This window comes from Saccostrea cucullata, unplaced genomic scaffold (genome assembly GCF_032062105.1).
Source record: "Saccostrea cucullata isolate Sc308-1 unplaced genomic scaffold, CSIRO_AGI_Scuc_v1 ctg206, whole genome shotgun sequence".
Taxonomy (NCBI): Eukaryota; Metazoa; Mollusca; class Bivalvia; order Ostreida; family Ostreidae; genus Saccostrea; species Saccostrea cuccullata.
This window is the reverse complement of record NW_026934771.1, coordinates 17803-89891: the sequence shown is the minus strand read 5'-3', so window position 1 is coordinate 89891 and position 72089 is coordinate 17803. Positions and strand designations below refer to the sequence as shown.

The following is a 72089-nucleotide window of genomic DNA, read 5'->3' as shown; positions in this document are numbered from 1 at the left end:
CCTTCAGGTCCAACAAATCATATGTTGCCCTCATACCGAGTCCATAACTGTATAATATTGACTGATCGATATACTGTCTTGTCTATATACATCGGTATATTGACTGATATACTGTCTTGTCTCTGATTTACTGTCTTGTCTATATACATCGGTATATTGACTGATATACTGTCTTGTCTACATAACCCCGGTATATTGACTGATATACTAGTACTTTCTGTCTATATATATCTCGGTATATTGACTTATATGCTGTCTTGCCTACACACCGGTATGTTGACTGATATACTTATCTGTCTACATACACCAATATATTGACTGATAAACTAGTACTGTTTTTCTATACACCTCGGTATATTGACTGATATACTGTCTTGTCTACACATACCGGTATATTGACTGATATAGTTTTTGTCGACATACGACGGTATCTTAACAGATGTGCTCCCTGTCATACTTTGTTGAAGTTGGGATAAGAATCTCTCCACAGAAGCTATAGCCACAATGATGATAAGACAGCGGACAAAATTAACCAAAACATCTGATACAGTTTCTATTCAGTTGGCGCATAAAACCCTCCAAGTTTTCAATTTTCATATTGTCTTTCTCACAATTTTTTTATTGAAATAGAAAAATATCAAGTTTTCTATATTAATAAAAAAAAAAACAAAAGTGTGGGAAGACAATAATTGATTATTTGATGCGATATCTAAAAGCAAAATTTCATAAAGTAAGATAGACTTATATTACGATTTGCATCTTGAAAACTTTGAAACGGGCATGACCCGATACTTTTTCACAGAGATTTAAAGCCAATTTTTGTTCCGTATTTTTGAATGAAATATTAATCAAGTTCTCAGAGAAAAATAAATGCATCCCATGGTCTTTGTCTTCTAATATTACTTTTCATGGAACTCTTATCTTTAGTATTAGATAAGACAATCCGTTTTATTTAATGTTAACCATTAGTGATTTATGAGAAGAAGTTAAAAGTTTTGAAGTTTAAAAGGGCTTGGTGTAAAATGCGGAGGATGGAGTTTCCACAATGACTCCAAAATGGAGGGTCAGAGGGTGTAAGGGGTGGAGCTTCTTGTGTCAATTTTAATACATTTTTTTATCTTTCAATCATTTTAGAAACTGAATTGGGTTGCTTGTAAGCTCTCCAAAAAAGTGCCTGTCAGAATTAATTATTGAGTCTAGATACCGATATGTCCTAAAAATTTTATTGCAGATAATTATGTCATGCATTACACATCGCAGATCACTTTGTCTGCAACTTATCAACAGTTAAAAAGTATATATTTCACATTGCTGTAAAAGCTGCAAAAGCTTCTGTATATGTGTAAACCACAAAAAGAAGATACACTTAAATGACAACTGAAAATGAAATTTAGCAACAAAAAAAAGATAACATGACTTTCATTTATATCAACAACAAATGAGGGGACAAATTTGCTTCTGTACACTAACATATATTCTTTTTTTGTCTTTCCCTAGAAGTTTTTAACATTTTGTCCTTCGGATATTTGATACCTATACTAATAAAATCTGTCAAGACCTCATGGGTTACTGCGAGATAGCAGTGTGAATCAGACAGTTTCCATTGCACTTATCATCTGTTATATCGCAAAACAAAATTTAAATCAAAAGCACAGGCTGCATGCCCCTCATTTGTTTCTCATATCTATAAGGTCATTGCGATTCTCCTGTTGTTGTTTCTTTATCATGTTGCTTGTTTCTCATTCTTTTTAGAGCAATAAAATAAAATAAAATAAAAAGAGTTAATGGCCAGAGTTCTCTAATAAAACAATCAGTTCATTTACTGAATCTATAAACTAATTATTTTTAATTTTTCTAAAATGTTTTTATGTGCAGTAGATAATATGGATAATACATGTTTTTCTGAGTAAATAATGACATCACGGCATATTTCCAACATCGGACAGCTAGTGTCTTTGACAGCAATCAGATATTTCAGATGATAATAGGTGTTTTGTAATGAGGCCGATATTCATTGACACCTTTATTTACATATCAGTCTTTTTACATATATCTGTATATAATTCACCAAAAGATAATAATTTTGATGCTATTCTGTTTCAGTCAGTCTCTGTTATCTTTAAAAATTAAAAAATCAGCAAAGCTGTTCCCCACATTGAAATGTGGTGTTCATTATTTTTTTTTACGTTTCCTGTTTCTTTGTTTCTCATTTAGTATTTTATGGACTTTATAAACAAATGTCATCAGATACTGTCAACATCACAAAATCAGGTTTATAACCATTCCCTCAACTTCAATGGAATTTTTTTAATTGCTTGGGTAATGTAACACTCTAACACGTTCTCACGGATTATCGGAAAATGAGATGACAGATCTAATAAACACGTGCTAAATTTACAACAAGCACAATGCCCCACCCCCAGCATTATCTAACACAAGAGGCTCCACCCCTTGCACTCTCTGACCCTCCATTTTGGAGTTTTGTGGAGACTCCAACCTCCGCATTTTACACCAAGCCGTTTAAAAGCCAAGAATGAAAACAGAAAATGTTATCTTAACATTTTCATTTCAGTTTTGAATTTCCAATCTCTTCAGCGATATGTCGTAAATATGCAATTTGTACAATGATTACCACCAGCAAAGGCAGGATTAAACAAACTAAAATGATACGTCGTGTGTGAATGGGAATACTCCTTGGCCATCATTTGGATTAATGTAAGAAAATAAAGTTAAAAAATACTAATACAATATACATGTACTATGTACTTTATATTTATCATGATTGCGCTATTTTTTTTTCTCTTGAAACATTTGTACTTTATACTCTAATAAACCTTTTCCAAAAAATTTTCTTGAGAAAAACTTGCACCCCTCTTGAACATTTCAACATCCCATTATTTTGTCATTAACTCGGATTACACCATAGATTTTAAAGTGTAATGATGCTCATATGTATCGAAATCTCCTTGATCTAACCCCAAAAAAATTCTGGAAAATGTTCAAAGCCGGTGTTCCCAGATAAGTTTTAATGTTACAAAAAGGAAAGAGAAAAATGATTTCAAATTCATCAAGATAATTCTCGATGACAATATTATTTATTTCTTTTAAGCCTCCTTTGCCTCAACGTACCCTTATTGTTGTCTTGGCTAAATAAAACACATGCCCTCGAACGCATATGACAAAGTTCTCATTTTTCAATGTTATCTCCTTGCGATACAAGACGTAGGTATGTATTTAATGAAATGTATGATTTTGTTATGAGAAAACATTGATATCCACTTTTCTCTTTTGATAAAATTCAAAGAATGTTTATATTTCTGAGCGGGAGACCCTGTAAAGTGTTCATATTTAATTACACCGTAGATCGGTATGAATTGATGGGACTATCGGTGCGGCTATCTCTCTTCTGCTCGGGGAAGCTTTCGCTGAATGATAACGGGTTATACTGAGACCAGTAAAAGATAGGGCAGGAGTAATAAGATCAACATTCAATCAATTCAGGGGCTCCCCTATATATCAGCAAAACCGATATAAAACATTCGTCATGCAACAAAATTAATTGCGGAAGGGATCCATTTGCACCGAGAATGCTACAAAGATAATTGACACGAGGTCAACGTAGGGAGGTGAGAATAGCCGAACAATTTCAATAGGGAGGAAATGCTGTGTTGATTTAGCCTCCCCCTAGAGACTTTTTCGCGGCAAAAAGGTGACTCTGATCAAAACATTGCTTAAAGAGAGGTTATCGTCATTTTATCGAAAATTTTCCATGTGATTTCGATAATTTACTTAATTAAAGATTACACAGTTTTTTTGACAGATGAGGTCACATCTGTAAGGTATAACATACGGTTAGACATGTGGCTTTACTAAGTTTACTGTTTTCTTTATAACCTTTAACGAGGTTTCAAAAGATTTTACGATCTTGAAAATTTAATGAGGAAGCACTTTAGAAGTACATAAAATATTGTACACATTTGCACATGTATATTTACAGTTTATATGACTGTACACAATATTGCAAAGGAAGTTCTCTCAACAGCTATAGAAGGATACTGATTTCAAACATATGCTTGTTGGAGAACCAAATCTTTTTGTCTCAAATTCCACAAATATATAAGAAAACAAGAAAAGATTAGTTTCTCATAAACACTATGGTGTAAGTTGAAACAAAAATTAGCCTCCATTGCTCTATTGAATAACGGCATCACTGTTCTCTTAAGCCCAAAACATACAATTTAGCGTCTATTGGCTTCTTCCCGTTTATCTTGAGATTCTGTGGATGTTGACAGAGCTTGGAGTTGTCAAGGTACTCGTGTTGCTTGGGGCCAGACTGGCTTCGCTCTCAGTTATGCTTTCAACAGAATAAACACCGTCCCAACATTTACAACTGTCCTCAATTAAGCACATAAAAACGGACAACAAAATCCCCCGCGAAAATAGAATGACAACCAAAGTATACGATGTTGTTTCTGTCAACGGGTCTTGTGCTGTGATGACGTAGATTATGTACCCGGATGTAACGTAGCAGAAGACAATCAACATTTTGTAAGCACTTTGTCTGATGTTCATCAGTTCCATGGTCAAGTTTTTATTGTCGGAAAATCTTCGATGAGTTTCATGATGTTTGTATTTCCACAAGAATAAAATTAACAGTAGCCAAGACAGAGAGATCAAGAATACATTAATTCCTTCGATAATCCAGAATCCAGATTCGGGTTTGGTAAATTCCAATTCGCCATTGATACATTTCAGGTTTCCGGACAACACCGTGACACTTAGCCAGATAATGGTTATGACTGTAGGTATGAACCAACCCAAAAGACACAGGACATAGTACATTTTGTTCTCAATGACAATGCCGCTTTTTGTCAGCAGAAAATACACAGAAATAATGGCCAGCCAAGTATAAATGGCGGACGACGACAGTGTCACAAGCACACCAATAGAAACACATGTTTCAACGTCGTTTATTACGTCATCTGATTGGACAATGCGACCCATTCTGATCACAAGTTCCAAAGCGTCGTGAACCAAAAATGCTGCAAAGCAGTTTCTGTATAGTTTTTTGCGAGTGGTCAATGCGCCTCTTGTACAAAACGTGATTACAATGGATGCCAAAACCATGATAAGGGACATGACCAGCAAAAGAGTGGACAAGATGTCTACACCGTCACTATGGTAAGGGAGTATCCCAACACTGATGGACGAAGGTTCTGAGGCATTAAAGTTTTTGTCTGGGGTGCTGTTAGTCGGAGCAGGTTCAGGAATATCATACTTAAGTCCCAAACACTCGGAATAATTTGTCCATCCTGGATAAAAATTCTTCGGGAAAATTTCATTCCCGGGATGTTTCCCGATCCATTTCCCGTCTCTTCCGCACGATTTTGTTGCATATCTATTAGCCGGAAGTCCCAGGTATTTAGGACATGGTAATTTGGTCTCTGATCCAATTAAAGTAGGTGGCCAACACAGAACGGAATCCCAGGTGACGTTGCAGAAGAGGTCCTTAGGAACGGTGTAGGGAGCATCACCTTGGCTTATAAGACACTCCTCAAAATTAGAGGGCTGCAAGGACAACTTGCTCATTTTCCAGCTGCAGGTATCATCGATGCTTTCCAACTGACAGTATTTTTCTCTCGACTTAGGTTTCAAGAAACAACAGTATTATAAGAACCATCAGAGCGTATTATAGTAAAAGTTTATCGCAATCGCCTCGGTGTCTTATTTTCAGGCCTCTGAAGTGGGCGGCAACAAAAGATTTACCTCGACCAATGTGATAAGACTTTCCAGCGTCAATTCTACGCTGGGGAATAGGCTTATAATGATGTTTAAATTGAGTGAATAACAAATGCCCGTCAACTGTAGGTTTCCATCAAATTACCGCCTCAGATAACGCAAATGAGGTTTATGTAATCCTGCTTGTCGAAGAATTGCGGAAAATCTCAAAGATCGGCACACTTTTTCTTCAGAATTTCGGCGGCCAGCGATATTTATCAGATGCAAACTTAAGAGGTGATATAAAAGTTTTTTTGTTCTATGATTTACACTTGAGTTGTTTATTGCTTTGAATAGGACATTTTTCTCGTTAAATTTTTAAAGTTGCAAAAATATACAAAAAAATGCCATTGAAACTTTTGCATATAAAAATAAAAAAAAATATTTTTTGTGTATTATTCAACCGCTTTAAAAATCGACCCAAGCACGTGCAGTATGAAACAAATAAAGCTCAAGTTTGCATGAAATTAGCATTCATAAAATCACATTTGCTATTTTAGAATAGTTACTAGGTTCTTTGTCTAATCATTTACTTTTTTCTGCTTTTGAACATTTTCAGCGTTTGTTTATAGGTCAGCTAATTGGTATATAAGTGTCATAAAGTTTCGAAAAAATACACAGATTAGTCAACCCGTGTGGTAAGGAATTCTTTTGAGACCAATGTTTTTGCTCCTAATTATTTAATTATCGTACATGAAAAAATCTTGTTTCTCTAAGAGATGTGAGAACGAAAAACACCCATAGCACTGACCGTCGGTTGTTGAAAAACCAGATACAATGTTCACCATACAAAGAAGATGAAAAGAAGCATTAAGTCGCCGGGACGGATCTGTTACTCTTTCATTTTGTTTACAAGCAGGCAATATGGCTACAATTTCACGTACTTTTGTATAAAATCCAGCCCCCAATAAGTATTATCCCAGGTGCACATTGCCGGGCATTATTTATTTTACTGAGATAATTACGAAACCAAAAGTTAGTTCAATTGTTATAAAATATAAAACCTGCCTTCTTTTTCTCTTCATTTCCTTGGCAACTGATATCAACAATACGATAATTTACAACAGACTGAACTCAAAAGAGAAGTACAGGCATCTGGAGATCTAATTAATTACCATTAATGTCAATCCCCCCATCACGTCAAGTGTAAATCGGTGGTTGGTGGGGGTCTTGGACCTGTAATCTATGAGCTGGCGAGGACAGATGCAGGAGGCACAAGACACAGGTGCGCTTACATCATTTGTGAAATGTACTCACTTTACTCAAGCTGTTTTTATCCTTGGTATTTACGTTCCCCAAGATTACATTCAATGTGTACAAAATTTAGCTGAAAAGTACATGCAATATCCTCTCTGAGCATCTAGAATAAAACATTTTAAATCTTTTTTTTTAGGAAATTAATTGGACAGGTGCGTTGATTGCAGAGATATTCCAAAGAATATAAAGAATACGTTGGTACTGTGAAGGACGAAGTTATGTAATTCCAGACGCCATTCTGTGGCTCTTTAAAATAATTTAAAACTCTGTGTTTTCTGCCATTTGTCACAAACATGCCTTTTTTATTAAAACTTTGTCATTGATAAGAAACAGAAAAAAATAAGAAAAAAAGAAAGAAAAAAATCATGGAGGTTTTCCTCCCCTTAATGTCAATGCCCCCTAAATGTCTTCCTTCCCTCCCCACACCCTCAAACCGTCGTCTGTAGATTTTAAACAGATATCCCACTCTTAGAAGTTTTTATGTCGAGGGTAGACTTTCTGTTTATACTTTAAACCCCTTTTTTATTCTGACAAGCATAAACACAAGAAAATGGTCCTGAGAGTTTGATTGCCGAAGAAGCCACATGGAATGTCAAGATCTATAATCGCATGCGGTATAATGCTCCCTTCAAATTGCAGCACTGCTTCGTGGTACAATGCCAAAATGTCGTTTACTTAATTCAGAAGATGTTGATTTTGTGTTTTGTTTTAGTCTCAAAATGACGACCGCTTGTCCAAACAAATGTGTCTTCATTATTGTTATAATTAACATGTTTGCAGACTTTCATCTGATGAACTGGCGAGAGCGGGATCTGGCATTCGATATTCAACGACCTGGAGACAAAAAATATATATATTGTATGTAGGGAGCCAAAGACTTCCAATTTAAAATTTCTGTACTACTAGTATATATAGAACATACCGATCTCTCCCTTTGTAACAACAGAAATATAAAATATATTTTAAGTCACATATACCCGTATAAGTGGAAATTTTAGCGAGACGCAAATTTAGCGATTTCTTCTTAAAAATTGTTAATTCATTTTTAGCTAGAGGTAATTTTAGCGATTTTAAAATGCTTACTCAAGAAGCTAATAATAAGCTAACAAATAAAATGCAATTAATTTTAAGCCACATTCAATGTTAGCGATCTCAGGACCCTCGCCAATAAAACCAAAATTAAATCCTCGCTAAAATTCTACTTATACGGTATTCGGTTAAAAATGTTTTTGATGCATTTCTTAAAGAGAAACTTGATCTTCGATATATTGCAGCTTTCAAGACATGCGATAAATTATAAATATTGTTCTCTTTGACATGCACATTTTTTTAATCAAACAAAATTATGCAATCATGACTTTATTTTAAAAAAATCAAAATTAAAATCTGTCAATTTGAAATATATTATTTCAAAACAAAACATTATTTATGTACACTAGTGGAACATGAATATTATGGGTTGTCACAGAAAAAATGTGACGGAAAAAGTTAAGTATCTTTCAAATCCTCAAAAGTAAATATTTTGATATTGTTACAAGTTTCATTTAATGTTTCTTGGCAAGACTACATATTTAAATGAATTTGAAGGATAAGCAACAGGGTTACATATAATAATGTTGAAGTATTTATTAAAGAATTAAGCTTTTTCTCAAAGATAGCGAAGAAAAGACAATAAACTTCTCCAACAAAGAATTCTTTATTCAACTTGAAATCTTATTACTGGAAGTTGGAGAAGTCTCGTACTAGATTACATCTGATGGCAGGGGATAAAAAAAAAATTAAAAAAAACAAAAAAAACTTGCGGCACGGTTTCAAGAGCTGCGTTACTTCCAAAAAAATTATTACCAGTGATTTCCTTGTAAATCTTGATAAAGATCAGCTTATTACGCAATTAAAGTTAATGAACTGATAAACAAATACTTGTGATAAGTATTATTTAATATAAAATTGTGTAAATCTAATCAACTATTTATAGATTCAATATAAATGTAATGTTTATTTATGTAAAAATTAGATAATCTGATCGAACGGCACCGTGATTTTGATGAAAAGATGAACTTCTCTTTTAATTAGAAAGGATCAACTCGATATTGAAATATACAATATTTATGCAGTGATAATAGATTTCGCTTTCTTTATTCCATTACAAATTAATCTTTTCGTAAACATAGCAAGTGTCTTGGATATTGATGGGTGAATTATTTGTAAACTTGTATTTAGCAATCGAGGAATGCCATTTTATCAATCATCATTAACTAAATCGGCCGAGTTGATTCCCTCCAAAATGAAAGGGAGCAGTTTGCCTTTCGACGCGTGCTTTGATAGCGGTGATAGGGCATGACCCGAAAGCTGTACATTTCTTATCAAAACGAGCGCTAAATATCACGGCATTTGTCTTTTCTCTTTTTCACGGGAAAAATGGATTTCATCGAAAGATGGAGGATCCAAGTGGTTTTGTCCTAGAAACTTCTGCTTCCGTTGGAACTCGTGTCCCTTTTTCGTGGATCGAATAAATTAAACAGAAAAATAATTGGTAAACAGTTTAAAAAATCGGATACATTTCTATTTGTATATTTGTTACTTCTCTGTATGACAATAGTTTTAACCAATTATAAACCGGAAATCCATCGAAAAAACACAGTATTTTACCATCTTTCACAGAGTTATGAAATCAATAGAAACATTTATTTTCTAATTTTACAATTTTTATTTGGAATTTGCATTTTAGAGAAACTTTCTTTGAATGGATGTCAGTGTGAATGGCTACTACTTGAAAAAGCAATTTGAAAGTATTTCAAGTGGGTAAAAATGGATATAACGATGCTCAAATCAGAGATACAATGTGTAGAGAAAAATTGTCTGGGCATCTATACTTTTTTTATTTTTAACACCGTTTACTGCTGACCTTTACCTGTTTACTAAATTATTTTAATCACAAAAAATATGTATGTAGGTTCGAAGGTTTAAAATATCTTTCTATATGTATATGTTATTTCTTTGTACAACAAAAGTTAACAGTTTTTTAAACCAATTATAAACCGGAAATCCACCAAAAAACACAACCTGTATGTCTCATTTCATTCTTTTACAAGATATCCTTTTATTGTTCCGGTCTGTTGGAAATGTTCTTTATGTGAAGCAACGTGGCGTTAAATAATGTGCTTAATGATTTCATTTTTTATATGAAATTATGTTTCTGGAGGAAGATTTCGAAATTATCCTTCATAAATGAGAAAATGATACACCACCTGTATGATTTTAAATTCTTCCATAGAACAATCTCTAAACTGAATCATCCTATAAGATAATTTACTGTACAAATAAAGCAACTAAAATTATTATCCTAAAATTATGTATTTTAATGCTGAGTGTATTAGTGCCACACAATATTTTTTTAATTGGTAATTCCAACTTTAAAGCTGGCTTTTCCAACTTTGTTCATGACTTTTTCGACTTTAATGGGATTCGAACCCGCGACGTCGACGTAAGAATCAAATCCTTAATGATGAAAAGAATTTCGAACTGTAAAGTTGGGAAAGCCAAGATTAAAGTTGGTTAAGCCAAGTTTTAAGTTGGAAAAGCCAACTTTGAAGTTGATTTAACCAACATTAAAGTTTGAAAAGCCAACTTTTGGAATTACCAACTTTAATTTAAAGTTGGAAAGCCATGATTGAAGTTGGAATTTTCAACTTTACAGTTGGTAAAGCCTTTTTCTGGGTAACAATATTTTAGATCATTTGAGCTTAACCATAAGGAGTCTGACTTGCATTTGAGAACCTTGGCCTCAAGCTTCCATATACATAATATATTATACGGGGCATCAGTGTTTCATAACGACATCTTGTTTCCTTTCATCTTACTTAATGATTTTCATTTGTATATATATATACTGGTATTTCAATTATCGTCAGAAAATAGCAAAGTAAAAATTTAGCATTTTTATTTCAAATTTAATACTTGGAAAAAATCCAACATTGTTTTGATTATAAACAATAAAATTAATGTTGATTGTTGTTAACATGGTTCTTAAAGGTCATCAACCTTTTGTTCACTCGTTTAAAAGAAGAAGGTATGGTTATAGCTTTATTGCGCCCTAAAAATGTGATGACATCAAAAAGTTTTGAAACTGGCTTAAATATTAGTTAAATAAATGACTGTGATAAATCATGAAAGAAGTTGGAATTTTCAACTTTAAATATGACAGTTGGTAAAGCATTTCTCTATTTTCAACAAAAAAGCCTCAAAATGGCACATTTCTTGGGTAATTTTCCTTTGAAAACTGTGTTGCCACAGCCGTCCACGTTAATTTTTTGATAGTTTGTGCACAATTCAATAACAAATCACATATCTCAAGATCTTTGTGGGCGATGCCTGTGGACAATGTTATCTGAAAGAAAATTCATTGATATATATATACTGGTATTTCAATTATCGTCAAAAAATACCGGTAGCAAAGTAAAAATTTAGCCTGTTTATTTCAAATTTAATACTTGGAATTAATCCAATATATACAATAAATAAATAGAATTAATGTTGATTGTTGGTTAACATGGGTCTAAAGGGTCATCAACCTTTTGTTCAAATCGTTTTTACGCTATTTTTTCCCGAAAAAATGTGATTTAGGATTGAATTGCATGATTTCAAAATGGTTACAGTGCATAATGGAATTTGACAGAAATGTCTTTTCAACTCGGTAATCATACACATGCGTAATAGCCATTTACTAGTATCAGAGCGGGGGAGAGGGTCTTGTTAAAGAGTTAATGAACCTCAGAAAGTTTCCATTTCCAATTTACATCACCGCCATTCCGATGTCTTATAACTTATGTGCAAGGAAGATTTTACTTATATATAATTGTATTGTAACTACAATATACATGTAACACAAATACGTCAAATTATCAGAGAATTTCGATCAATTGTACCGAACATGATTATCGAATAATAAATATAATACAAAGTACCACGTGAAATTGATTTGTTCTAAAGGGAGAATGTTCCAAGCCATACTCCGTGATTTTAGGAATTCAGAAGGATTACCCACAACATATTCTTGAACGATGAACGCTGTGCACGTATATTTGTAGATTATGAAGAATTTTTTAGGGTTGGGAATCCTGAAATATTGGTATCTCTCTTTGATTTGCTTGTCTGTAGGATATAAGTGCCCTGCCGTACAATATACCTTAATTATACAACGTCGGTGGTAGAAATCTGTGACTAAGGTTTAGGAAACGACTTTTTTAACGATTTGAACGTCAATAGTATTATCGTAATGCAACCTTGATGCATTGTGATAATGAGTTGCAGATGATTTGAAATGAGAAACCTCGTAAACAGGTCTAAGTATTTTGACCCCTCTCCCCGGTTACCGACTCGAATCACTCGATTGCAAGGGGGCAGGGTGTACCTATATAGGTATTATAGATTCATGTACATATGTAAGTATAGGGATTTAAAATTTTTATGCTAAAATTGGACATTTATTAAATTTCATAAAAATGAAAGTTTTTCTTCTATAAAGACGATGTTTGAAAAAAAAAACATATTGCAAATTACAGTCTAGGAAAAAATATTCTTGTATAAAAGAAAAACTAAACAAGAGGCCCATAGGCCACATCGCTCCCCTGAGCACTATATGGCTAGGAGAAAATCAATTCAACACATACCTATAGCTAAGTGGTCCCGATCCTAAAAAGGGGGTGGGTGAGTGCGTATGATTTGAACAAACATCTATCTATGCAAACTTGCATCTACACTAACATGCTAACATATTTTGACTAACTGTGGCTTTCTTCCCTATAAGTTTGATCTTTTATTTTGGTCCCATTTATTTTAAATTTTCTATAAAAATAAACAAGACCAATCATGACTTTGCTTTATACTATAACTTTGATTTTGTGGCCCCGCCATACCCCTGGGGATCATGATTTGAACAACCTTGGATCTACACTACCAGAGGATGCTTCCATATAAAAAATGACCAATCATGACTTTGCTATTCTAAAGAAGAAGATTTTAAAAGATTTTTCCTACATATTTCTATGTAAAACTTTGATCGTCCATTGTGGGCCCGCCTTATCCCCAGGGGTCATGATTTGAATAAACTTGCATCAACACTACCTGAGGATGCTTCCATATAAATAAAATCATGGCTTTGCTGTTCTCATTTTTTAAAGATTTTTCCCTATATATACCTATGTAAAAATTTGATCGTCCATTGTGGCCCCGCCCTACCCCCGGAGGTCATGATTTGAACAAATTTGAATCTACACTACCTGAGGATGTTTCCACATAAGTTTCAAGTGGTTCTTGAGAAGAAGATTTTTGAAAATTGCCATTAATTTTTCAGTAATTATTAATTATCTAAATAAAAATTAACTAAATCAACATGTAACGGTTACTTGCATCACACTTTTCCTTGTATGTGGATTTTATATTGCATACAGCCTTTTTATTGTTTTGTTTTTGTTATTTTTTGTCCTTCAGGACCTCTTTTCTGTTTGGCAGTTATGGATACTTAATTAGTAGCCACTGACATCAAACTAATAACCCCTCCCTTAAGTGACACTTATACTGTTATATACCTTATTTCTCCTGAGCGCCACTGTTTACATTTTATGTACACTGTTTTCAAAAGTAACAAACAAACATACCTGGAATCATCATCAAAAAGCTCGGGAGCGGATATATTTCAAATGAATTAACAATATGGGAAATAATTCTGACGGAAATTTTTACATAAAAAGCCAGAAATGACTCAAACGTATGTACCACAATTATATATGACACCCCCCCCCCCCCAATTTTATTAACTCTCAATACAGTAATTAAAAATGTATCATTAAAACACCTTATTTCTGGTAGATGTGATAAGATTTTAGACAGGGGCCCCGAGAAGTTCCACTAATGAACAGTTGGCGTCCATTATCGCCCTATAACACAACGACATAGCCAGCTATGTAGCCTCGGTATGGTACGTGTCAGATATTGGAGATTGTTAGAGATAGCGAGGGTCACTACTTCATCAGGCCGTGTTGCAGTCCATCAATCTTGTTTCTTTTAATTCTTTTCATGCAAAACGATTGTAAAACGTTCCAATTTCACTGTGGTCTAGATATATTTTACTCAAATTGCTAATCGGTGTTTACAATTTTAGACATACAACCGTAACAATCATCACATCTTCGGCCAAACACATATGATGTTACATGACTCCTATGAGAGAGAGAGAGAGAGAGAGAGAGAGAGAGAGAGAGAGAGAGAGAGAGAGAGAGAGAGAGAGAGAGAGAGAGAGAGAGAGAGAGAGAGAGAGAGAGAGAGAGAGAGAGATTTTGTGTGGAACCACTATTTTGGGGTTTTCTTGAGTTTTCTTACGGTATTCATGGTAAAGAAGAGGTACTGTGAGCAATGAGCTAACTAAATGATATCCCCGCCTCCCATTTGATTATATTGGCTAAGTCCATGTTTTGCTTTGGGGGACCCAAAATAAGTGTCAGATCAAAAAGTAAAACAGGAGGTGCATCATGGCATTGTGTAATAAAAAATAATCTATGAACGTATCATTAAATTTTATTTAGTGGTGTAGGGGGAGTTGTGGAGAAGAGATGAATACTCTTCAGTATTATAAAAAGAATTGTCGTGCTCATGTTTTGCTCTGGAGAGCCCAAAATAAGTGTTGATGATGATAAGATGAAAATGATAGGTGCATAAGGGAACTATATATGTAACAAAGATTCTGTGTTCCAAGTCTCATTTTGAATTTCAATTAGTAGTATAAAAGAGGAGTTGCGGTCAAAAGATGGTAGACGGACGAACATCCCGATCACTATAATCACTATACACCCTCCCACTTTTCAAGCGGGGGTATGATAAGTGTAATTTATCATATTTATAAAAGTAGACGTACTGTGAGCAGTGAACTCACCAAATTAATATCATTAAATTTTAATTAATATCATTTATAAAACTAGAGGCACTGTGAGTACTGAGCCCACTAAATGATGCACCTCCCGACTCCCATATGATTAAATGGCAAACTTCATGTTTTGCTCTGAGAGACCCGAAATAAGTATCAGATCAAAAAGTAAAGTATGGGGGAGGGTGCAAAAGGCATTATGTTATAAAAAACCTTTGAAAGTATCGTCAAATTTTATGCATTGATATAGAAGGAGTTGCAGATAAGAGATATGTACCCTTCAATATGACAGTGTCGATGTTTTTCCATGGGAAACGGTACCTGAAATATGTGTGCGATCAAAAACTAAAATAAGAGATGTACAATGTGACTATGTAACAAATATTCTGTGAAAGTCTCATTAAATTTCATTCAGCGGTATAAGAGGAGTTAAGAGATGAGTACCCCAAATAGTCGTGCGGACATCACGTGATTACTACATGTATTAGATACCCTGTTCTACTTAAAATGATATTGTCAAGGGGTGAGGGCTTGTACCGAGACACAGTTATATCATTCTAACTATACATGTATATACCCTCATACTTTCAAGGGGGAGGGGGGTTAACAAGATCATTATTATTTTCTCTCTTGGCAAACAATCCCATAGCGAAGATAGATTCAGTATAAAATATTTTAAAGAAATATAATAATAGGTCTACAAAGACTCTAAAAGAAAATACTCAGCAAAGTAAAGAAGCACACCACTGTTCTTCACTTGTCGAAAATTTTAAAATTTTTCTTTTCAATGAATAAAGAAAATAGCTTTAATTGTAAAATTATGATAAAATTGTGAAAGTGAAATAAACATTTTTTTAAATTAAAAAATATAAGTAATTTCATTGTCAGTGATAAACCTCTCGAAAAAAAATTCGAAATAAGATATGTGCGACTTAATATTGGAATTCAACTCTTTTGAAAAGGAGTTAAAAATAGTATGGTGAAGTGAAAGTAGAAGATAGTCGAGGAAATTCAAATTGCGTGTAACTTGTAAGTATACATAGATATGGCAACTATATTTGGTTATTTTACCTTTTTCTGTATGTACTTAAATTCTTTTTAGTTAAAAGAATAAGTGTTAAAGGTACAGATAACATCATTTTTCTCTAATTTTTAAAATTGATAAAAATTATGTTCCAGGATCCAAAATGTCTGGAGGATCCCCTGACATTCTGAAATTAGATTTGTATAAAATTCTCAACGTGAATGAGGATGCCACTGAAAAAGAGGTATGTATATCAAAAATTGAAAATTTAAGATTTCATAGGTAGGTTTCAATCACGAAATTTAGCTGCAAAGAAAGCAGCACATGGCTACATACGCAAACGTATACACATCGTTACATGTATATTTCTGTATGAGCTATGGTCTTAGATTAACTAGGCAAACACATGCAAATATTTTGAATAATTATGAGAAAATCTTTGAATATTTTTTCATAATTTTCTCTCTGTCTTTCAGATTTTGAAATCCTACAGAAAACAGGCTTTGAAATGCCACCCTGATAAAAATCCCGATGACCCCAAAGCTGGTATGAAGGATTTAATAATTATGTTTTGGAAATATTTACATCAATTTGATAAAATTCAGTTTGGTGAATTGAAAATGTGCATTAAATAAATAAACATTTTTGCATAATTGTATGTGATCTTGAATGAAGTTATTGGAGGGGTGTCATTTAATGGGAAATTGTCTATCTTTTTCAGCTGAGCTGTTTCATCAGTTAGCAAAGGCACTTGAAATTTTGACAGATGCTGCTGCTAGGGTAAGAATTTGAGACTTACTGAAACAATAAAAAGTTTAAATAACTCCAAAAAATAATACTTGTATTTTTAATTTTTTTTTTTAATAAAAGAAAGAGAATTCAAATGTACTTTTTAAATTGTTGACCAGTATGTTTGCTTAGTAACCACTACATTGAATAGTTTGTGCATACATCATATATCACATGAGAATAACACAACACATTGTTGTATATGTAGGCTGCATATGATAAAGCTCAAAAGGCCAAGAAAGCTGCAGAAGCCCGTCACAAGGAACTTGATAGTAAACGCAAAAAGTTCAAAGAAGGTAAGATACATTGTAAAGAATTGATATTAAAGCAGATAAAACAAGAATCATGTGCTTTTTATTCTATAAGCTAAGTGAAAATGGGAATTGTTGATAGGAACATAAAAACCTTAAAGAAATTCATGCTTTTGTGTTTATTTTCCACAGATCTAGAGGGCAGAGAAAAGGCTGCAAATATTCAAACAGAATTAGATTTAACATTGAAAAGAAATCTACAAGCAGAGGTAAGTGTACAGAAGTGATGAATAAAGAATCTGGTCCAGATAAAAGTCTTATTTAAATAAATATTTCAGCTGTTGAATTTTTATTTGAGATCTCATTTTTCTTTCATCATGTCCAAGGAAATATAGTGCAGAATTCAAAAATATCTTAAAAATAAAAATTTTAAGTTGCTTAGTTTAAATATTGATTAAGATGGATACATACATGTACCATTTCATCTTTCAGATTGAAAGATTACGTAAAGAAGGTTCAAAGCTATTAGAGGAGGAGCAAGAGAGACTGAGGGAGGAGATCAGGGAGGGACAGAAAAGATTGGAGCCAGATGAGGGGGCAAATAATGACAGCAGTGTTCCTGACACCCCTAAACTAAAGGTAGAACTGACAGTCCTAAAAGAAGGCAATCTAGACTTACACTCCTAATACTTACCGATTCCTGTCTACTATAAAAGTTAAATTTGCTATCACTCCTAAACTAAGGTTATTTCTTTTGACACCTGTATTTTACCATAACTCTTGAAACATTCTAAACAATGTTATTCTTAACGACTCTCTGAATCTATTGGAGATTATTCCTACTTTATAAAGGTAAAACATTTCTAGCTCTTGCCAATTTTATATGTTTTTATTGTATTCTTATTTAAGAAAAAAAAATTCTGTATGTTGTAGGTGAAGTGGAAGTGTAAAAAGAATGATGATACAAATGGAGGTTATAGCTCAGAAATTCTGACAGATCTCTTCAGCAAGGTAACATTCTTTAAAAATTTATTTCAAGCAAGCTCTGTTCATGAAACATGGAAGATAACTCTTCCTGATAATCCCCATCTTTTTTGTTGTGATTTTGTTTATTATTAGAGCGCAAAAGACAAATATATCTACCTAACATAAATGTCGATTGAAAATGCATGTACAAGGAACAATTTAATTGCTATTACATGTATAACTGAAAATATGAAAGTCCTAAAACTTAACCTTTCTGATCAGGATACACATTTGCCTTGACTAGTCCTTTTATTGTTATTAATACAGTGTGACCACGCACCTTTCTGTTTTTTTAATAAATTTTTTTTTTGAAAATTTGGTTATTTGGCAAAATATATCTTGATATTATTTGTTGTATTTTTTTAGTATGGAGATGTCCTTAATCTCATTATGTCAAAAAAGAAAGGAGGAACTGCTATTGTGGAGTTTGGTTCATGGGCTGAAGCTGTAAGTAGTTACCAGTACACAAAAATAGGAATGTACAATATAACTTATTTATAAGGAAGCCACTGGGATATCAAATTCTACTTCCATATATATGAATTTCTTTATATCCATATAAGAAATATAAATAAAAAATTGCCAGGTATACATTGTATTTGTAAAAAGATCCATTAAAATTGAAATTTTCTTATATATTGTTTCTTTATAAGCAAGTTTTACTGTATGGCTGAAAAAAAGGCCTAAAATATTTAGTTACTGAAATTATTGGTTAAGTATGAAAGCATTATCTGTATATGAATTTAATTTTGAATATTTAGCTGTAGTTTATGAAATACCTTAATTTTTTCCTACAGATATGAATTTATTTTCGAATACATGTATTAAGCTCCAGTTTTTGAAATACCTGATTTTTTTCCAACAGGAAGATGCAAAGGAACATGAGAAAGGTTTATCGGGTAATCCCCTGACGTTGTCATGGATACAGCCTCCTCCTGAGAGACCCCCACACACAGGGAATCCCCGGACTGCGTCAGGTCCCCAGCACACAGCTGATAGCTTTACAAGCGTGAGTTTCCTCATATATATATTTTCATTTGCAACTGATTATATATAACACAGTTTGAAGAAGGTGTATTTAAGTTTGATGTATGTGTATAAATGGGTTTATCCAGGTTCAATCACGGGTGTACTTAGATTCACCTCATGTATTATTCCATACACCCTGAGGCGAAAGGCTGAAAGGTGTATGGAATGCAATGAGGGGTAAATCCTGGTACACCTTTGATTGGACCTTGATAATGATCTTATTTTCTATATATTCCCCAAAATTCTTTGTAAACATAAGTCCAATCAACTGTCTTTCAACCTATCGATTAGATTTACAACGTTCTACATCGTGACATAATGTGGAAATTTACACCTGGTTTGCTAACCAATCAAATCTTTTTTTACAAGCTAGATGGGAATTAAAACCCATTATACCAATTCATTAGTTTGTACACCAGATATAAGTTTTATAAATTCTGATATAGTGTAAGAGGATCAAGTTTTGTTAAATATCAAATAATACAATCATGGCGATGCAGCTGAGTGTATTACTGTATTACTAAATTTGTTTGGTTGTTTACAGAATGAGTTTTCATCCTATGCTCCTAGTACTACCTCAAGTGCCCGAGATTTTGAGAGTTTAGTTTTACACAAACTCCGACAGGCCGAGGAGAGGAAGAGGTTGATAGAACAAATGCAGAAGGAGGATGAAGAAGGGTGATTACTAGGCCTCTAACTCAACAAAGTCTGAGCTTCAAAAAAAATACAAGTACATTGTGTGAAAGATAAAAGTGGAATAATTCTGTGAAATTTGTTGCAAAGGGTAGTAGAGTGATTGATAGTAAATCTATAACTGTTTATATATACCACTGTTTGCAAGGGTTAAACAAGAAATTCTGCATGGTCATCCAATTTATGAAAGTACATTGTATGAAAGAGAAAAATATAATATTTTTGTGAAATACTATGCAAAGGATGGAAGTATGATTGATGATAAATTGAAGCTATATATATGTCTCTGTTTACTGGTCATGTTAAAGTACTTAAAGTGTTATTCCTCTAGGAAAATTTGCTTGAAAAATTCTTGTCATCAAATGAAAATAAATTGTATGACTGAAAAAAGTTTAATAATTCTTGAACAAGTACAAGTAATATAAAAGATGCTGGACTGATTCTGAAGACTTGTACATGTTTATGTTTGTTGGGGTCGTATGAGTCGTCTGAGTATTTTTCCACTGGGGGATTTAGGAATCTCTGTAGTAAACACCACTCCACCCCTTAATCGCCTGTAGGGTGCAACTTGTTCTGTAAACAAAAGTGCAGTGTTAATAAGACTTTGGAAAGGTAAACAAATGATATTGGCACATTATACATGTTGACAGTTTTTTGATCTCAAATGAACTTAAGTTTAAGAAATATGTAGAAAAAAATTTGCCGATAAAAAGTTTGCCAGAGTGACTCATATTAGTGTTGCGGCCCTTAGGCCTATTTTGCTCACTCAATAATGGTTCAGCAATTGGAGGAATCGAAATAAGTTGTTATAAGCGGCACTGACAGATATTTAGGAACATTGTTACATTGTATGTTGTATGTTCCTAAGCTGACCTTTTTAAATGCATACCGGGGGTACATCATTCAAGAACGTTTTGCAGATGAACCTTCATTAAATAAGTTCCTCAGACACTCACTGTTCACATAGTTGATGAGGGTTTCTTCAGAAACGGGAGAGGAGGGAATGACATATGCCCTAGGGACCTCCCCATAAACCCCCACTGGCTCTCCAATAACCGCCGCTTCCCTCACGCTGGGATGTGACATCAGAATGTTCTCAAGATAGGCTGGGGCAATCTGTTAAAAAAATTAATCTTAAGCTTTATATCAATTAAAAGTCAGAGGAACGTGGCAACGTTCTCCATTACAGTGAAAACTGCCTTATCTGACATCTGTGTAATACGTTTCACTGTGTATTATGACCTATATTTATGTCTTATTTTACTATTTTTCCCTATTATTTACACTGAGCAATCTGACATCCAGTCATTTCCAAAACAAAATAAAAAAAAATTCTTTCATTTCTTATCAGATTAGGTTTATCATATTAGCAAACTTACCTGATAGCCTTTGTATTTGATGACATCTTTTATCCTGTCAACAACAAAGTAATTTCCATCTTTGTCAAAGTATCCAATATCACCTATGATGAGCAAACAAGTTTGATGAATGTCCAAGCAAACAAATCTTGAAATTTTTATACATATTATTCTCTGAAATTTTATATGAACGAAATTGTATGCTTACCCGTTTTGAACCAACCATCACTTGTGATAACATCCTGTGTAGATTGAGATTGACCTAGGTAACCTTTCATGACCTGTGGACCTTTGACCCAAATTTCCCCATGTTCCCCTGGTTTGGTAATGTCATTCCCCGAGTTGGGATCAACAAGCTTTAGAAAAACAAACGAAAAAGTATGATTGATTGATTTGAATGTATCTGGTTTAAGGTCCCTTTCGAGAATTTTTACTCATATGGAGAAATATGAATAAAATCGCAAGGAAAAATTGTCAAGATAGCATATTACTTAGTAAGGTGTAAAGCAGTTATTTTTTAATGCATGAATATTTTTTTTTACCAAAGAAAAAAATCCGAAAGGATTATGTTGAAGATCAGTGAATTCAAACAAATAACTGGACACATATTCGTCCACCTACAAATACCGGCTATTTCAATGACCAAAGTGTGTTTTTATTTTATATTGAATTCTCGGAAGATATCTCGATAATATGTCCCCAAAATAATGTTAAAAATTTCAGGGGTGCAACATCTTTTTATGACATTAGAAATTCTTTTTTTTTTTTGGAATATTTTATTTTTGTTAGAAATACGTAGGTGCTTCCTTGTAAAATTCAGCTAGCATATTGAGTTTCAATTCAGACTTTTGAACAAGTTGTCATATTTGATGGAAAAAATGTTATATTTTGTTAGAAAGGACTGTGTACCTTTGTTGTGGTTGCAGGAATTGGGCGTCCTATAGATCCATATTGTTTGTATCCCGGTGGGTCAGTCATTACGACAGGGCTTGTTTCGGACATCCCATATCCTAGAATTACATAGAGTATAATATTCACATACGAATGTTCCGTTAGACACCCCCCCCCCTTCAGACAGTTCAGTAATCTCAACAAGATTCGAAGAGTCTAAAAATTTTGGTCTGAAATTGTGTGACACTGGTCTGAGATTGGTAGAGATGTCAGACTAAAACTTTAAGTTTCTATGAATTTCGCTGGGATTATCAGTTCAAGTACTTGAACTTTGTAAGCTTAAAGTTCGTTGCCAATGCACCAACACTTAAATCACCGGAAAGATTGATTATATGTTGTTTAACGTTCCTTTCAAGAATTTTTTTACTCGTATGGAAACGCCAACACTTGCCGGTAGAGCTGCAAGTTTTCTCTTATGCTCGGCACTTAGGGCCATTGAGCAGTAAGGGATCTTTTTCTTGCCAGCATCTACTGCGACACAGGGCCTCGATATAAACGGTCTCATACGGTTTCCACGTCCCACAATGGGATTCGAGCCGGTGACGTAATTAAGGATCATGTATATTTCTTTACTTGGCGACTCTAGAGCAGACACTCTAACCACTGCGCCACGCGGGCGACAGAATTACCGAAAAGAACATTATTGAGAAAAATCAGATATACCTATATAATTATAATACCTTGCCTGATGCCGTCCAATTTTAATCGCTGTACCATTTTCTCCGTCAGTTCTTTGCCCAAAGTTGAGGCTCCGCTGTATGGGTCTCGAAGACTTGACAAGTCGTACTTATCTACCATAGGATCAGTGGCGAGGAAATTTACCACTGGAGGAGCAAGTAATGAAAATGTCCCCTGCAATTTTACAAAGTTTCTTGTCAAATCCTTGCAGTGATGAATTATAAAGGTAACAGACAGAAATCATGCTCCTTCCATTGTTACAATACAAATTAAAAGCAAAACAAACACGGAGCTCTAAATGAGAGATATAGGATTAGATGCCACGGAGGAGTAAGCATCACCTTCATGTAGAATGTTATCTTAAACAATACTATTTTGATCAAGATTATGTTTCTTTGAAGAAATTTAGAACTACACCTTGTACTTCTCAACGGCATTTAAGAAAATCTTCTGGTGCAAACTTAGGTAGTATGACGACTGTAGCGCCTTGAGCCAGAGGATTTAATAAACCGATCACAAGTCCAGCGATGTGAACCATAGGCAGCATTGTGATCACCCTGTCATCTTCTGGTGTTAGGGGTAAAACAGATGGATGTCTGAAATAAGAAATGATAATAAAAATATTATTGGCCTATAGCTAAGGCACTTCTAAACAAAATATATTTTTGGAACGTGATGAAATAATCTTGAATTACGAATTACTGCATCCATCTTCAACTTACATGTACACTGTTTAAATAAGTTATTGTCATTTTCATGATGGTGTGTTTGTGTACTACCTAATCTGACTCAGCTGAGCTGTCAGATTGCCATGGCTAAGTTCTACACCTTTGGGCAACCCTGTAGTTCCACTTGAAAAGGGCACCAATGCTACATCGTCATCACTGACGTCATAATTAAGAAAAGCGGACGAATCCACATGGGTTGAATAAGAAAGCATTGTTGATAATTTCCCATGGTCGATCCTGAACACATTCTAAAATAATAAAAAAAAAACTTTTAGAGTTTTCCTTTCAATTAATGTACGATAACATTGAATTTACAGAGCAAGTGCTTCTGATGAGATTACCTTGCTATAATTGGTCATTTGTAGTGCTTCCTGACATTTCCTAAAAGTATCGTCAGTGGCAAATACAAACTTTGCTTTTGAAATTGTTATCTGGTCTAATAACTCACCTAGATAAATGAAAAAAAACCCTTAAATTTATTTAAATATTTCGATTTTATTTTTACTAATTATAAGGCAGTGTATGCATATTCCAAGTACATTTGAACAATTTAAGGATAATAAAACCAATTGTATTGTGTACCACATGCACTATAAGGACACTTTGAAAATGTTAAATGAAAAAACACTATAAGTATTAAGAAAAATGACATAATATGAAGTGAAAGGAATATCAAAAAAAAAAAAAATTCAAATATCACACAAAGCATGTCAATTAATTACTATAGAAAATCAATACGTGATGTTAGTTGTCCATTCGCTATCGTAACTGTGGCACCAATTCCGGTTGCAGCCAGAAACACGTGGGCGAATTCTATTGTGTTGGATCCGCATATACACACGACGTCACCGCTTCTCATACCCACCCTCCGGAAGAAATCTGCATATCTTATGACGTCATTTTCCAATTCACTATATGAAATATTTTTACCCGTTTTTCCATCTATCTACAAAAAAAAAAAAAAAAAAAAAAAAAAACAACAACAACAACAACAACAACTCTTTATGTCCTATATGGAATGCATTTGCAACATTCTGAACTGTGAACTGATTATTGTTGCTTTTAATAAATGAAGACTGGTTATATCATGTTAACAAACAAATATATGTTAATTTGATAAATTAGCAATTTTAGTATAATTTTGAGTACTTTTTTAATCATTGAAGATATGTGAGTCCATCTCCAAATCTATACCTTAAACAGTACACTGATCATCAAAGCTTAAATGAATTTACCTTGCAATTAAATCACTAAATCATCTATAATCTTTAAATATGGATCTTTAAAATTTGTTAGAAGCATGTCTGAGTTCTTAAGAATGTTTTGGTACATGTTTATAACAACAAATGAATGTTTCATTTTTCGCTACTTTGACATGCAAATTCCAAATGAACTCTTCATGTCCTGCAAAATTGAAATGCAACACACAGCATCACTTATCCACAAACATCCGATAGTTCATCGTTTTAAGATATTCTTAGACTCAAATTTAAGTACGCTTTTGAAGAAATGTGATCATGGAATTGACGATAAAGACTAACTCACCAATGCTGTTTTGTTAGAAAATCGTCCAAAATCTTTCATTATGAATTCTGCTACATTTGTACAGGGAGTTGTAATTGAAAACGGAGATGTATGAAAACATCGTGTCCAAATTACCTGGTGGTAGACGCGCAAATTTGTTGTACAAAGAAATCGTCTAAATGTACGTATGTACTTCATTTTATTTTTACATATCAGAAGTATTATATTATAGAAGAGATAAGGCACTCTCAGTAGTATAACGGGTCTAGATAGGCGGGTCAACTGAGTGCACTTTTGGGGCTGAGGGGATAGGCGGGTCAACAGAGTGCACTTTTGGGGTTGAGGGGATAGGCGGGTCAACGGAGTGCACTTTTGGCCCTGGGGGATAGGTGGGTCAAGGGGAGTGCAGGTCTGGGGGATAGGTGGGTCAACTCAGTACAGCCCTAACCCCTAACCCCAACCCTAGGGGCTAGGTGGGTCAGTACACAGCCCCTATATGTCCAATAGGGCGCTTACACTGTATATAGTTTTTTACTAAACGCTGCTACTACGATTCACAACGCTGCTACTACGATTTTGGCAGCGACTCAAGAATGTGACTATGACGTCACGATTTCATTCACAGTCTAGCCAGTCAGCCAGTTCAAACTGGATTTTACCGAAAACAATAACAATAACACACAATACAGACAAGAACACAGATTTTATTCAGAATCAAAATACATACACAGAATTTTCCTCTTGCTGGCTGGACTCTCCTTTATTTTTTCTCCTGGTCTGCTTCCCTTCCTAGATCACTAATCTCTTTCAGTACTTCTTTTAATCCCTGCGTGATACTGGCCATTTCTTCTAAGATAACGCATAGTAAACAATCTGGCCTAATTTCCTCTTGTGATTGCTGGGTGGACTCTCCTTTCTTTTTCTCCTGGTCTGCTTTCCTTCCTAGATCACTAATCCCTGTCAGCACTTCTTTCTCTAACTGGTCTATCTCCCTTCCGACATGGCTAATCTGTTCCATCACTTCTTTCTTTTTATTTAGGATAAGGCACATCAAACTTCTTTCATCTATTGCACCAATTTTTTAAAAGTTATGGTTTGGAATATAATTGCAGTAGTGGGTCAAACTCCTAAGTGAAAGTTATCGTATCAGATATGTTGGTATCCAAAGGAAGGTCTTGTCACTAGAAATGAACCTAAGAAATATGAAATCAAGCTTCAACCAACGAAGAGTCATAGGCAGGTAAAGTTTTTGCGGACAGACAGACAGACGGACGAACAGATCAAAAACTAAATACCTCGATTTTCGATTTCGGCGGCGTAAATTCAAACTAGGAAGCTCAAAACTTATGTGTAGATAAAAACGTAGATAAAAAGTACATTGTATACATATTTCGACTACCAAAAAAGACACAGAATATGAAATATGGATATAATGAACAGAAATCAAACTTAAAAATCCATTGAAGCTACATATCCAGAGAAAAGCAAACATGGACGTCAATGTACATCAGAGATGGGATCAGGTGCCATTGAGAAGAAAGAATCTTCTTTCGACCAATCAAAACCAGTCTTGTGCTCCTTGTCACGATCTGTCAAACGGAAAAAAAATCCGTAGACAGTTCAGTTTTTACATAAATGCTTTCAACATATATGAAAAACGTCATTGAGTATTTGACTATATGATTGATAGCATTTGCTGACAAGATCATTGAATACTGTACCATACAACTTGCGAAATGCTGACTTTAAACGAGACTATAATTGATACTCTTGTTTCATCGACGTGTTTTTCAATATCGTGTCTCATTTAGAATTCTTCGTACTTAGAATATGCCCTTGCGTATCGTGTCAACTAGGAGACATGAAATTCTTATGCAGGTGATAAGGGTATATTGCTTCATAACTAAGGGAAGTTGATGATGAAAAAGTTAAAGTAATCTCGACTATTATAAAATCTTGTTCTTAGGTTACTATACATTTACTTTTTAAAGTAAAATATCCAGTGAGAAACACATGTGTCAAGACTCTTTGATGTCTTGAATTTCAAGTCCGATTCACTGGGATATAATCATAAACTACTGGTATTGTTAATTGATAAAACGAAATCAACTGTCTTCTTTTCAGATAGGTTTTTGAATAAATTCTCTTTCATATGACTAAAAAATAGGTCTGCAAATAACGGGGTGCTTCTTTTAAATAAAAGTTTTTGAAAACTATATATATATATATATATATATATATATATATATATATATATATATATATATATATATATATATATATATATATATATATATATATATATATATATATATATATATATATATATATATATATATATCAAGATTATGAATATACCACATACAGTTTACACTGTTAAACATCTAGAAATTATGATGATGTCCAAACAAGTTAAAAGAAAACTTGCTGTGTAATATACTTCATAACAGCGGGTCTGACAGGAATACTAGCCACTGAAAAGAGACAGCGTGAGAATGGAAGAAAAATTTTTAACCTCTATTCACAACAATAGAAAAAAGCGAACTTTAAATTCCTTCACTTCAGAACAATGACATTTGTATATATCTTCATCATTTTAAACTTATTACAAAATGCATTGAGATGAGACCAAAAATTTGAAAAGTAAAGTACATATCAAATGAAAATGTCAACTTCATTACAAACATCATAGTTCATACGTACATATGTAATTTTTTAAGTTACTAAAGATTATTCTATTTCATTTCTACCAATAGGAAGTTCTTCAAAAACTTCGATGATTTCAAATCAATTTTTAGCAATGGAAATTAAGTTAGTTTACCATCATCTGGGTAATTTCCCAAGGTAATATTTCTAATGATGAACAAAGGGCCTCTTACGAATAACATCGCATACAAAATTGGATTAGTTTATTAAAGTAAAAGCGATAACATTAAAATGTAACAAAACTGTTATAATAGGGAAAATTTTCCACCTACTCAGCATGTAATAAAATTGCAATTTGAATAGTATTTCTGCATGTAATAAAAGAAACATTTAAGACTCAGTTAAAACATAAATCTTATATATTTAAATATTAATGTTATGTTAATTAATGTTATATTGTTAATTGTATTATATTGTTATTGTTATATTAATGTTAATGTAATGACATCTCTCTATATATTTATTTTAAAAAAATGTTCATTTTTTGCTTTTATTTCATCTTTATTGTTCAGTTTTTTCCTATTACACTTGCCATTCAACAAGTGTAAATGTTCTTTTATATATGGTTGAAATTAATTTTAAGGAAACGGATTATTATATTACCTTTTAACAACTTTTTTCCGAATCTTTTATTTACTGTGTACATATGATGTCTAATTTAAACGAAATAAAGTCTAAGCTAAAACATCATTAATTTATACTTGGTTTACCTAATTATCTGCACAAATAACCTTTTCATGTATTGGCACGTCTTGTAATAACAAGGTAGGTCAGATAACTTTTAGATACATCTCATTTACTGACTTGATGGACTTAATTTTGCATTTTAATGCAATAAATACGAGCATTTAATTAATTTGAGATTAACGGAGAGCATCTATCATGTGTAGAAAAAACTTGTGTAGTGGAAGGATATCTTATTCATGAAAACTAATGAACCCGGGGCTGGAGTACATTTCTTTACACATGTCATACCGTAATACAAAATCTACTGCATTTTAATTATAACACTTTGATTTATTCAATTTCTGATTTTGGTAAGCGGATTAATAACAAAATAAAATCTGTTGACATAGTGTAATTAGGATTCTAAGCATAAACCATGTGTTAAAAATAGAATATTGATATTTTATATTTCTTTTCAAAAGTTGCTTTCAGAAAGTATAGAAGATTGCGACAACACAGATCCACGGGTACCTGTATATGAACAGAGAAATATTTTAAATAGATAGATAAGTAAGTTCGAGATTATTAAGAAATCAAACAATAGAGTGAGGTATTTAAAAGAGACAATAGTTTAAATACACAGGTTCAAATACAAATATGAACTTCTTCAAATAATCTTTCCATTTAAACTCTTTGCAACGGAAGCAGAACATGGATCTGAGAAAGTGAATTGGACTTACGTTTTATGATGAAGTGGATTATTCAGTTATGTATAGGTAGGTGCTTTTTTTAAAAAAAAATGTTTTTTCGAGGAAATTCCATTGGAATTTGGAATATTTTTTTCTAATAATATTCAGTTGTAATTATATTATTTGGGGAAAATTCCGTTAGATAGACCCTTGGTAAACAGTTTTCCGAAAATTTATTGTTTTCAGTTTTTAAAACAGTCTTTAATTATATTTTCCACTTGGAAAAAAAAAGAAATCACAAGAAATCATAAACTTGTCGATATTATAATAAATCATTTATATGTTACATGAAATGATAAAAAATGTAAACTTAATTGTGAAAAAGAACTGATTTTAGTAAGATATTTGAGGAACGTTGTTATTTTTTTTAAAACTATATACTAATGTTGATGTACTTGATCTTTTCCCTTGTGTAAATGAAAAATATACAAATTTTTGAAATAAATAAAGCATTCTGGTATATAAGCATGTTTATTTTAAAGCACATACATGTATTAAGTAAATAGTAGCATGTAAACACTTTATAATATTTATCTATTGTTTATTGTCCTGTATTTTTAAGTGGATGGTGCTTTAATTTGTAAGAACTTGTTCACTCAAAGCCAGATCAATGGTACAAAAGGTACATATATAAATATATACATATGTACAAAGAAAAATAACAGTCAAGGGTAAATAGACAAGGGCATATATACAAGGGCAAATAAACATGGGTAAACGGACATGGGTAAACAGACAAGTGCAAAAAATGAGGTACATATAATATATATATTTAGAAAAAGAGAAAAAAATGAGGTTAACATATAATCAGTTATCTATTAATAACAGGATTTTGAAAATATCTATATTGAAGAAATATATTTCTGTCGTTTGAAAAGTACTTGCATTCTACATAATATGTAAAATTCATCACCAATACTTTAACAGTCATAGTTATAATTACAATAAAATAATGTTTGAAAAAATTGAAAGTTTTCTTTTCATATGGCTGTTTTGTTCTTTATTGAAAGAATTTAAAGTCAACACATATCAAAAAGTAAACTTTGAGCAATTTAGCCTATTGTTAATCACAAAGAACAAAAAATCAAATTATTTTGATTTAAAATTATCTTTCGTACAATATATTGTTTTTGTTTTGGCTGAAAAGAAAGGACATTCGTGAAGCTTATTCTGTGTCTTGTTTGATGTTCACACAATGACAACAATTATTTGGGTAAAAATCGTGATGTTTTAAAATCACTTGACAAGAATAGACACAGATTCTGTTTCTCATAAAGTGACAGAACTGCTAATTCAAAGATAATTATCAGATACATTTTAAAAAAGGGTAATAAACATGATAAATATACATGTATTTTAAAAAAAAAATCATTTTTTTTTTCAATTAAAATGATATAAATTCAATCCAAAATGATTTAAAATACTTCAAAAGAAATATTACAATTTACAGCTTAATATATTAATAAGAGAATAATCATACTTTAAATTGACATTTTAAAAGAATATTACACTGTGAAGAGTGTAAGAGTTCATGACCACGTATGAAGACACAAATCCTAGTTTGCCGGATAATGAACGTCTCACAAAGTCAGTGCAATTAAATCTTCTGACGTAGTTCTGAAACAAAATACAGACATGTACTAGAATAAAGTATAAAGAATTAAAATTAAATTTTAAATTGATCATGTGTTACAAGATATTTATTTTCTGAATGTTCAAGTATTTTAATTTTGACTCACATGAATATTTGAAGTTCAATCGTGAGATTTTAAATCATCAAATTCTCAAGGAATAAGAATCATGCATTTATTTCACTAATATTTAAATTGTTTTCTTGTAGTCTCTCAAATTATGTTTATTTGTAATTTGTTTATCATTATATATATCTTGTGCCATCTTACTGTTTTCATCTGAATAATGTGTACGCCTTAAAACAAAATTACAATAAAAAAATCTTTTTGATTGTAAAAGTCTTATAATGTATCAGCTTTTTCCATTGATATTATTTTGAATTAGATACATGTATATCGGGTTTTACACAACCCATCCCTTTTATCAAAATTTATGAAATGAAACTCGCTACATGTACGTTACAAAAGATATCTAGATGGACAAAAAAATTCCTACTGAAAAATACATTTTTTAATGTAAAACATATTCTTAGTTTCGATCATCTTTCTTAGAAATAATATTTTCGGAGTTCAGTGCTTCAGAACTTAAAACATAATTTGAGAAAGATTGTGAGAATTTTAATTTTTGAAAATGGACCTTGAATGACATATACGTTTATCCATTAGAATGCGTTTTCTTTCAGAAATATAAATTTCAAACCATTGTTCCAATGGCTGGATGGGAAAAATTGATTCAAGACTTCCTCAAGAAAGTAGAAATATAAACATATATTTTTCATATAGTCTGCTTTAATTGTTCTTATTTTCCTCTTTAGAAATAAACGTATATGAACAATCCCAATTCCAAATATTTGACGACTTATTTCACAATAAATGTCTCTAAAAAGCAGCTTTAAGACAAATAATGCTTTATGATAAGAAAGGGTTTAAATCTTTAGGTTCAATACACTTGTTTCAGTTTGACTTAAATATTCAACAGCTTCAGAGAATCACCTAATCGCCCTGTTTGTGTCTTTAACTAAAGAAAGCCGTTATCCAAATAGAATAAAAACCTTATCACGATTTAGATTTTACATTTTGACATTTAATAGATTGATTTTTTTATTGTATACATGGCATCATGTATATTACATGTATGCATTATCAGTTTATATGATGCATTTACTAAAAAATAGTAAAAATTGAAGCAAACTAGAATTTCTTTGCATAAAAGATAATCATCTAAGAAGAATATATTGAATTGGATAATTTTATTACTATAGTACATGTACCTTTTAAGAGAATCTTTTAAGAGCATCAATTTTCACTATTTATTTTCAAAGTTGAATTCAGCTAGAAATCATTTCCTTTTCATTATTCCATATCTGGAACTCCAACATGCAGATTTTTTTTATGGATAGAAATAAACCTATGTTCAAAATCAAAAAAATTCAGAAGATGAAATACATTAATACTTATTCAAACGTAGAAATTAAATTTTAATAATACCCGGTAGATATTTTACGCATATACGAGGGGTGATCAAAAAGTTCGCGAACTAATTGAATTAATTCCAATAAAGAAGTGATTAAGGATTTGAGTGTTGAAAATTTTTCAAAGTAGTCCTCTCCGATTGAAATTCGCATCTGCAACCATTCTGCCCATGCGTGGATCACGTGATATAGACGGTTACGTGACATTCTTATTGGCGTTCTGTCACAGAGGCCTAATTTTTTTTCCTGACTCTTATATTTCTTACCATGCAATTTATTATTTTTTTTTTTACAACAGAAACAGTCAGTTTGTCAGAAATGGCCTAATCTCGGCAATCGTATGGGTGTATAATGACATCCTTTTGCAGAATGAGCATGGTGACCATAAAAACCCAAATCTTCTGTCTTTTGAGCGTCCTTAATTTCATGTGGATAAAGTATGGGTGCCTTCAGTTTATCATATTTGATATGCTTAAAGTCTAAGGTAAACGATATTTAAGGGATTTAATAATTATAGTTTTGTAAATATATATTATTATAACAGTAACTTGATCCGAAGGGTCGGGTCGCGGATCATCAGATCTAACGAGACGCGAAGCGTCGAGTTTGATCTGATGATCCGCGCCTGTCGCGTGATACGACCCTTTGGATCAAGTTACTGTTATAATGATAAATTTATTATATACCCCCTTATAACTAGCAATATATAGCAAAAGAAAACTTTAGTGATCAATTGTATAGCATTTATCCATAAAACAAAGCATAATAACAAGGGACTTTTTAACGCACAAGAAAAATAACGTCATGTTTTTGCGTACTACGTCATCAGTTTCAGAGAGTGGTGATATGGATTCAGAAAACCACAGTGTGGTGATCCGGAAAGTCAGATCACGACGTCACGTGATTGCGTTGATTCTACAGTAAAATTAAAGCTGAACACTTCTCATAAATAGGCACTGTCAGACGGGTATATAAACCGTTCAATTTCGTTACACCCGATTGCACACTCGAAACTCGTGGCCGACATGTAGTACTCCTATCGTGGTCTTAGATTTTTTGCGTTTATTTCTTGTTTTTATGTGCATTTACTGTTTGTAAATAATGTATATACCTGTGTCGGAAAAATGCGTAAAATTTGATAATTTCATCGATATTGAGTAGCACGCTTTGTATATACTATCAAAATATATTGAACTGACTAGATCTGCTCCTTATATACGAACTTTATGGCGGACTATGCCTATTTACCAGTAGTGTTCAGCTTTAAGTGATACACGTTAGGTATATAATAAAGATATTTATCTATTTTTCAAACTGTAAGTTGACAATCTTTCATATCAAATTGCTTAACAAAGGACATGTCTCTTTCCTATTTTGCTTTTTATAATTTTTAAACATCTCCCTTCCTTCACTTAAACAATCAATCCAATATAATGATAAAACTTCTGGAAAGTCTTTTGTCTTCATAAACCGTATACAAACTATTATAAACTTCTGCAAAGGAATTTACAAGATATACGTTTAAAATTACAATTGTTCGTTTCTCGAATACGACTGAGTCAAGCATTTTTTGTCACAAGTGATATATATATATATATTATTATAACAGTAACTTGATCATCAATTTCAGAGAGTGGTGATATGGACTGTTATAATGATAAATTTATTATATACCCCCTTATAACTAGCTAAATATAGCAGAATAAAACTTTAGAGATCGATTGTATAATATTTATCCATAAAACAAAGCATAATAACAAGGGACTTTTTAACGCGCAAGAAAAATAACGTCATGTTTTTGCGTACTACGTCATCAATTTCAGAGAGTGGTGATATGGATTCAGAAAACCACAGTGTGGTGATCCGAAAAATCGGATCAAACTATGTAACATTAACAGTAACAAAAACAAGGAAATTGATGGGTATATAATAAACATTATGACGTCATTTTCACATTGTGACGTCACAAACATATGCTATTTATAGAACATGTGTATAACTCTATGTGTGCCACATTTCATTCTGATCTGAATTGTGGTTTTGTAAATATTGAGATAGATCGCGAACTTTTTGATCACCCCTCGTATTGTTGACGCCACTTCCCTTTCCGACTGTTACTTGTAAGCGTTGGGTATGGGCTACATCTTTTTCACCTATCAAACTTTTTTCAATCTATTCAGGTGTTTCTTTTATCCATGCCGTCCACTGCGCGCCCGGCAGCGGAACCGGGGGCACCAAACCGTCGTATTCCAGGAGCCTGGAAACATCCCTACGTAATGAGCTGTTCACCCTCGGGTCTTATTCTGAACTACAGAGACCCCAGGAGAGGATGAGTGTCAAGGTCTCCTTAACTGTACTCACCGTCAATGATCTGGTAAGAGTATACACCATTCTGGATGACTATTTAATTTCGTCTTTTCAAATCATGTATGAAAATATTACACAAATTTAAATTACGCATGTTGAAAAATTGGCCTCTATTTTTAGCTCTACTGGTCAGAGACCAGAAGAGCTTATGCGATAGTAATGCTTCCGTCGTCCGTCCGTCTGTCTGTCTGTCTGTTAACAATTTTTCAAAATGCTACTCCTCCTACAGTTTTGGTCTTATTTCAGTATAATTTGGCACACAAGTAAACTACACTAAGATACATAATTCTGTGTATTGGTTTTTGATTTCGATGAACGTTGTTGCCGCGGTTACTAAAAATAGAAATTTCTGTGAAAAACATTCAAAATGCTACTCCTCCTACAGTTTAAGTCTGATTTCAATATAACTTGGCACACAGTTAGACTACACTAAGATACATAATTCTGTGTTTTGGTTTTTAATTTGGATGAACGGTGTTGCCTGGTTACTAAAATTAGAATTTCTGTGAAATACTTTCAAAATGCTACTCCTCCTACAGTTTTGGTCTCATTTCAGTATAATCTGGCACACAAGTGGACTACACTAAGATACATAATTCTGTATATCAGTTTCTGATTTCGATGAACGGTGTTGCTGTGGTTACTAATAATAGAACTTTCTGTGAAATACTTTCAAAATGCTACTCCTCCTACAGTTATTGTCTGATTGTAATATAATTTTTCATGCAAGTAGACTACACTGAGATACATAATTATCAGTTTTATGTTTTTGATTTTGATGATTGATGTTGCCATGGTAACTAAAATTGAAAATTCCTATAAATTTTTATTAAAAGCTACTCCTACCATTGTAGTCTTAGTGCAATCTTGCCACAAAAAGAGACTTAATCAAGGATCATTATACTATTTATTGCTTTTGTAAAATTTTAATTCCCAAATGCTCCTATTCTCTTTCTTTATTATAAGTACAAACCAGTAGAGCTACAGTCTCGACAGAGACTTCTGGTTATTTTCTTCTTCTATAATTGTAAGAAAGACTTTCAACCAGCTTTGGTACATGTATGTACATAGCATCTACATGAAGGAACGAAGATGTAAAAAAAAATGTTCCCATCACCATTGGGCACGAGATGTAAAGAATTACAATCGAAATAACTCTAGATTTCCATATAATTTTGGTCATCTAAATGATTGTAGAATTGATTTTAAAAATCATTAATATAATAATTTTCTGAAACTCGAGCCCTATGGTACCAGATCCCTTGGAAGAAGTAAAACTAAACTGGTGATACACTGTATAAGAAAATTAATGTAACATTTAAAACTGCCTGTCTTGAAGACAAACATTTTGTACTGTTATGATTATTTATTAGAAGTAGCATGCATAATTCAGGTAAAATATCATTGATGACCATTTTCATCATGGCTTGAACCTTTTTAAGTCTATGAAAATGTTATTTCTACACATTATAAAAAATGATCTTCCAAAACAGTATTTTAACAACATTTTTCTATGAATAACTTCGTGACACCTTGGAACGACTTCAGTTTAAAATTAACCTCTATATTGAGTTAATGGCTCTGGATCTAATAAACAGTCTCAATAACAGTATATACAAATAATACGATTGTGTCCCTGGTAAATATTTCAAAAAGTATACAGACGCTGTATTATTCATGGAATAAACATACACCGTTCATGTTTACTCTCTATGTAATAGTTAAAAGTTTATTTTTTCAATTATCTTTTTCTCCCAACAGGACATCAAGAACCAAGTAATGTCGGTGTCCGGATATCTTTCTCTGGTGAGAATTGTCCTTTTAATCATGACAACGTGTATGTGTTAATTCAAATGATTTGAATGAATGAAAGAGGTACATCTGCATGGGGGAACGGGATGAAAAAATTACAATATGAAACGTGGATTTAAAAAAAAAATAGTATGAAATGGCGAACGGATGAATTGAACTCATGTTTTTTTTTTTTATCTGAAATGTGCATTTTAAATCCTCATGAATAAAATCTTATTCGACAGTACATAAGAAGTGAAAAGTTGTTAGATATTGCGTTCTGATACTGTGCCAAATAAAAGAGGTATTTAACAAAAGCTTTTTAATTTCAAGTAACATTCAACTAAATATAAAAATAAACATTAATTGATGAATAGGCTGGAAAAGTTTATTTAAGAAATCTGACGAAAAGTAACCAACACATGCAGTCTTTACTGAAGAACATACATCAAGTATCCGCTAGTCTATTCGAGAAACAAGTTTTCTGAAAACAAATAAATTATAAATAATTCATATTTTCAGAAATTAAAAACAATTGTAACAAAAAGATTATTCCGATGCCTTCAAGTGTCGTCAAATAAAGAATGCCTGAAAGTATCACATCCGAAATTATCCGAAAAATTACATTTTTTTTAAGGAAGGGAACTTGAATGATAAGAAACTTAAGGCATGCTTTGTCACTTTTTTGTGAAAGTCATAAGAAAAAAAGGTTATAACAATAGACTAATGATTTAAAATGAAGTTTTCTTTTGAAAGACTAGCTATATAGAAATTGTTTTGTTATTTAATTGGTATTAATTATGATACTTATAATTTAAAGATACTTTACACTTTCTTCGTAACAGTTATTGACGATTTTTTCTAGAGTTGGTTTGATGAAAGACTTTCCTGGGACAATACCTCAGCCACAACACAGGACTACACTAATATCAGATTTCTGTTCAGTACCGAGACTTACGTCTGGCGCCCAGCTATCATAATAGAGAACTCGTAAGTTCCAAAATACAACTATAGATTCAAGTTTTCTTGATACATTCTGAAAATCTTGGAATTCAGACTTTTTGTACATATTAGTGCCCATGTAATTTTGTCATCTTTTGAAACATTGTATAAAAGATCTTTCCTTCCACATTTGTCCGAAACTGATTTTTTCTATTTTTTCTTCTTTTACAACAAAATTTATCTCCACTTTCTGCCAGGAAGATATCATATTCCTCCCCCATTGAACATCTAAAACATATCCACAGATGTTTTAGAATTGTTGAACACATCATGTCGGCTTTGCATTGAATCCCGTTTTGTCCAGGTGCTGATGCTACATTTATTACTTCTTCAATAACAATTGTGTTTTCATAACTACATTGTCTCTGAAAGACTCTATTCTTTAGCCTTCCCAAACACTCCTTATGGCTATCACATCACTGTCCTTCTGTCAGATTTTGTTCTACTTTATTCTTAGTTAGTGCTTTTTTTCTTTGCCTGCCCATGTCACATTCACTATTTTTTGGTAAACGTGTTTTGGTCGTCAGTTAAAGTCATTGCTGTCTGATTTTTCCCTTTCATTTCTGCCTTTTCTAATTTTTTGCACGTTAGAGGTTGTTTATTACTATCCAAGTATTGATTTTATCTAATGCCCTGCTTGCAGTTCTATATTATCTCCCATGTCTAGTGTCTGCAATTTTTGCTGCCACCAGTATATAAGGTTTGATGGTGTTCTGGGCGTCTTTTTTTCTATGGGTTGTCATTAAATCCGAACCCCTCTTGTTCAACAGTGCAAATTTCTTTTGACACTAAAAAAACTTATTTGTTCGTGTCCAGTTTTTATAGAATATTTCATATCTTGCAAAGGTGGTCATCAAAGATTATCAGTTGAGAGTAACTGTATTCTTTTTTCCTGTTGTCGTTTAACGTTACTGGCTCTTCAGTATCAATGTATGTGACGCCCTTAAAACTGTGGTGTTCATCCTGAATGTGGTCTACCATAGTCTAATGAGTGTTACCTGCTACAGTGCGTTCCATTTGTTGCTCCCCAGATCACATTTAAATCTTCTCTGAAATATCTTTTAACTTTTCAATTTCTTAAACACCTTCCCACTATAATTTTTAGTTTCTGCCATTGTTTAAGTGAACGTTAATTGTACTAGCCTAATCGTTACCCCTCTATCCTGCTTGCTGGGTTTTTCATCGTCACTCTCTCGAATGAACCCAAAATTGATTTTCTTTATCCTGTGTTTTTGACTTGACTGGAGCCACCTCACAAAGACTGTGTGTTGGGTGAGACAGTCCTTCACAGCCTTGTCTCAATCTTCTCTAAAAACTATTTTTCTCCTTGAGTTCTCATATGTTTTGGTTGTCAGAAAATACTTGTACATGTATTTTCAATTTGCAAGTTTCATACATACTTTGTTTGGTAGTTTATCTCCAAATCCTGCCGATGTTCTCAGTCGAGACCATTCTTCATTGTTTGTTTTCAAAATGTAGCTAGGAACACTCTCAAAATTAGAAGGGTGTGTGTGTAAGGATTAGTCACTGCGCATCTTTGTTGGTTTCTAACTACTGTAAATCACTGTTTATTTACTCATAATTACGCGAGACAGTGTGCTCGCGAAAATTTAATTCTCGCGTAAAATAGAATTCCATAAGAATACATACAGCAATAACCAAAATTTGCGAAAATTTTGTCTCGCTTATCAAGAGTCAATGACTATCTCGCGAAAATAAGGTGTCGCGAAAATTAAGTGATCTACAGTACTTACATCTCTCTTCATCTCTATATCCAGGTGAATGTTTCCTGTGCCCGTCTGGTCCATTTATCCTGTTTAAATATTCTTCTGTAATATGTTTGTTATTAGTGGGTTTGCCTTTGCACCCAATGGACCGATATCTTGGAAATGAAGATAGAATCAAATAAATTAATAAGAAGACTAATTGCCACATTCATCATCATGATTATTTGATTTTATTGTTCCAAATGAAATAAAAAAACACCACTGATGCGCAGTGACTGAACAAAATGAAACCCAGATTAGCGCAATTTTTATTTATTTTCTCTTTATGTGAAAAAAATATAATGTGAAAGTATGAATTAAAAATATATTTCTTCAAGGTTGGGTTTTTTTGTAGAGTCCAAGACATTTCTGTGATCAGCGATAAGAACATCCCAATGAGGATCATGAGCAATGGATACATCACTTGGAATCCGGCGGGAATATATCTTGTGGCCTGTAGCTGCGACATAACCTACTACCCTCTTGACGAACAGACATGTACAATCAAAGTAAGCACGTGGGGATACACAAGCAACGAGATAAGTCTTGAATTTGACATACCAGCAGTTGACATGAGTTTTTACAGTGAAAATGGAGAATGGTTGCTCACAGATGCAGCGGGAGAAAAATCTCGTGAAATGTCTCGTGGAGGACAAACGTTTTCGAGTCTCACATTCAGCGTTACGTTAAAGAGAAGACCTATGTTCCATGCTCTCAACACTATGGTTCCAGTGGCGCTAATGGCGTTCCTTATTCCAATGGTATTTAAACTCCCGGTGGACTCCGGAGAGAAGATCGGATACTCTCTGACAGTACTGCTGGCTTATGCTGTTTATTTGACCCTGATTTCGGACAATATTCCGAGCACTTCTGTCTCCGTGTGCTACCTTAGTAAGAATTTAACTTCATTTATTAAAATATTAAAAAAAAAATATTTTAATAATTTCATTTAATAGATTGTAGTATGATCAATACACATTTTTCACAATGAATTTATCAAATAAGCAAAAATGACAACCCTTTTTTTAAATAAAAAATATTTAAAAAACATATTCCAGTCTGTCATTAACGCAATGATAATTTCAGTTCGAGTTTCCTCTGTTTTTTCACGTTATTGAGTCTAGAGAGCTCGCTATGATCGCTAAACATGATGCTTTTTGCAAGTAATAAAGAAAATTTAACTCTATAATAAAGAGTGATAAAATTTGAAATCATGAAAAAATTCTAATAAGTTGAAGTTTGTTTTCCTTTTCATATTACAATTTTCTATTGTTGTGTTTACCCTTCAGGAAATAAGTCATGCATGTATTTCTAACGTACCTTTATTGATTATTATATTTCGTTTTAGCTGTGTACCTGGTTATCGTTCTTGCATTGGGTGTCCTTTCCGTTGTATTCGTTATCCTTGTTATTGCCACCCGCCACAAGGGCGACGAGAACGTTTCTGCATGCTTGGCTCGGATTGGTCGCTTCATGGCTATGGTGTCCTGTGCCGGAAGTTGTTGTAAAAAGGGAAACTCTGATTCGGTGACGGCAATAGGAGAACCGAATAAACTTCCGCCAAAGATCGGGAAATCGGTCGTAGGATTTGAAGATGACGATAAAGAGTTACAAACCTCAATGACACATGAAGACTTTTCCAAAATTCTTGACCGATTCCTTTTTGTTAGTTATATTTTGACTGTTATTCTGACGACAGTAATATTTGCAGTAATGATTTTCAGTAATCAGTAATTCTATTGATTATCAAAATGACGGGTACATTTTGAAGATTACAGAAAACATTGAACAATCACAGTGAAAAACAAAAAGTTGCACAATAATTGCAATGCAAAACAGAAAGAATTGGTCAGAAAAAAACACCATGGGTATGTTCTAATTAGCTGCTCTGTTCGTGGAGATTATTATGTGAATTAATGAGATTTCTGACTTAAATGTACAGAGTTTATGTGCTATTCGTTAAAAGCTGTCAAGTTTGACTATGTATTACCAGCCATATGGCTCCCTTTGGTGTTGGTGAAAAAATAAATTATAAAAGATTACAATTTAAGTTTTCATTGGATCTAGATCAAGTAAAATTCTTTGATTTCTAATAAGACTAGTTGAGTTAAATCAAACGGTCTGGTCTTTGACACACTTAAAACAATTCATATTAACTCCTTTTTAATTAACTGACTTGGAAATATACTTTGAGTGTGTTCCAGAGTGATGTATTTTTATAAATTCTCTAGTACTGACGGTTAACCGTAGTGTAATCCAAGATTCCTCTGACTCTAACCCCTGCTTTTACATCGTGACTTGTGCGCGGGAGAGTCAGAGCGGAGGCCATATTGAAAAGTGGGAATTTGTGTGCTGACGTCATGCGCAAAGAAGTCGAAAGGCGAAAAGGCGACCTAATTCAAGTGATGCTTCATTTGTCGGTAATAGGTCCGTTTAAATGGGGTAGCATCCTTTTAATGACGATTTAAAAGTTGTAGAAAAATTACCCCTTTACTGATTTCTCGGTCTCGGGAGTGAGCTCCGCGAAATAAAGGTGTAAAAGGTAGGCAGAGTTGCGACAACAGCTGGTGTCGCTGAATTCCCACTTTTCAATATGGTCTCCGCTCTAACTCTTCCCTGCACAAGTCACAATGTAAAAGCAGGGGTTAGAGTCAGAGGAATCTTGGATTAACCGTAGTGATGACCTATATGTGAAATAATCCAAATTAGATTATAAATCATTTAATTCTAATTTATTAACTGCTTTTAGAACACTAGCACTCTTTATTTGATCTTGTATTAGGAAAGGTCACAAATAATTTTCTTGAACGGAAAATCACAAATATTTTTAACAAAGTGTTTTCCAAGCGAATCAAGGGCAATTCTAAAATAATTTGTCTCTTCCTTTTCTATTAAAAACCTTATTTAGGAACATAAATCTTGTACTTTGTTGAAATAGACGGAAAACCTTCTTTTTTCTCGATTTTTATATTCATGCCAAGAAATATATCCCCCATTTATAAATTTAAAACAATAAGAAAATTAGCCAAAAATACGATATTATAATTAAACCATGTTTAAGAAAGGATTCTTCTCACACAAAACTGTATCTCTTGTATTTATAAATTAATGAAATTTTCACAGAATCAAAAAGACAATATTACTAAGTGATGGTATCAGTTCGATTAGTATTGACCGTTTTATATTAGAGCCAAGGTCAGGTCAAGGTCATTACCTTTTCCCTAGTCATTAAGAATACAAAAAACGGCATCCAATCATGAGATAGGGTCTTCTATTTCAAAAGATTAAATGTTTTTCTTTTTCATAAAAGGATATTACCATATAGGGTCTACAAGATGATATTACCAAATTGACACAAATTGTTTAACAAAAATGGATTTTTGCTAATCCGAATTTTCTCTATTTTTCTTAAATTTTTAGGAATATAAGTTTTTTTCTTTTTAGATGCACGATATATTTAAATTTTTCTTATTTTCACATATGGTAAAGAAGTCATATAGAGAAACAAATTGATATAAAAACGAAAGGTTTTGACCGTTTAGTAAGAGAGTAAAACACTTTTTATGGATTTTTGGCTCATATCTGTACTGAGATTGAAAGAAATAAAAAACTAACATAATTGTAGTTTGTTTAGAAATTCATATTTGTTTGATATATTTTAAAACTTAAGTTCCTTATTATCGATTTAGCTAACATTTGAAAAATTCTTCCAGTCTTTAATTGTGTAAAAATTATAACTAAATTCTTTGTTCTATAATAATTTTGAGAAGCAGAAAGGAAGACATTTTCGTACGCCACCATTCCGCCAAAAATATAGTCCCTGCTAGTTTTCGAACACAATTTACAATTTCTATTTAAAGTTGTACAATTGTGATGAGGAAAGAAAAATATGGTCTTTTAAATCTCTTCCACCTAAATATACATATGTATAAGAAATATAAGCAAATATACATTGAATATTTCATCTACTCAGAAACCAGAGAAGACTCCTACCTTAATGTAAAATTACAAATTTTCGTTGTGCTAGAAAAGGAATTGGTTCATGGGAAGTTAATTTCGTGGGTGAAGAAGTTCTGAATTGTGAACAATTAAAAACAGTTCTTTTAAAGTAGGTCTACACTCGCACTACGTCATTTACGAATAGTAAAACCGGAACCACGCTTCTTTTTTCCGAGATGTGATTTTTGAACTATATTGGTTTGACTTTTACTTAGCGTTTTAAATATCCGGTAACGATTTTGTTCCAAGTCGCTCGCGTCAACAAACGTACAAACACTGATTCTACAGTTTGATTGATTAAAAAGAGAAGGCTGGGAACAACTTTCGGTTGACAGAAATATTTAGGTAAGAAAATGATATTTCTGTGAATGATGCATGTGTTATATGCCGTGCCGATGACACGGACCACGAACATGCTATATCAGAACATGTTTCAAACTGTCGAAGTCGAGGCGACTATTGTCGGCGGCCAAGTTAAAGTTACTAGTGATAGGCCTAATTCGGAAGAAATGTAATGACTACGATTTGACTCAGACAATTTATGAATTTTACTAATTAAACATTACAAAATTAAATTTACTTTGAATAATAATTATTGTATAAAACGCATAACTACCCCCCCCCCCCCCCCCAACCTGCTTACCCAGGAATCACAATGCAAAAATTATCTTTTGAATATAAGTATATGACAAAAGTTGATTCACTTGCAGCATACTCACTTTCTGTAACAAAATTATCAAGTTTGTTAGAATCAGTCAATAACTTTCATTTTCATTGTCTCCATGCAATTTACAGACAAGTGTGTTTTAATTTTTTTAAAGCGTAAAATAAGATAAATTTTAGGGACAATAGGTATTGGGTGTGTATAATTATTGTTTTAAATATGTACAACTTTGTTAATACAAATATACACTCAAACATTAACAGTATTACAGGAAAATGTGGCAATATATTACATGTACTTCTGGAAGAAGTAATTATGGGGGTACCTTTAGTGTAGAGCTCATACCACGAAAAGTGATGCATCAACATATAATTTTTTTAAGCTTATTCTTTTTCTTAAATATTATTTAGTAAATATAATGCAAATTTACGAAGTTTGACTCCATAATTTTTTTTAAAGGCCGAGATTAAACTGTGAAGTATATTTTCTCATATTAAATTTTGATACGTTAGCCTAACAAAGTGCATCTATTTATAATAATTCATGCAAAACAATGATTATATTGTTTACTAACATTTTTCTACTTTATTTTGGGTATTAAAGTTGAATATTTAGACTTTAATTCATTTATATACAACAATATCTAGGATACGTAAATTTTCAATATTTTACATTTCGGGGTATATACTCCGATAGGCAATAACGGAAAAGTTAAGAGCCATTCTCTGTAATGATTTGAAATTTTATATAGGAGCTGTGGCACGCATAGTCTCAGAATTTCTCCAAACTCTCTATGATAAAAGTCATCGATACCCTAAACTGAAATCAGGCAAAAATTGGTTGCTATGCTTTATAGTTACCATGGCAACATGTCTTAAAGTTCGAAAAATGGTATTTTTTAACATGTTTAGAGCCCCATAGTTAACATTTGCGGCAAAGCAAACAATTGGCAATGACTGTTTCCAAAAGTTAAAGGTCAGATGTCTCAAATGCATGATAAACATGTTTGGTAAATCAACTATTACATACGTTACTATGGTAACAAAGTATTCAAACGTGAAAAAAATATTCATTGAATTTTATAAAGTCATACCGTAAAAATAAAAAGCAATTATAGGATGAAATGTGACCAAATAATAGAAAAAAGAGACTTGAAACATATACCAAGAACAAAATATGATATTTCATTTTGGTTGGCAATGGTTGCCAAGGTTTTTATACCACAGAGAGTCTTCAAAATAACACTCCGTATGTTTAAATCTGATCCTATCTTTTAAAAAAGCATATTTTCTCATAACTAATGATCAATTTTTAAAGATGTTGGTGTGCTCCTAGTTTTCACATTTGAAAAAATTCAGATTAGATTCTTAAATAGAGCGTTGCTATGGAAATAAGCAGAAAATATATGCTTAAAAACCTGAAAAATATTTTCTTTCCTTGGATACGTACCCTTAAATGTAGATTCCCAAAACTTTTATGATTGATATTTATTAACAGCTAACCTGACTTTTTATTTTGACTATCATCCAATCTCTAAGTGGATGCAAGAAGTTGGCACACAGGGTTTAATATTGATATAAAGTTCACAAAATCGAACATTTTCCCTCCTTGGTAACCATAGCAACAGTGTTGTTTTCTTCATCAAATTTTACCAATATATGATATTCAACTTCAGTTCTAACAGATAAGTACCATTTAAGCTGAGTCCTTTAATTTGTTTCTTGATTATATGGCAATTTAATTCTTAATGCAGCGAAAAATAATTCACTTTTAAGCACTGGTACTTTGTTTCCATAGTAACATTGCAAAATAGCAATTATACCCAATTTTTCTTATGGTTTTGGTGATGCAAGGTCCTAAGGATGAATATTTGCCAGTCTTGAATTTTCATATTTTTCCTCAAGACAGAAGCATTAACCCAATCTTAGTTACTGGTTTTGCATGGTTACACTGTGTTACCATGGCAACCATAAAAGTTATTTATAGAATAATATTGCTTATACTTATATACTTAAGTTCAAACATTTTCATTGTTTTTCTTAAGTTGTTGATTGAGTTTGAGCATGTAACACCTACCGTTAGTGAATACGGAGTGTTTTTCAGCATATTTCAGCATTTTAAATGTATTCCAAATGTACCCTTGGTTACCACTTACTTAGAGATATATTCAAAACAGTTTCTTTACAGTATAAGTGACACCAAGGTGTCATGTTTTTGTGAGAATAGTTTGTTTGCTTTTTCTAGTTTTTATTAAGCCACAATCAAGATTTAAAATGGCTGAAAATCTCGATTTTTCAAACTTTTCCGGCTGTTGCCATAGCAACCGAGACACATAGCAACGAAATTTTTTTTGATATTTGTTTCTGGTGTCAAGTACTAAGCATGGATGAAGTTTCATCAAAATCGGTGACCATGCGTGGCAACGAAGTTTAAGTGGTTACAGAGAATGGCTATTAATATGTTGACATATATTTTTTCTAGCGTCTATCCATTGCTGGGATGTATGTCTATCTTACAAAAGCAGATTTTTTAAGATTGAGCCCATTTAGTGCCGAGTGTAGAACTACCTTAAGCTGAAATAAAATAGAAGATTTTTTAGCGTAATGCATAAAAATCATGCCGATTTCTAAAAGTTAATATATATCTATTTATTAATCACGACTTATGATATAATGGAAGAAATGCTACTGTGCATATTTAATAAGTTGTACAGAGGAAAATGATCACAGCTGCAATTATTTTCATCATTGCCGATCAAGTTTTCAACATTTGTTAATTCGTATCATTACCACTGCAACACATGCTTAGCCCCGGGGCGTTTAAAATAAAGTGCATGACGATTTAATTGTACATAATATGATTGAAATGTGCATTTTCCTTCAAATTTCTGAAATTACCTTTGTAAAATATTCCAGTTTTAAATTTTTTTTTGAGATAAAAAAATATTGTGTGTTTGCACTCTCTTTTCGCCAGTATGAGCATACATGCACATCACTGTATGACATACTAACTCGGAATTTATATACGGTCTCATCCGAAGGACCGGTCTCCACGTCTTGCTGTAGGATTCGAACCCGCGGCGTATAAGGAACACGTCTTTATAACCTTTTTAGAAAAGCTATTACTAGTATTTGATTATTTTTTTTTTTCAAAATCGGGAAGTTTTGGTGATTGAAGACTTAGTCCTTTCTGTTTTTCTGAAACTACAATATAAAACCCTTTTCATAAACATGTTCATAATTGACGGGAGAAATTTAGCGAAAAGAAAGAAAAAAACCTGACAAACACATTATTTTAGAAAAATACACCTACTATTTATTGAATTTATTTTACAACAGAAGAACAAAAATTATATATTCTTACAATACTAGTTTAACTGTATTTATACACTAAACTAACAACAAAATTGGATAAATTAATCATAAACTGTTGGCAGAAAGGAATTACCTGTAACTGCAAGGTTCTTAATTGTAAGTGTTGAATAGCGTTGCATAATATCATTGTTTAATTTGTAGTTATCATGAATAAGTCAAGAGTTCACTTCATTACGCTTAATTCACTTTCAAGGATGGGCGTGATGAATAGCATTTTTGCGTTCACAATGCTTGAAAAGAAAAAAAAAACATTGGAATTAACTGATAAACAAAATGACCAAGGTCACATTGAAATTCAAAATTTTTAATCCAGAAAAAGTTTTATTTGGCATAACATGGTATACTTATAAAGTCAAAGAAAAATAATTTTTAAAAAATCGTTATATGCTTTTCAGACAAAATCTGTTCTGTATGCATTTCTGAAAAAAGAAAAAAAAAATGGTAAACAAGCTTACCTAAGCGAAAATAATAAATGACATTATCACTTTGTATGATATATTGAAACGTCACCATATTGTCCGCGGGTTTTTCCATAACCAACTGTCCCTATTGTACAAAAACAGTCGAATACGCGCAGTATCTCTGTGTAGATATTATCGAACTTGCTTTGCAGAACTTCAGTTTTACTCTTGCAAGATGGGAGCAATTCACAGGACCGTGCCTTTCGGAATACTGTTGTTGGGATTTGCTTTGTCTCAGACAACGAAAAAACCAGAGGTAGGATTTTTCTATTGATTTCCTTCGATTTAAATTTTAATGCCAAGTAAAACAAGATTTTTTAAAAATAAAAATTAAATTATTGAAAACAACAAAAATCCTCAACCTTCTTTAGGTTATTTTTACATTCATTTGAAGAAAAAGGACACTTGAATATTTATGGATTGAAAGCTTTTCATGAAATATTTTGAAGTTGAAATTTTTTATCACCACTTTTCACTTCGTCTTCATATGACATTTTTAAAATATCTCATAATTTTCACTGTAGTTTTAATTTCGCTTTCATCAAATTTCTTACTACTGAATATTTACATAAAGCTTATTTTCTCATTGCGTACCGACAATATTTTAATTATACAATGCAGTAACAGTACAATCTACCAAAAACCTCTTTCGTTAAAAATATCCTTTCATAATGTCTTGTGAATCGAATTGATTTTTTTGTTGTAAATAACAGTTAAGAAAAATACAGAAATTAATACAAAAGGCCAATCCAACGTCACGCATTTAGCATCCATGTGTCAAACTATCACACGTAAAACTAAATGCTGTCCTACGAAATATGGAAAAAACTTAATTTAATTTAAAAATGGATTTCTCTACAAGCAGGCATTTTCAAACCAAAGATAAAAAAATTATTGTAAACCTATACTTTCAACCTTTTATGAATATTCAATGTTTAGATATATTACCTTCATGTGACGTCAGAAATCGACTTCCGGTTTGCAAAGACCGTGGTAACCAGTAAAGTTGTGAACAAGGAACCAGTTGCCAGTGAGGCCGTGTTCGATCTTACACTTCCAAACGAGGCTTTCATCACTGCATTCAAAATGTAAATTGACATTCAAAATGTATAACAATTTACAGTCTAAAAATTTGAATTGTAAATCAATAAAACAGTTAAAATGTAAAAATAAATACTCACTAGTTTTACTGTGAAATACGATTATAAAGAAACTAAACTACGAACATTAATAATTTATTATTCAAGGACAATAAATGGGTCAGAAATTATTGGAAAAGTAAAAGAAAAAGAGAAGGCTAAACAGGAATTTGAGGCTGCCAAAGCAAAGGGACAGAGTGCAGGTCATATTGTAGCCAAGTAAGAATAATTATTGCACTTCATCTCTGAATGTCGCACGTTTCTTAAATAAAATTAATTATCACATAAATTGAGCAATACGAATAACTGGTCAGATTGACAATCAACTGAACAATCATGTATTTATGATTTTTTACATCCATATCCATAACCATGTCTTTCAAACTGCTTGCATACGTTATATTCTCAATAGAATGAACATTTTGAATAAATTCAATTCCACAGACCCAGAGAAACAAACAAGTTTCAAATTCAAGTCAACGTGGCGGCCCAAGAGAAAGTGACGTTCGAACTAACATACCGGGAACTTCTCAGGCGAACTAAAGGCTTATACAACCATGTTATTTACATCAATCCTGGACAAGTGGTGGACGATTTAAAAATCAACGTCTTGATCAAGGAATCAAGGAATATCACAACCATCAAAACCCCGCCAGTAAGAAATGACCTTCTTACGGAAGGCCCAGAAGGTAAAACATTTAGATTTTCTTTCACCGATGATGTATCGTATCCATTTAAGCAAACAATCTGGGGTTATAACTTCAAAACCGCATTTCATCACACATCTGCATGATCCACATATTTAAAAAAAAAATTAATGGTTGTCTCTTTGTCAAAAGGCGTAGTTATGAATAGATAAGAGCAAGAAATAAGTCCAATAGTGATTGATGTCGTATAGTTATATAGATTTTGCAACTTTCACTTTTGCAGTCACACATTTTGCTTTTTCGTTTTAGGTACAAATGAAGTTGCGGTAGTTGATCGCATCAATTCAACGAAGGTGTTTATTTCATATCAGCCGTCCAGAGCGGAACAAGAGTCTGGAATCTCTGGTCAGTTTATTGTCCAGTACGACGTGGACAGAAGTGACAATGCAGGGGATATACTGGTAAATTACAAATTTTCAAAAAAGTATATTGATGTGTTTCTTCAGTGTGATTGTTCCTTAGGAATGCACAATGCACAATAAAAAGGCACATTAATAATGTTCTCTGATATTTTCAAAAATAAGTCTTGGACACATTCAATCCTATACATGAAGCATATGGAGATAACGAACACTATTCAAGATCAAAGGTCCATAAAACAATACTAAATACATGGACATGTATTCTGGAAAAGAGCAAACACGGACCTCCAAAACATCAGGCAGGTGGGATCAGGTGCCATGGAGGAGTGAGCTGTATATGAATAAACGAATGTAAAAGGAATTGCCTAATGGAGTAGATGACTACGTTTTAATTCGGTATGAAAATACAAGTAATAACAAATTTACATGAATCTTTTTCATGGCATTAGGTAATGGATGGTTATTTTGTGCATTTCCTGGCACCTGAGGGAATAGAACCGATGCCAATGGATATTGTGTTTGTGCTGGATAAAAGTGGTTCCATGGGTGGGACAAAGATGAGACAGCTTCAAGAATCCATGCTGAAGATCTTAGATGACGTCAAGGTAGAAGACAGAATCATGATCATCGCATTTGACTCTTCTTTGCTGTACTGGAAATCCGAATTTGTTCAGGCAACGACTGGAAACATAACTGAGGCAAAGGATTATATAAGACAAACTTTTGCCGGTGGAGGTAAGTCATTACAAAATCTTTATAATTTGTTTCAAGTGAAATCTTTTATAAATGTAATGTCTAGTGACTTGCTTCTGTTATTGATTGATTGTATATTGGTCAACGTCCCATTAGATAATTTCTCACTTATACAGAGACTTATGGGCGGCGGAAAGGGTAAAAAAGACGTTTATGCAAAACTAACAACTAATTTTATAAACATAATGAAATACAAAACAGACAACCTTAAAAACAAAATCAACAGACTCGTTTGCAAAATCAACAGACTCCGATGCGAAATCAACGATCACCAATGCAAAACCAACGATTATTCACTGAATTGTCGCTAGATGGCGTGCAAAAAAACATATATTACCTGAATTAACGCTAGATGGCGCGCAAGTTTTTCTATGTAATCATTATTTTTGTACTTTCATAGGAACGTTAATCATGCGAAATTATATATTCATCAGGATCCAATTGGTTTATCTATTAGATTGACCCTGTGTATATTTTAGGGAATGACTTGAGTACTTTAAAATATTTATAAAGAAAAGAAATTAAGGCTAGATGAGTGTATCCATATCTTTTTTTTTTTTTTTTTTTGCTTAAAAATAAGGTGAAGGAATGTAGGACAGCGATTACTCCAGGTTTTGGGGATACTGTTTTCGGACTCGGAGAAATTAGGCAAAATGGACATGGGACAAGGTCTACTGCGCATACCATGGCAAATTAAAGATCCCACCACACCTTGTACAGGAGTACAATTAAGTCTCATCCTTGTAGCCCTACAGTGTAAATTTCATTGGCGGATCCAGAGGGGGCGGGGGTCCGGTGGTTGGAACCCCCTTTTATTTTTGTACATAGAGAGGAAAATTTCTGTAATATAGAATAAGTCTAATATTTTGAATTAATGAGAAATCTTTGTTCGCTGTGCTCCATAGATCTGTAGATTTTCGCATACCTTCCTCCGTGTACCTTCCCAACCCCGGCTAAGAGTTCCGACCACTCACAAGTAACATGCAAAAAAAAAAAAAATGCAGATGGAGGGGATTCATTTTTTCTGAGAATAATCTTTTGCTGTAGTTTTAATTAATATTTTGATTTGGAAGCTCCCTCCACAGTTTTAATTGCCGGAAAATACGAAGATTCAAGCATTAAATGAAGTTTTAATTAATATTTTGATTTGGAAGCTCCCTCCACAGTTTTTATTGCCGGAAAATACGAAGATTCAAGCATTAAGTGAAAGTATATAATGCAGTCCGAAGAGAAAAGTTACAGAAAGCCCCCTCTACCCCCAAAGAAGGACTTTAGAGGGTGGTGCAAAGATTATTTTGTTTTTGTTTTTTTTGTTTTGTTTTTGTTTTTGTTTTTTTTTTGTTTTTTGCTTGTCAACTGTTTTTGGAGCCCCCCTTTCTTATAAACATATGTAGTTACGGACTTCAAGTGGTCGTGTTGTGATTCTATGCATGAGTACTGGGGCACCGAACTTTCGAAAATTGCTGGATCGATCCGCCCCTGAATTTCTTTTACGGTTTCAACTATACTGAAAGGAAAAAAGAAACGCATAGTAAACTTTTGAATAAAATTAAAACTATCTTTTCGAATATGTTTTCCAGATTTATTATCAATCATTTTAATTCATGTTTAATCAGCAAGTTACCAAAATCTTGTGAGACTTTAACTGAAACTTCATAAGTTATTGATATCGATACCTCCCCCCCCCCCCCCCCCCCTCCCTCCAAAAAATATCATCATCTCCCTTGTGCAAAAAGTACCAACCTTGATTATCCTGTTCCTCAGAGCATTTATCTTTTCTGTATTATATAATTCATATCTGTACAGGCGCAGATCCTTTTTTTTTGGGGGGGGGGGGGGTCCACCCCAATAAAAACAATCCAGCCCCTATTTTTTTCACGTGCGCAGATCCTTCGATCCGCGCACATAGATCGCTAAACAAGTAGCGATTTATGTGAGCGGATCAAAGGATCTGATTTTAATGAGACTGCTTCCTAAATTAACTTATTCTAAAATAAATTTAATAGACTTCACTTAGTCGTACAGAGAAAAGCAAAAATGATAAAAGTACAACTTGCCAAGTGAATTTTCATGTATCAACAAATTGTGTAATGCATGAACATAATAGAATAATTTTATATGAACATTTTTTAAGACTGTATTAGGGGATTTTTTTTCTTTCAAAAATTTTCTCTTGGGAAAAAAAACAATATCTGCTACTGGTTTCTTGAAATATATTTACAGTCGCTTGTCTTGCTGCCTCTGATATGTTTGAATTTTAAAAGTCCGTCATGATTCTATTATGCGAGATTTGCAAAATGGATGTTGATAGACAATTTCGCGGGATTTGGACCCGGACTACAATTTGCTTACATGTACATATATAGACTTATATAGTAAAAACATGTTTTGTTTTCTTTGTAACTTTTTTTAAAAAGATTCATTTCCAAAATATTTTTAACATATGACAGAGCAATGTGTCAGATAAATATTTACATAAAAATGGGGAGAGGGGTCAATGTGGACATCCCTGGTTATTAATAAACTTCTGATGTCATGACCTCCGAATAGCTCTCGCTTGGCTTAAAATGTGTAAACAAGTCAAATGACCTCTCATTTCAATGCATATTTCTATGCATAATTTATGCTTGAATTGCACCTTGATGCATATCATTGTAAACTTTTGACATTAAACTTTTATTCTATACCCAGAAAGTTTCACAAACATGTGAGCATGTTTTTATTTTTTATCATTGAAAGGGAGGCATGCGAATTTCCTTTATGTGCTGCTTTCAGCCTTTTGACCTTCACTCTATAATTGTGGCCCTGATCCATTTTACGTTTCTATGAAAGTACAAAAATAATGATTACGTAGAAAAACTTGCGCGCCATCTAGCGTTAATTCAGGTAATATATGTTTTTTTGCACGCCATCTAGCGACAATTCAGTGAATAATCGTTGGTTTTGCCTTGGTGATCGTTGGTTTCGCATCGGAGTCTGTTGATTTTGCAAACGAGTCTGTTGATTTTGTTTTTAAGGTTGTCTGTTTTGTATTTCGTTATGTTTACAAAATTAGTTGTTAGTTTTTCATTAACGTCTTTTTTACCCTTTCCGCCGCCCATAGAGACTTAAGAGAAATTAACAGTTATGCTTTTAAGACTTTTCGTGTTGTTCTTTTTAAAAACGTTATATGAAAGGAATTACACTTCTGAACCTTCAGGCACCAACATAGATCTTTCACTACAGGAAGGTTTGGCAAAATTAATGCAGGCAACTGGAGAGGACGGTCGTGCACCTGTATTGGTTTTTCTTACCGACGGAGAGGCCACAGTAGGGGAAACAAACACAGACAACATCCTCAAAAATGTGAAAAAAGCGAATGAAGCCGAACTGCCTATTTTTAGCCTTGCATTTGGAAGAGGGGCAGACTTCAACATCGTTAAAAAAATTGCGGCACAAAACAACGGATTTGCAAGGAAAATATATGAAGATGCGGATGCAGCTCTCCAAATAGCCGAGTTTTACAAGGAAATCTCCACTGTTTTAATGAAGAATGTCTCATTTAATTATGTTGATGGGACATTGTACGATAGTACAGTTACCGACACTAAATTCAACACTTACTTCAAAGGCTCGGAAATGGTTGTTGCAGGAAAAGTAAAAGACCTGGACAAATTGCAGTCAGGTATGGTTGTAAACGGAACAGGAAGTGAAAACCAGGAAGTGGTTCTTCGCGTGCCTCCAATGTGGTGCACCATTTTACCATGGCCCCAACCACCATTTCCATTTCCAACGCCTTCGCCACCAGTTACCACTAGAAATCCTGGTATGATGGAGAAACTCTGGGCATATTTGACTATAAAACAACTACTGAAGGAGAAAGAAGCTCTTGATTCTCAGACGGAAATTAAGAAATTAGAGGACAAAATTGTACAACTTTCTTTAAAAGTAAGAATTAAGCTAAACATCATATTTACAGGTAACAGAGTCTTCAACTAAAACATTAATTGCTTATAATTGCATATACTATAAAATAACTAAGATGTCCTACAAAATCTAAGAGACTACAAAAGGAAAGTCTCGTAATATAATATCTATTTATAGTATCAGTTCGTGACGCCTTTAACTTCTATGGTGGTTACACTTCCTGATGAGACAAAGGCAAACCCCAGCGAAGTGAAACCAGCAGAACCAGAGTTTGCCGATTCTCCTCAGCAAGGTAAAAGTGTTATATTTCTATGGGAAAGATTCAGAACTGTGTCAAATAGAACTCGTTCCAGTCACACGGACAGACAGAACCAGACCAAGTAATCTCAGTATGTGTCACAGAACACTTGCAACATCTAACCATCTTAAAAGTAATCATTGACAATTTTAGCTCTCAGTTTTCTTGGTTGTCAATTTGTTGTTGTTTTTTTTCCTTTAAATTAAAAACAAGAAGCATTATGATACTAAAGTTCATTGTGGGATCAAAGTTTTTGGTATACCTGTAGTTATTAAAAAAGTTTTTGTCCCTCCTGGTAAAATACATGAGACAGTGAATTTCCCCCGTCTGTTGGTCTGTCTGTTAGATCTCCCATGTGGCGATCTGTCTGATTGTCTGCCTCACTGTCTGTAACTATTTGTTTTTCATTTTTATCCTAACTGGTTGGAAATATAAAATTAATCTGATTTTTGGTGATTGAACTTTGCTGAATTGTTACAAAACAACTTAGTTTGCATTTCGTTCGAGTTCGATAAATGTTTTAAGGAATTTCAGTCTTTTTAAGGGAGATCAGATTTTTCACCCTGGTTTTTGAACTTTTTTTCTTCAACGCTATCAACCAAAACATTCAAGTATATTCTATAGTTAGGTAAGTTTATCAACTAATTTGTCGAGACGTTTGTCAATAAGCCCCCCCCCCCCCCTCCCTTCCAACACCCCTCGAGACATTCATTCCAGCTCTATTACAAAAGAATAATGCTAAAAAGTAATCAATTCATCTGCACTTTTCAAAATAAAAATAAATACCTTGATATTATATTATTGTTTTGTTTTAACATATTTTATTGACAATTTTATTGTAAACATGTTCATATTTTATAATTTCATTTCTAATAGTATTCTATCTTCTAACCTTGACGACTTTAATTCAGTCAAGAGAACGATTTCGTTAAAAATAATGTATATTTTCATAAATTCATTTTGTTCAGGAATAGCAGCAATGAGAGGAAGGCTCCATTTCTCTAATTTTCAAAGCGCAAGAGGTAAGTTAAAGATTTTGAGGGTGACATTTATAACTATAATCTTAAATAGTTGTATTAAAAATTTCCATGAAATGATTCTTCCAAATGGTATTTTATTGTATGGACTAGTCATTGATCATTGAAACCATGCATCCATCCATTCATCTCCAAACCAAAATAGAACTGTATTAAGTGATACAGATCTTGTAAGTAGATTTCCGTGTAAAAAGGAGATCCAAGATAAATTTAATTTACTTAAGTGTCTTTATGTATATAAAGGAATTTATGTGATCTAAATACGTAATAAATTGCATATTTTTATTAATTACCAATTTGTTTGAAATCATGGGTCCCGAAGGGTTTTCCGGGTTTTATACTTATGCGTCCTCTAGTAACGGCTATTAGCCTTATCCTTATCAGAATAACATTTCGGCTCCAAAATGTGGTTTACAAATTTTACCCACCACCACCCCTTCAATCCTCCATAATTATTGTTATTGTAGAAAATACATGTACTAGTTTCTTTTATATAAGGTGCCTATTGTTATTGCATGACTTTTGTTATTGTAGAAAATAGATGTACTAGTTTCTTTTGTTTAAGGTACTTATTGTTAATTTTGTAGAAAATATATGTACTAGTTTTCTTTTGTATAAGGTGTGGGATGTTTTTGGGCCCCACCTTCTGCTGCATTCTGATATTGTAAAATCTGTAATCTCATTTGGCATTTGTAATAAATGCTCTATACACACACACACCCTCTTTATTATTTAACATGCTGCAGAACAGAGCTGCAAATGTGCTTCAGGTTCACATGAACCGAATTGTTCATCAGTTTCAGTATTTAAGAGCACATAAAAGTATTTTAATAACATATAGAAATGTTTTTATTTTATTAGGTGCCAATCCCCCAAGCTGTAAGTATATTTTAACAAGCGAATAAAAAAACCATACTATGACAGTCAGACAAGTTCAATGGCTGATGGCCAGATAGGTTCCGTTTGTGGACATTGTTATGGACCTTGTTGTTCTGGTCTATAAATGTTTACTCCGTTCACAATACAGTGGGGTAGAGGCATTATTTAATCATTACTAAATCGAAAATATTTTCATTTTAAAGACGTACAACACACTGGGGGAGATAACTCTTGCGATTTCTATTGAACGTTTGACGTGACGTCAAATTTAACGTCAAAAATAAAGCGTCAAAACGACGAGTAACGATCCCGATGTATATATCAATCATGAAAGAAAATTAGGATATGGGGCTTGGCTGTGATTGTGCGTACCATACTCAATCAATAAGTATTTTTTAATTAACCCGATTAAACTCCGTAAAAAGCAAGACATAAAATACCATCCCTTAATGTTATTTCATTTCATTTCATATACAGTAAATTGTATTTTTGACCAAAGCGCAGCATTTTTTTTTTATTCTGAAAATTTTATTTTACATTGCCGAAATTCTCATTATGTACAATTGGCTATATAACAGTCCGATTAATGGTCTTCATTACAATTTGTGCATTTGCGATATAAATATTGTTTTTCTTCTTTAATTAAATAAAACAACAATAAATAAACAAAAAACTTTTTACAATGTAAAATCGATGCTTACTGATCAAAGAGGAACAACTCTGAAAATGTAGGAGATGTTTATTTTTCTCCCTTTATTCACGGTTTTCCACAGAATCAGATACATTTACAGCAAGACCTGATAAATCCGAGAATTGAATACTATAGACCTCATATACACAATGTAAGTATAGAATTGAAAAGAATTGTTCACTTGTACTGAAATTATCTGCATTTATGAATATCCTATTGCAGCAAATCGTTTGACTTTCTGTCAACAATGTCGGTTCGCATTTCCTCGAATCAAAACAAAACGTAGCCTATTAGATTTTAAAAAATATCAAAGTGCGATTTGATATAAATTGAAATAGATGAAGAGTTTAATGTTTGATATTTTGAAGTTAATGTGGACGAATACGGAATTTTCATTTTAACTTTAGAAGCGACGACATTGAAAGAAATGCGTACAATATCATGAGGGGTGTACATCTATGCAAATGTCGATGTATCCCCACGGCCACATACTGTCTCGTTTGAAATAATGACATGAAAAAAACTACAATTATTCCATTCATATCACAGGAGAGTTGAACATACATCATTTTTTTAATGACTAAAATTAAAGAAATAAAATTAAAAATCAACATATTCAAGTTCAACAAAACTTGAATTCGTATCCAGGTTTCATGTGATATGGAATGCATAACGCATACTTATATGGACTAAACACTAAAATCCTTCAGTAATTTTTTCCTGATACATATAAAAAGAGTAGTCAATATTTATTCTGCATTCATAAATTTAAAAACTAATGCACACCTCCGGGATTCAAATGACGAAATACCAGTATATTCGCACTGTAAACGACGTTTCGTCAAGCGCTAATGGTCTGCGACGCAAAAAAGGAAGGGGTGGGGGTGATAGGGGTATTCAAAAATTTCCTAAAAATCTACATTTAAATACGCTTTACATATGAGAACTTTTAAATTTGTAAGTTAAGATATTTTTGAAGCAAAAGCAATATTCCAATTTAATTTTTTTAATGTGTATTTGTAGATTCATATAACAAAGTGACCGACCCCCGTCTGAAAGTTGCGCGGGAACGTGATTTATTGAGAAAGGGGGAGGGGGTAATTTTCCGCTATTAAATCAAAACTGGTCGTACAAAAATTATACAAAAAATTATGAAGATTATTTTTACTACCAGCTACCTAAAGAAAGTTTTTTACCAAAATTAAACGACAGGTTTTTTCACAAAAAAATTTTGAATTTGAAAAATACGCAATTTTCAAGGCTTAGATAATTCATAGTTTTTCAGTTTCAGGTCTTTAAAAATTATTTTGATGATATGTATATCAAAAAGATGACTGTGTTTTGTGCTAAATGGTTAAAGGAATAAGCCAATGAAATTTGACATTTATATCTAACCTGGCTTTTTTGAAAACCAAGGTTTAAGTAGTTCATTGATTAACAATTTTCTCTCCTTGTAAACAACTAAAGGGGGGTAACTTTTGGAATAACCTGTCCAAAAACCACTCGAACGAATTTGTCCAAAATGTGCATACATGCAGTAGATATAGTCATGTACTAAATACACAAAAATAACGAAAATTAAACGACAGGAATTTTTTGGGATAGGTGTGTTGTACATCCTTAATTCTCAAGGTAAATTCTTTTTGAGGGTGGTTTTATCAATATATAGATTTGTTTACTGTTCAAATATTAATATTTTTATGTACAAAATAGTTCATTCGCCTGTATCCAATGCATTCGATTTCATGGACTCCGGTGCCAATGTCCATGTCGATGCCGACCCACTTCCATGTAATATATAGGTGTTAAACATTAATATGTTATATATAAAAACGTAATCCTTAGAAAGAAATCATTTATCTAAATACCATTTTGAAAATATATTCAAATTGTTTTTTTGGGGAAACGAGACTAATTTATCATAATGTACACTTTATAGTTGATCAGGGTCTAGCGGCTCCAAGTTTCACAACTTTACCTCCAGTGACCATGATGTTTTCCACCACCACCACCGCTTCTGCTTCACAGAAAACTACCACTCCCTCCACTTCTTCTGTTACAACAAAGCCAACCACTTCTCCTCCTTATGTTACAACAAAGACAACCACCACTCCTCTTTCTGTTACAACAAAGCCAACTTCTCTTGCTTCCTTTACAACAAAGCCAACCACTCCTCCCTCTGTTACCACTGATGCAACCACCACCGGACCGCAACCACCACCCAAAGCCAAAACTAGGATACTAGGTATAAATCTTACAGCAATTCAATGTATGTTTAATGGTATAATGAACTTAAAGACAATATGCCCGATCAATTTTTAAAATATAATAATTTCTGTTATGATATTTACAGAGAAATCTCAGGTACCATCTTTTGGAATCATAATACCTGGACTGAGGAAACCTCTTTGCTTTGATTTACCAATGGCGACTGACTCAATGTACGACTTAATTAATTCAACATCAATTGGAAGAGGTACAATAATTATAATTTTTCAGAAGTCGCAGCATGATTTATACGTTTACTCAAAACATTTCATTTTCAAGGACTCCATACTACAAGTGTACAAGAAATTCTACTTAAATTTCTTAACTGTTTTGGGGTTTTAACGACAGTTTAATGACAACGTCTTTCAAATATTCGATTTTCATAGATAAGATGTGTTTTGAAATATTTCTTATACATTTAAATTATAAAAAAGATTATTTTATTTCTATGTCTACAGATTATCGAATAAGTGGTCTGTTCGGGACAGAGATGATAAATAATATAACAGTTACGGATGAAAAGGTCATGACCTTTAACAGCAATCCGGAAGACATCTCCAAGACCCCTGTGTACCAGACAGATATAGATGGCACCACAGTTTCAGTCAGAAACACACCACTTGGATTCCAGTTTCTTTCAGAATTCAATGAAACAAAGACTGACTTGGAAGGAATTTTATGTAATTTCTCGTTTGTATTCTATGTGAACTTCTTTTCTTAGGAATATGTTATGAGAAAATGATAATATGACATAATTTGCATCAAACTTTTGAAGAAGTACTGAGAATATTTGTTTAAAAATTTGCTTTTGAAACAGACTCGCTTTATTTTAATATTTCGAGATAAATGCAACGTCGCTCCCTTTCTCTTAAAATGATATTTTGGATTGATTGTATATTGTTTAACGTCCCTCTCGAGAATTTTCCACTCATATGGAGACGCCACCACTTGCTAGTGGAGAGCTGCAAATTTTGTCCTATACTTGGCATTTAGGGCCATTGAGCAGGGAGGGATCTTTTTCGTGCCACGCTACTGCGACACGGAACCTCGGTTTATACGGTCTCATTCGAAGGAATGGTCTCCACGTCCCACAGTGGGATTCGACGTATGGATCAACTCCTTACTCCACGACTTAAGAGCAGACGCTCTAACCACTGTGCCACGCGGGCGACTAATGTTTAGGGAGACTGATCGATTGTACGATGTTTTACGTCCCATTCGAGAATTTTTCACTCATTAAGAAACGTCAACATGTAAATACCGTAGAGAGCTTTAAATGTCGATCTTTACTCGACACTTAATGCCATTGAACAGTGAGGAATCTTTATCGTGCCAACGCCAGCCCTGACTCGGCTCCTCGTTTTTAAGGTCCCATATGCATCCGAAGAACCCGCAACTTTGACTTCAAGTGCCAAGCGCTTAGCGCATTTAGAGAGATGATTTAATATACTTTTATTTTTATTGTAGCTATATTCCAAGATTACAATGGCAAGCTTGTTGCCATGGTTATGGAGTCTGGTGAGTTTGTCTCGTACTTGGATTTGAAACCGACAATTGGAGACAATGTTTCTTTGAAAGCAATAACTAAAGAATTCGGTGACGGGGTTTGTTGGTATCTGGACAAGGAGAGCTTAACAAGGTTTTATACTGACGTGTCTCAATTTGAAGTTACAATACCGTGAAAGTGTATGTGTCTCTCTAATGTATTTATCTTAAAATTGAATTACTTTAAATAAAACAAACATTATATCAATGTGTTTATTGTATATGATGTAAAAATCGGTGCAAATTATGTTGTTGTCTTATAACGAAAATCAGAACCCATTTAAACAAATTTGTTTGCCGTTTATTGTAAATTGTTTATGTATATTTTTTATTTCGCTCACGTGTTCATCATTTTCGTAAAGGAACGAATACAACAGAAAAACGATCCCATGTGTTGTTTTTTCCCTTGATGTAAATACCAATACATATTTGCCAAGTCCTTTAACCGAACGTAAAATTATATTTAATTGTATTAAATAAGAAAGATATTTCTTGATTTATTGCTTGAGGGATATCTATAATTAAGAGTTTTGCTTTATAATTGGGAGGGATTCTCTGATTCTCTATTCAGTGCTCACTAACAGAATAATTACATAAACTACATGTTGTAGAGTTTCCTAAAACAGTTTAGAAAAAAATTTCAGTTTATTAACCTGTTATCTTCAGAAGCATTTAAAAAAACCTCTTTACCATTGAATTTTTTTGACTCCATAATGTTGCCTCATGCAGGCGCTTCAAATGGTTATAACTAACCTCAAATGGTTATGATTTAGACCAACTTTTAAAACTCAACACATCATAATGATGCTTGAATATTGATACATGGCTTACATACTCTTGATTTCAGCAGAACAAGTAGTTTTTAAATAGCTTTTTTGTTTACACTTGCTTGACGTTAAATGTGATCTTCGATTAAAACCACATTTTTACACCACGTATCACAAATCGAAAGGGACAAACTGAATCTACACAACTAAAAAGTCAGTAAACGGCACTTTTATAGCTATCTGCTTAGTTTTCTTGAGCAAAAGCTGTTCCATTTAATATGCATACAATGGCATACATCTACAGTATAGTATTAAACAGATTTGATTTTACTTTGAATGTTTTTGATGCTGGTATGAATATAATCAATTCAATATCTTTCTTTATTTGTTAGTAAGGAAATGAACGTCATAGCTATTACAGAAAAAACTTCTGCTTTCGCAGGTGACATCATAATTGTTTTCCTATAAAGTATGAAAAATTAAATTTACAGCTGAATTGATCACGCTTACGTTGTGTTTGAAGATTGCCTGTACAGGATTGGAGTAAACTTAACAATTTTGCAGTTTATCATAGAAAAGATGGATGCCCATTCATTGTAAATGAAAAACAAATTATGACAGATTTTTTTTCACAAATAATTTTTTTTCTCTTAAAAATTTTCTTGAAATGTGCAAAATATATCCAATCGATATGCCTTTAAAGACAAACTCAATTAATTTAGAAAATTATTTGAACAGATACATGTCTAAATACATTTTTTAAATTTATACTTAAATTAAAGGCTTCGTATAAATATGGTAAGGAGCTATAACTGTACATTTGTGCGCCGATATTTCTTTCATACGTTAAGAAATCTGTTAAAACAACTGCCTTAAAATATGCATGGCATTCTGAATAAACGAAATACGAAAAAGAAAATAATTTACAGGATTTTTTTCATCTTAAGGGCCTGCTTTTGAATTAATCATTTTTAAAAATGTTATATCAACTGATACAGTATGATCCCAAGGAAAGCATTTTGAATATTTTCATATCACAATAAATAAAAGGAAAAAAGACTCACAGGATTTTATTAGATAAAGATAAGCCCTTACATATTAAGAAGTACTTTTATTTTATTTTTTGATTTCCAGAAAAAAAGTACATCATGCCTTTTTGATTTAAAAAAAGGCGATTGGAAATCCAAAATCTTTATACAAAATAAGAATTCCCGATGTCACGTTTAACATGTTTTAACTGGTCTTAGAGCATCATTTTTACATTTCATTTGTTAAGGTAATGTAGTAATTCAAATTCATTTTAACCAGGAGATACTTAATTACAATTAATTATAGGACAGGCATATTCTCTTCCTAAATGCATTCACACATATGTAAAAATAAGCTTGTCAACAAAGCCCCCCCCCCCCAAAGATAATTGTCCCTTTTGAAAGAAAAAATGACAAGTTATACGTGTTAAAGATAATTTTGGGACATTTTTTTTTTGGATTTCCAAACGTGTATTTTTGCAATTGTAGAAACTCGTGCAAAAGTTATGCTATATTAGTATCGCTAACTTGTATATATGGAAACATTATTTCAATTTAGTCAGAATCTGCAGAATGGGATTCTACGAAGGAATTTATATAACTATATGAAATGATTCTTCTATGCGTTGTTTCGTCACAGGCACGAAAACACCCAGAGGTACAAATATGAATATGAATATTCATAACAATCTTTTAAGAAAGGTTTTAAGACTTCTGCCATTTTTATACCTTGTTTAGCAAGAAATTATTCACTATTTTGAATATACTAGTTGAAAGTGATGTAAAAATGTTCAGATGAGCTGGCAAATCTATTTAGTAAGAGAATACAAAACTTTTAAAGTTATTAAGGATTGATACTAATATGAGGAATTCAGCTCTAAGGATTTAAAAGCTTTATAGTCATTTTTCATAAATTCAATAAGTTATAACTAATTATTTCTTGGTTGGAAAGAAACATTTTTTTTTCAAAAATGCATTAAAAGCTTAGTTTTCTTGTGCGTTTTCCCGCAAAATTATAAATAGATGTACTGTGAAATCACAAAATTTCATGTTTTTTTTTTCGTTGTTTTTGTGGTATAAAGAGACCCAGGAAATCATGTCCACAACGAAGTGTTAAATGTTACATACATAACTATTCAACAATTCTTCATCTAAGAAATCAAATCCCCACGAATCAAGGTTTTTTTTACTCCAACCACGAAAATTTCTCTCCACGAAAATATGTGATTTTACAGTATACCGTAAATCACATATTTTCTCGGTGTCAAATTTTCGAGGTTTGGGGAAAAATATTGGTTTGTGGACATTTGATTTCGTGGTTGGAAAATGTTTAGTTATACATATAAAATTTATCATTTTATGGTGGTCATAAATTCGTGAGTCACTAATTCCCCACGCAAATTAGTGATTTCAAGTGAATTAAATTACAAGGCTTTTTGACATCAGAGACAAGTGCTTTTTTAATGCAAATGAAACTCGTTTTTAAGAACATTCTGGTTGTAGACACAAGTACTCTGAATATATCTATGTGATTTGGAAATAAAGTCTTCCAAAAAGCTATTGTAATTTCCAAGGTACCAATTCCGCCTTGGCTTGTAATAGGCAGACCTAATTTTGTACATGTATTGATATGGATTTTTCTTAAATCTTGTACATGAGAAGAAATAACTTGTTGTGCCCTTCAACTAGAACTTTTTGATGTATCGAAGACGTACCATCAATCATTGCTGCAGAACTGTAGCTTTCTGCTTGAGAAAATTCAGACGGATAAAGCAGAGAGCTACAGTCCCCAGCATTTTAAAAACATTTGAATTTGTTGTCGATCACGTCAGGTATTTTTTCTGTATTAAATGCTTTCCCCATGCAGCTTTAAAAATTGTATCCGATGATTAAAATATTTAAATGTCAAGTTGAAGACCACAGCAAGTGTATTCTTTTTTTAAGCAAAAAATTTGCACAAATTCTGCTTCGTATGAATACAAAAATAGGTCTGCTAATAACGGTCCCAACTGGTGCCCATGGGAATTCCAATTGATTGTTTCCAATAGATTGTTGGAAACGACATAGATGTCAATCAGAAATTCAAGCATCTTTTTGATGTCAACTTTAGAGTACCTGTGTGTACAATCAGAATGTTTTTAACAAAATAATTTTGCAAATGACCAATGACAAGGTAAGTAAATTTACGAGTTCCATTTTATCGAAGAAGCAGCTGTCAGTGATATCAAGAAGCCTGGACTTTAATTCAGCTTGGGGAATGGTTGTGTATAAAGTTTTAAAAAATCATAAGTTTTTAAGCTGTTGATTTTGGTAAAAACTTGTGATTTCAGATTGTCCAAACGTTCCTTGGATTTTTTTTATTATCCACATCTCATTTACACCACTTCTTGTATATATTGTTGCACAGTACTCTTGACGTTTCTTCTTCACTACTGTTAATATCTTTGTGAGAAGTAAAGAAAGAGACTTGGTTGAACATTTACTGGAACCTGCTATGTATCTCCTTGTAAGGATTCTTATGAAGTTTCGGAATCCAATATATATGGTAGTTCAAATTCATTTTGGATTTTTGAGATATTAAAAAAAAAGACAAATGATTTTGAAGAATTTCTTCCGTAGAAAGGAAACTATGAATATAAGTTGAATTACAAAAAGTAGAAAAATGTCACAATTTTTCTATAAAAAAAAAAAACAATATACAATCAATAAATTATTTTTATACAAACCTTTCATGTAAATTCCTGTTCAATTAGGAATGATGACCGTGTTATTTAAACACTAACAGTGAATACACAGAACTTTCAGTAATTAAAATTATTCCACCATGGGGAAAATGAATAGCATTTGAAGAAATGGGCATTAAGATTTATCTCTCTTTAAATAAACGTTTACTTTTGCGTTAAAATGCTTATAACTTTATGCTTATATTCTATAGACCCAGACAAACTTACAAATTTCAAATCCATGTCAATGTGGCATCTCGAGAAAAAGTGGCGTTCGAGTTAACATATCGGGAAATTCTCAGGGGAACAAAAGGTCTATACAACCATGTTATTTACATTAATCCTGGACAAGTGGTGGAAGATTTAAAAATCAACGTCTTAATCAAGGAATCAAGGAATATTACAACCATCAAAAGCCTGCCAATAAGAAATGATCTTCTTACAGAAGGACCAGAAGGTATATGAAACTATTTCTTTAAGCATATCAAAATATGTAATGCATACTACATGTACGTAAATTTAAAGCAAAAAAGGACAAAAACAGCTTGAAAAAAGATATGTATATTTTTTTCCAGACAAAAAGCCTTTACTTCTAATTATTGAATGCAAAATAATGATTGTGTTTAAGATTAGACTTAGTGGGCAAAAATATTTTTTTTTAAAAAATAATTTAGTGGTATTAGTTAATCAAAAAATGAAATGACCTTTTAAGCTTTTATTGATTGATTGATTGATTATTTGTTGTTTAACGTCCCTCTCAAGAATTTTCACTCATATGGAGATGGAGACGCAAACTTTTAAGACAAACAAATAAACAGAAATAAGTATACGTTCATTTCTTAATGATGGATTTAAAATCTGAGCTATATGATATACATATTGCACAATTGATACATGTTTATTTGTCATAAAAGCATCTTTTCAGGTAATGGATGGTTATTTTGTGCATTTCTTGGCACCCGAGGGAATCGAACCGATGCCAATGGATATCGTATTCGTACTGGATAAAAGTGGTTCCATGAGTGGGACAAAAATGAAACAGCTTCAAAAATCCATGTCCAAAATTATTGAAGATGTTAAGACAGAAGATACAATCATGATCACTACATTAAAATTTTGATTCTACAGTATGGTACTGGAAATCCCAATTTGTTTACGCAACACCTTCGAACAAAGATGCCGCCAAACATTTTATAAAAAAACGCCGTTGCAAGAGAGGGTATACTGAACTCTTTGATACAAATATTTATTTCTTATTTTATTATTATAAAAAGCCTGTTCGGAGGAATCACATAATTATGTAAATGCGTATGATCATTAAAAGCCTCCAACTCCTATGAATTGAAAGTGAAATATGGTAATTGTTTTTTGTGTTTTTTTGAAAACTTTCAGGAACCAATATTAACCTTTCATTGAGAGAAGGCTTACAAAAACGCGAATAAGTGGAACTAAAGGAAGGGCACCTCTTCTGGTTTTCTTAACCGATGGACAAGCCACCTCTGGAGAGATCAGAACTGAAAGCATACTAGAAAATGTAAAGAAACAGAACGAAGCGGAAATGCCCATTTTTAGTCTTGTTTTTGGAAAAGATGCTGACTTTGATATAGTCAAAAGGCTCGCAGCACAGAATAACGGATTTGCAAGGAAAATTATGAAGACTCTGATGCATCTCTCCAGATAGCTGGGTTTTATGAAGAAATATCAACCGTTTTACTGAAGAATGTCTCATTCAGCTATATCGATGGAACACTGTATGACTCCACAGTTACTGAGACTATCTTCAACACTTACTTCAAGGGTACTGCATTGATTGTTTCTGGTCAAATAAGAGATCTGAGCAAATTACAGTCGGGTATGACTGTTGATGGAGAAGGACATAAGACCAAAGTGTCTATTCATATACCTCCCTATCATAGCGTCATTCTCCCATTTTATCCCCGATGGAATGAGGTTCTTATACGTTCACAACCTATGACCTTCAGAAAACCAGGCATGATAGAGAAACTCTGGGCGTATTTGTCTATCAAACAAATGCTGAAAAATAAAGATGTACTTGATTCACCGTCTGAGATAAAAAAGTTAGAGGACAACATTCTTCAACTTTCTTTGAAAGTAAAAAGTACAAATACCATTACATACGCGAGCAAACATTTGATAAAAATATTTGAAAACAAAATTATCGTTGATCTGATTATGAATTATCACCCTGAACAATATTTATTTAATTTTCTTTTTTTTTTATAACAGTATCAGTTTGTGACACCTTTAACTTTTATGGTGGTTACTCTTCCCGATAAAACCAAAATTAATCCAAGTCCAAGTGAGGTAAAGGCAGCAGACACATATCAAGAAGAATTTATCATTATTACGTTGTTGAGATATTAAGTTGGACAAAAATGTGTTTTTTTTTTAACATGAAGAGGCTTTAACTTAAGATTAGGAGTGACTGATTTCGAATTTTTCCATCAAAACTTTGGAAAAATAATATTGATATTAATTCTTAACAGGCAGTCGCAGTGGACAGGTGGTACAAAACCATATGTTTTCACCTTGGGCTCAGCCACAAAGTAAGTCCTTTAATTGTTTTCTCAGCCACAAAGTAAGTCCTTTAACCTGTTTTCTGAAAATAAATAATGCAGATAAAAAAATATTAATCAGTTTTTAAAATTAATTGAAACAATACAAATTTATAGCAGAGCACTTCTAAAACATCAGTGGTAGGAGCAAGCCCTTTTGGTCGGTCAGTCCCGCCTTGTACTCTTTGACGTGATCGGACAAACGTTAAAATCCGTCGTCATTTTTTGTTTGTAAATATTCGCCTTTAAAATTGTATGAAAAACGTCAGTCAGCAATCGACTTACTGACAGATTGTATTTGCTGACCAGGTCATTGTTTTGGCTATAAAAATCGCAAAATGCTGACTTTAAAAAGACTTTGGTATCCTTGTTACATCACCTTGTTTGACAATAGCTTGCCTCGTTTAAGAAATTGTTTCATCGTAGAATATGATCTTGCGTCATTAACTGGCCCGTAAGCAGTTGTTTAGAGTATTATAACTACATAAGTAAGAAAAATTGACAATATATGAAAGTCATCATTTTTATGATAATTCTTTTACTGCAGTTTTCAATTTAACGTCTTTTTACTAGAGATTTATATTTCTTTTGTGCTTATTAGCTCCTTATACATGTATAACTAATCGATACCTGCAATTAAAACTCTGAAAAATTGAAAATGTTTTATTGAGTGTTGAGTTTATGTATATACATAGATAAAGTACTGTACTAGCTTAATTATATGTTTACATGGTTACAATGAACACGTTGATGATAAATATTGTTTTAATTTTAATCGATTGATTTAATTGATTTACAAGAGACCAGTAATTCATATTAAATAACCTAATTTTACTGCTACTTAGGGCATAGAAATCAGAATTTTATCTACATATATCTTGGCGCAATATTAATTACAGCATTCAGTAATAATTCAAAAATTTTGAACAAACGATGCATAACTCTGAATTTTTAATTTCATTTTCAATTATATTTATATAGATTCAGCTTCTTTAGGACCAAGTGCTGTGTGGAACAACAGTAAGTGTATTTTCATCTCAATTTTGTCTACATATACATGTATAAATGTACGTAAATGAAATTTTTAAAAAGTCGATCTGATACAAAGCAGATGTACTAAGTAACAAGCACACATTGTGGGCCGAGATATAGGCAATTTGAACAATTGTACAAGGGAAAGAAATTTCACATTGTTTTCTTAAAATATAATTTGTTTTTGTTATAGAGTGAATTTATACTTCTTTTTAAGGAAAAGTTCACTGTGAGTCCTACTCGCAAACATTCGGCGCAGTTTAAGCAATTTTAATACTATAACCCATTTTCATTATGCATGATAAACCGTAACTATGCAGTGTTGCGTCGTTAACAAAAAGAGTACCTTTTTTATGCAAGAAATTTCCATGCATGTTTAAAATGTCTTTAACAGTAATACCTCTTGAATCTGAAAAGAAATTCTCATTTTTCCCAACCCGAGACCGATTCTTAATATTGATCTTAATTTAACTCGAACTAAGGCCATTAGAATCCGAATTCAGCAACATTTAATTTGGTGCAATATTCCAGTATCAATTAACATAATTGTAAAAATGAAAATAAGACGAGACATTTCGTAAAATAATGTCTTGATATAAAACTTATTTTTCTTCTATATAAAGATTCGGCTCCCGCAGGACCAAGTGCTGTTTTGAACAAGTGTCTTAAACAAATTAATCAAAATTAGATATTAGATCCGCTCGCATACTTGCTACACTAACATCTAACAACATTCCATAGAGGGTCACGTCAGAGGGCAAATTCGGAACATCTCTAGACTTATTCTCTTCAACAATATATGATGATTTTGCAGGCGACGATTTGATAGGTTGATAGAATTTGACCTCTGACGTGACCCTCAAGGGGATGCTATTAGATGTTAGTGTAAATTGTGTCTTAAATCGTTCATATTATTTTTCAAATCATCTGCAATAAATTTCCATACCTGTTGAACATATCCAGTTTTTATCCGACGAGAATTTGCAATTCTTAAAATTTAAATCAAGATCAATAAATAAATTCAATGTGATTTAAATTTAACTTGATCTAAATTTAAATTAAACCAATGCCATGGCATTCTTAATTTCATATAGAACTTATATTTTGGTGTTAGACTCCAGTATCTATAAGAAAAAAAATTAAGTATATTTTAAAAAACATTAAAAAAAAGTATTTGCAAACTAGTTTTGTCATGTTCAAAGAATCGTGTTTTGTATGATTAATGAAATCTCTGTTTTTTTCCCATTAATTCGTCCTTATATTCAATACAATTTGTCAACCATTGGTTGCATTTAACACACACAAATGACCTAATTCCAAATAATATTTAATTTGCAGGACCAAAAAATGCAGTCAGTGGCTAGTTTTTCCTATTTTATCTCGAGGAAAACCATCCATGATCTTTACTTTAACTACTTCAAAACCATCCATGACCATTACTTTAACTACTCCAAAACCAGTTACGCCATCTATACTGACACCAAAGAAAACAGGTTGGTATTTAACAGAGCAATTAAGGTTCATAAACCCGCTGATCACTCATATAAAATGTTTACCTTAAGGACATTGCCAAGGTTTCTGGCTTTCGTATAGTATTTTTCAAGAACTTTAGAACAGGTTTAATGGTAACAAACATGTTTAATTCAGGTCCTTTTAACCAATCAAACCAGCCTTCCTTTAAAGTTTTTGTCAATTAAATGTTTTTACAATTCTCAATGCATTTTATATGTAAAAAGTTGACAAAATGGACCTATATTATTTTTAACCGTAAGTTTTCTCTAAAACCCATTTATTTTATAAAGTTTCTACATAAAATACGTTGTTGAATCCTCATTTCCGATGACATGCATATACGTTGGCTGAAAATGCAAATATAGAAACAAGACACAGAAATACCAGCACTGTTCTTTAATTTTGAGTTACTTCCCTTAACATATAATTATTATTCATAATAATCAAGAGACTGTTTTTTGCTTCTTTTCTATAATTTACTCTATTGGAAACGAACTGTCATAAAACATTTTGGCAAGGATTTATTATCAACTTTAATGGCGCCTCCTTCAAGTAACCTATAGAATCGTTCTCATCCGGTCTACCTAGCTATCACCACTTTCAGCATAATTATGTCACATCGTTGCACTCCCCAGCATACATGTACCTATTCTAAATGACGACCTGTTGACTGTCTGCCCCCTCAGCACAATGTAAACAAACCCATCGTTGCTCTTCTTTTAATACTTTAGAGTTGAATATATCCGATAAAAAAACACAAGTGTTTTTGTTTACCTCTCAGTCTGTATTTGTTTTCACCGCCTATAGATTCCATACGGGAGATCACACTCAATGACTGTTTTCATAAGTGAACAAGCTAATTCAGAGAATTCGTGTCCCCCGTTTAGGGAAAAAGTCGGATCCCCCTGACTAGTAGAATTATTAAATGTATACATGTCTACTGATGCAAATAAAATACATGTATGTCAATATGCGTATAAAGATTTGATTGCTTATTCTCTATTATGTGTATAGAAGATTCTTTTTATATGGAATATTTATCACACTGTAATAATGATTTTATAACCTCATAAATTTTGTCACATGCTGAATACTATCATTTAAAAAAAAAGAAAATAAAAAAAAAAGTATCGCCCGAGATTCGATCCCAGGATCTCTCACTTATGAAGCGGGAGACATACCACTAGACCACGGAGGCGCTTTAAATGTCAATG

The 72089-nt window shown here is 32.7% G+C and overlaps 6 protein-coding genes and 1 long non-coding RNA gene across 12 annotated transcripts in view; 5 read left to right on the top strand and 2 right to left on the bottom strand.

The window, feature by feature from the left end:
* Positions 1 to 3915: 3915 nt before the first annotated feature.
* LOC134241319 (PDF receptor-like) lies at positions 3916 to 5854 on the bottom strand. The gene has a single exon (XM_062723383.1). The coding sequence runs from the start codon at positions 5587 to 5589 to the stop codon at positions 4264 to 4266; it is 1326 nt and encodes a 441-aa protein (XP_062579367.1). The 5' UTR covers positions 5590 to 5854; the 3' UTR covers positions 3916 to 4263.
* A 10049-nt stretch (positions 5855 to 15903) lies between these two features.
* LOC134241345 (dnaJ homolog subfamily C member 17-like) lies at positions 15904 to 19766 on the top strand. Of its 5 annotated transcripts, none has more exons than XM_062723415.1 (11): positions 15904 to 15982; positions 16133 to 16221; positions 16454 to 16523; positions 16699 to 16757; positions 16975 to 17062; positions 17210 to 17286; positions 17510 to 17656; positions 17951 to 18028; positions 18410 to 18490; positions 18909 to 19052; positions 19617 to 19766. In XM_062723415.1, the coding sequence occupies exons 2-11, from the start codon at positions 16141 to 16143 to the stop codon at positions 19752 to 19754; spliced, it is 963 nt and encodes a 320-aa protein (XP_062579399.1). In that variant the 5' UTR covers positions 15904 to 15982; positions 16133 to 16140; the 3' UTR covers positions 19755 to 19766. The 5 variants fall into 5 exon arrangements, with proteins under 5 accessions (XP_062579399.1, XP_062579398.1, XP_062579401.1 ...); XM_062723414.1 differs by having other exon boundaries at positions 15918 to 15986; XM_062723417.1 differs by having other exon boundaries at positions 15920 to 15975.
* Positions 19767 to 20189: 423 nt separating this feature from the next.
* Positions 20190 to 25202, bottom strand: LOC134241356 (uncharacterized). The gene is given in 12 exon segments (XM_062723428.1): positions 20190 to 20338; positions 20722 to 20881; positions 21145 to 21227; positions 21332 to 21479; positions 22033 to 22133; positions 22755 to 22926; positions 23170 to 23187; positions 23189 to 23348; positions 23532 to 23728; positions 23822 to 23928; positions 24219 to 24426; positions 25026 to 25202. Coding segments are annotated over 12 exon segments (1644 nt in total). The 3' UTR covers positions 20190 to 20225.
* Positions 25203 to 29076: 3874 nt separating this feature from the next.
* Positions 29077 to 41186, top strand: LOC134241344 (neuronal acetylcholine receptor subunit alpha-2-like). The gene is made up of 6 exons (XM_062723412.1): positions 29077 to 29152; positions 34409 to 34602; positions 36357 to 36401; positions 37252 to 37376; positions 39510 to 40045; positions 40503 to 41186. The coding sequence occupies exons 1-6, from the start codon at positions 29122 to 29124 to the stop codon at positions 40886 to 40888; spliced, it is 1317 nt and encodes a 438-aa protein (XP_062579396.1). The 5' UTR covers positions 29077 to 29121; the 3' UTR covers positions 40889 to 41186.
* A 6553-nt stretch (positions 41187 to 47739) lies between these two features.
* Positions 47740 to 61441, top strand: LOC134241317 (inter-alpha-trypsin inhibitor heavy chain H4-like). 2 transcript variants are annotated; one of them, XM_062723380.1, is made up of 15 exons: positions 47740 to 47908; positions 48592 to 48740; positions 48900 to 49010; positions 49236 to 49480; positions 49748 to 49899; positions 50310 to 50595; positions 53813 to 54540; positions 54697 to 54811; positions 55786 to 55839; positions 56716 to 56733; positions 59138 to 59215; positions 59364 to 59669; positions 59778 to 59900; positions 60151 to 60372; positions 61160 to 61441. In XM_062723380.1, exons 1-15 carry the CDS (start codon positions 47828 to 47830, stop codon positions 61372 to 61374), a joined length of 2883 nt encoding a protein of 960 aa, XP_062579364.1. In that variant the 5' UTR covers positions 47740 to 47827; the 3' UTR covers positions 61375 to 61441. The 2 variants fall into 2 exon arrangements, with proteins under 2 accessions (XP_062579364.1, XP_062579365.1); XM_062723381.1 differs by lacking the exon at positions 59138 to 59215 and having other exon boundaries at positions 47741 to 47908.
* Positions 55882 to 56571, top strand: LOC134241318 (uncharacterized). Its single transcript, XR_009986634.1, has 2 exons — positions 55882 to 56378; positions 56420 to 56571. It is a non-coding gene; the product is annotated as an uncharacterized LOC134241318 (long non-coding RNA).
* Positions 61442 to 65950: 4509 nt separating the features above from the next.
* LOC134241342 (inter-alpha-trypsin inhibitor heavy chain H6-like) overlaps positions 65951 to 72089 on the top strand; it is a gene marked incomplete at its 3' end in the record, with an annotated part of 22934 nt that continues 16795 nt past the window's right edge. The window contains 6 exon segments of the mRNA XM_062723411.1: positions 65951 to 66212; positions 66670 to 66830; positions 67173 to 67404; positions 67407 to 67867; positions 68003 to 68075; positions 68263 to 68322. Of these exon segments, the coding sequence (XP_062579395.1) occupies positions 65951 to 66212; positions 66670 to 66830; positions 67173 to 67404; positions 67407 to 67867; positions 68003 to 68075; positions 68263 to 68322 (1249 nt within the window).

What these genes read in the sequence shown, in the direction of transcription:
- LOC134241319 (XM_062723383.1), bottom strand. Translation starts at nt 5,589, where the DNA reads ATGAGCAAGTTGTCCTTGCAGCCCTCTAATTTTGAGGAGTGTCTTATA.
- LOC134241344 (XM_062723412.1), top strand. Translation starts at nt 29,122, where the DNA reads ATGATGAAGTGGATTATTCAGTTATGTATAG. An exon ending in TACTCACCGTCAATGATCTG is followed by an intron (nt 34,603 to 36,356) that starts GTAAGAGTATAC and finishes TTCTCCCAACAG; the next exon opens with GACATCAAGAACCAAGTAAT. An exon ending in GCTATCATAATAGAGAACTC is followed by an intron (nt 37,377 to 39,509) that starts GTAAGTTCCAAA and finishes GTTTTTTTGTAG; the next exon opens with AGTCCAAGACATTTCTGTGA.
- LOC134241317 (XM_062723380.1), top strand. Translation starts at nt 47,828, where the DNA reads ATGGGAGCAATTCACAGGACCGTGCCTTTCGGAATACTGTTGTTGGGA. An exon ending in TCTTACGGAAGGCCCAGAAG is followed by an intron (nt 49,481 to 49,747) that starts GTAAAACATTTA and finishes TTTTCGTTTTAG; the next exon opens with GTACAAATGAAGTTGCGGTA. An exon ending in CGATGCCGACCCACTTCCAT is followed by an intron (nt 59,216 to 59,363) that starts GTAATATATAGG and finishes TACACTTTATAG; the next exon opens with TTGATCAGGGTCTAGCGGCT.
- LOC134241345 (XM_062723413.1), top strand. An exon ending in AAAGAAATCTACAAGCAGAG is followed by an intron (nt 17,287 to 17,509) that starts GTAAGTGTACAG and finishes TTCATCTTTCAG; the next exon opens with ATTGAAAGATTACGTAAAGA. An exon ending in TTGGTTCATGGGCTGAAGCT is followed by an intron (nt 18,491 to 18,908) that starts GTAAGTAGTTAC and finishes TTTTTCCAACAG; the next exon opens with GAAGATGCAAAGGAACATGA.